We start from the raw sequence: 72,089 nt of genomic DNA on the forward strand, positions 1-72,089 counted from the left end.
ATACCGGAAGCTGGAATTTCCACCATGCTTGCTAATTATACTTTTAAGGGTGGAATACCGAAGAAACTTGGAGATCTAGGAGTACCCACTAAACCATGCTCTATTAAAAGAAATTACGTTAAAACTGCTTTATGTGATCTTGGAGCCGGTGTTAGTGTTATGCCTCTCTATTTATTTCGTAGACTTGATTTGAATAAGTTGACACCTACTGAAATATCTTTGCAAATGGCTGATAAATCAACTGCTATACCTGTCGGTATTTGTGAGGATGTGCCTGTTGTAGTTGCAAATGTTACTATTTTAACGGACTTTGTTATTCTTGATATTCCTGAGGACGATAGTATGTCTATTATTCTTGGAAGACCCTTTTTGAATACTGCAGGGGCTGTTATTGATTGCACTAAAGGCAATGTCACTTTTCATGTTAATGGTAATGAGCATACGATACACTTTTCGAGGAAACAACCTCAAGTTCATAGTATCAACTCTATTGGAAAAATTTGATCAATTATATTTGGAGGTTTTGAATTTCCTCTTCCTACTGTCAAGAAGAAATATGATATTCTTATTATTGGGGATGTGCATATCCCCGTTGAGGTAACATAGTGTTATTCGAAATTTCTCCGGTTCCATGTTATTCGGAATGAGTTCGTTAACAAGACATGATCAACCTTGTTAGTGGATTCCTTTTGATAATCATGAGATGGATGAAACTAGAAGGCACAACCTTCTGTACCCCACTTTTACTTTCTGTTATTTATATTAAATAAAATAAAAATAAATATTTTTCTGTCTGTTATCTGATTATCCGTGCAATATAAAAATACCTCAAAAATAAAAGTTCTCCAAATGCCCTGAAATTTAAATATGATTTTTTCTAGAATATTTGAGGATTTATGGAACAGAGAACACACCAGGGGGGCCAACCACCTTGCCACGAGGGTGGAGGGCGTGCCCCCCTGCCTCGTGGGCCCACGGTGGCCCTCCTCCACTTATCCTTTCACCCATACACTCCTTCTTCCTCCCCCAAACACGAATAACCAGCTCAAACCCGAGTCCAAGCTCATTTTGCTGCCATTTTCGATCTCCTTTCTCAAAGAACCTCTCACAAAACTGCTTGCGGAGATTGTTCCTTGGTATGTGACTCCTCCATTGGTCCAATTAGTTTTTGTTCTAGTGCTTTATTCATTGCAATTTTTTGCTGCCTAGGAGACCCTGTTCTTGAGCTTGCATGTCAAATTTATATGGTTCCAAGTAGTTTTGATGCATGATATAGGCCCTAGGCACTTGTAGGAGTAGTTACTATCAATATTATTGAGTTTGGTTTACTTTTATTTTGAAGTTACTAAAAATTTCAGAATCTTTCAAAAAATGATGAGGAGACTTTTGAGGGGCTCATTGAGCCAAAGCTCTAAGGAAAAGGCACCAAAGCCTAAGTATAATCTACCTCGCACCACGGAGGTTCGGGCGTGTGAATGGCCTTCCGAGGATTTCTTAAGATCAGCCGCGATTTATGAAGATTTTCATGAGTTGGCTCAGACTGCAGGCCTTACCGCTTTCCTCCACGACCAATGCGTTCAGTATCTCTTGCTCACAAATACCTTTGTGCAAAAAGTTTCATTTTCATTCTAGGAACTCACCACCTACAGTGGAGTTTCATTTATATGATGAGCATAAGGAGATGTCACTTTATGATTTTTGTGGGATTTGTTTAGTCCCTTTTGAGGGCAACACAGAAGAACCACATCGTGATGATGTGGAGGGATTTATTGACACTATCACTATAGGGGAAACAAGGAAGGTTTCTAATGCATGAATCACTAGCATACACTTTCCTGTTTTACGTTACTTTGCATTATTTGCTAGTCATTCGTTAATTGGTCGCGGGAACTGTGGAAATCTGAGTATCCCTGATATTATTATTTTGCACCACGGTCTATACGGTGATAACTCTTTTAGTATGGGCAGCATTATTGCCAAATGGTTAAGTCTGAACCATACCAAGGGCCCCATCTTTGGAGGCATCTATGCTACACGCCTAGCTGCACATTTTAACATACCTATTAGGCATGCTGACAAGGAAGAAAAAGTGTTGCCTCGTGTTTATCTAGATTATAAAAGTATGGTAGCACATGATTTTATTGTTAAGAATAGGGAAGGAGAGCTTAAATATCAATTGTTCTTTAATAAACATCATCCTGAGACTATTACCTTGCCTGCTCCTTCTTTGTTTGATTTGACTGTAGGCACGTACCTTATTCCGTTGATGGCTATCCACGCCTATCGGAACCCTGCACCAGCCGAGGAGCCAGAGCCGGAACCACAATTTGATCCTTCACGATAGTCTAACTACCAGTGGGATCCGGAGATGATTGTCAGCCAGTGGCAATCGGAGCCTTCCTCCTCTTCTTCACAGTACGACCCCAACTATTATTATGGATATCCGCTAGGCCAGCCATGGCCATAGACCAACTTAGGCTAAAAGCCTAAGCTTGGGGGAGTACGTATTTCTCACCGACATTACATTTATGCTCACACACTCATTGCTAGATGTCGGTGCTCATACTTTTTCACTGTATCATCCATGCTAGCTCATTTTCCTTTTTTATGCTTTCTTCTTGTGTGTTTAATAAACCTTAAGAGAAAACCAAAAAAAATAGTTGTAGCTTTTAATCAGTTTACTTTCCATGCTTGTAGTAGTAATTAAAAAGAAAACCCAAAAATATTTCATGTTCTTCTTTTGCTTGTTGGGAGCTTTCCCGTGTAAATAGTCTTATTTCTTTTCTTTTCTTTGGGGGTCGATAGGAGAAGACCATGATTAAATTGTTGAAGTGGCCCTTATATGCATTATTGTTGATCTGACAAAAGAGCCCATATTGCCTTGTCTTCTCATGTTTATTGAATGCCTGCAGATTCCAGCTTAGTCCAATGCATGTGCACTATTATTATTATTCACATCGTTCGGTCGTGCAAGTGAAAGGCAATTATGATGTTATATGATGGACTGACTGAGATGAGAAAAGCTGGTATGAACTCGACCTCTTTTGTTTTTGGAAATATGATTAGTTCATCGTTCCTGATTCAGCCTATTATGAATAAACATGTTTGCAATGACAATTAAAGATCATAGTTTCTTATGCCATGCTTGATTAGCTATGAGTTATAATGGTTTACCTTGCGTGCCAACGTGCTATTAAAATGGTTATGATGTGGTATGATAGGGTGGTATCCTCCTTTGAATAATTTAAGTGACTTGACTTGGCACATGTTCATGCATGTAGTTGAAACAAAATCAACATAGCTTTCATGATATTTATGTTCATGGTGGATTATATCCTACTCATGCTTGCATTCAGTGTTGATTAATTTTAATGCATGTTCATGACTGTTGTCGCTCTCTAGTTGGTCGCTTCCCAGCCTTTTGCTAGCCTTCACCTGTACTAAGAAGGAATACTGCTTGTGCATCCAAACTCCTTAAACCCCAAAGTTATTCCACATGAGTCCACTATACCTACCTATATACAATATCTACCTGTCGTTCCAAGTAAATTTGTATGTGCCAAACTCTAAACCTTCAAATAAATATCCTGTTTTGTATGCTCGAATAGCTCATGTATCAACTAGGGTTGTTTGTATCTTCGATGTTAGGCGGGTTATTCTCAAGAGGAGTGGACTCCGCTCCTCACTCACGAGATAAATGGTTGGTCACCGGGATGCCCAGTCCCATGCTTTATGCAAACTAAATCAAAATAATTGCAAACAAAACTCCCCCTGGGACTCTTGTTAGTTGGAGGCACTCGTTGTTTCGAGCAAGCCATGGATTGATGCTTGTGGTGGAAGGGGAGTATAAACTTTACCATTCTGTTTGGGAACCGCCTATAATGTGTGTAGCATGGAAGATATCACCATCTCTTGGTTGTTATGTTGACAATGAAAGTATACCGCTCAAAATATTATTCACCTCTGTTTCAAAACTGAGCTCGGGCACCTCTACAAATCTCTGCTTCCCTCTGTGAAGGGCCTATCTATTTACTTTTATGCCGAGTCATCATCCTCTTATTAAAAAGCACCAGTTGGATAGCACTGCCGCCATTTGCATTCATTACTATTAGTTTACATTGAGTATGACTTGACTGGATCTCTTTTACCATGAATTACAATGTCTAGTCAGCCCTTGGTCTTTAAAGGTGCTCTGCATTTATGTTTTGCGGTCTCAGAAACGGCTAGCGAGATACCATCCTGTTATATCATATTATGATTGTCTTGAGAAAGTGTTGTCATCCGAGTTCTATTATTATGGCTCGCTAGTTGATTATGCTATTGATATGAGTAAACTTGAGACCTATGCGTTACTCCAAATGTGGTTAGTTATAATCTTTGCTAAAAACTTGAATGCTGGCTTTACATATTTACAACAACAAGAGCAAATAGAGTTTGTAAAAAAATTTCTTTATCACTTTCAGTTTGTCAACTGAATTGCTTGAGGACAAGCAAAGGTTTAAGCTTGGGGGAGTTGATACGTCTCCAACGTATCTACTTTTCCAAACACTTTTGCCTTGTTTTGGACTTTAACTTGCATGATTTGAATGGAACTAACCCGGACTGACGCTGTTTTTAGCAGAATTACCATGGTGTTATTTATGTGCAGGAGCAAACGTTCTCGAAATGACCTGAAACTTCACGGAGACACTTTTTGGAAATAAGAAAAATACCTGCCAAAGATGAAGGCCAGGGGGCCCACCGTCTTGCCACGAGGGTGGGGGGCGCGCCTGCCCCCCTAGGGCGTGCCCCCTACCTCATGGGCCCCCTGTTGCCTCTCCAACTCCAACTCCACCTCCATATATTGAGTTTCGATGAGAAAAAAATCAGGGAGAATAAATCATCGTGTTTTACGATACGGAGCCACCGCCAAGCCCTAAAACCTCTCGGGAGGGCTGATTTGGAGTCCGTTCGGGGCTCCGGAGTTGGTAATCCGTCACCATCGTCATCATCAACCATCCTCCATCACCAATTTCATGATGGTCACCGCCGTGCATGAGTAATTCCATCGTAGGCTTGCTGGACGGTGATGGTTTGGATGGGATCTATCATGTAATCGAGTTAGTTTTGTTAGGGTTTGATCCCTAGTGTCCACTATGTTCTGAGAATGATATTGCTATGACTTTGCTATGCTTAATGCTTGTCACTAGGGCCCAAGTGCCATGATTTCAGATCTGAACCTATTATGTTTTCATCAATATATGAGTGTTCTTGATCCTATTTTGCAAGTCTATAGTCACCTATTATGTGTTATGATCCGTTAACCCCGAAGTGACAATAATCAGGATACTTACTGGTGATGACCGTAGTTTGAGGAGTTCATGTATTCACTATGTGTTAATGCTTTGTTCCGGTTCTCTATTAAAAGGAGACCTTAATATCCCTTAGTTTCCGTAAGGACCCCGCTGCGACGGGAGGGTAGGACAAAAGATGTCATGCAAGTTCTTTTCCATAAGCACGTATTACTATGTTCGGAATACATGCCTACATTATATCAATGAACTGGAGCTAGTTCTGTGTCACTCTAGGTTATGGTTGTTACATGATGAACTGCATCCGGCATAATTCTCCATCGCCGATCCATTGCCTACGAGTTTTCCATATATTGTTCTTCGCTTATTTACTTTTCCGTTTCTATTGCTATCATCACTACAAAATACCAAAAACATTACTTTTACTACTGTTACCTTTTGCTACCGTTATCACCACTATCATATGACTTTGATACTAAACACTTTGCTGCAGATATTAAGTTTCCAGGTGTGGTTGAATTGACAACTCAGCTGCTAATACTTGAAAAATATTATTTGGCTCCCCTTGTGTCAAATCAATAAATTTGGGTTGAATACTCTACCCTAGAAAACCGTTGCGATCCCTATACTTGTGGGTTATCAGCGCACTAGAGGCCCCTGGCACGCGGTGGTGGGTTGTGCCCACGTCGTACGTCGGTTGGACCTCTACTTCGGGCGCAAGGAAGCTTATATCCGGAAAAAAATCGTTTTAAAATCTCAGCGCAATTGGAGTTACGGATCTCCAGGAATATAGGAAACAGTTTTTGGTCAGATCTGGGGAACGCGAAATAGAAGAGAACAAAGAGGGAGATTGTTGTAGGGCAAAACCCTAGAGGGGATCTTTTCACACTTGGAGGGGGAAAAGAGGAAGAACACTCAAGAGCACAAGACACGAAACACTCAAACAAACCCAAATATCACATCCACTAGAGTAGCACACATGAGATCCACAAGATTACATGAACAATTCAAGGAAAATATCACTAGGTAAGTTCTTCCCACTCGGTGAGGTCTTGATCTTGATCTTCTCCAAGAGGAGGGCTTGATAATCCCAAGGATTCTTCCCAAAAGGGTTCTAGATCTCCAAGAGGAGGGGATACAAGGAGCAAAGCTCACAAATGTCTCACATATACTTTGCTATCCCTAAACATGGTTCTAGGTATGACTTATATAGCCTTGGGGTCGAAGGAGATGAAGAGGAGGGTGAGATGCAATCTCAGCCGGACATCCTGGGAGGCCTGTGTGCACGGGGTAAGTTGGGACCATGCGCACGGGGGTCCCATGGGCACGGTACACGCCCGTGCGCACGGGGTGCTCTAGCGCCACTTCCTGGGCAATCCGTGGGCACAGGGTCACCTGGGACTTCCAGTGTTGCTGCTGTTGCCCTTCGTCTTGGTTCGCGTGGCCTTGGGGTGGTCCTCCTTCTCCTTGGTGATGCTCCTAAGCTTCATGGTAGTGTTCCTCTTCGTACCTAATGAGACATAGCATATTTTGGTGAGGTAGGAACCAAGTCCCATTCGTATCCGTATGCAAGTCAAGTAGGAAGGAGTTCACCTCGGTTTCCACAGGTTCGCGTGGCCTTGGGGTGGTCCTCCTTCTCCTTGGTGATGCTCCTGAGCTTCATGGTAGTGTTCCTCTCGCTCTTGTCATAGGTCCACGTGGGGCTTGATGTCTTGGTGTAGAGTCCATGGGGATGATGGAAGGATGCTCCACATCATCTCCCACCCCTTGGGAGAGATCTGACCATGCATTGTGATCGTCATCACCATGGTGCTTGGCCAAGTCTTTGACATTGAAGATGTCGCTCATGTTGTACTTGTCGCGTGGGATGTCGACCTTGTAGGCATTGTCGTTGTAGCGTGCGAGCACCTTGAAGGGTCCATCGGCTCTCAGGAGTAGCTTGGACTTTCTTTCCTTGGGGAAGCGGTCCTTCCGTAGATGTATCCATACTTGATCACCCGGTTGGAACACCATGGGAGACTTGTGGGTGTTGAGCTTGGAGGTGAGTCGTTGTACGTGGCGCTTGATCGTAGAACGTGTTTCTTCATGCATCTTATTGATGTAGGCGGCTCTTGTACTAGCGTCCATGTTTGCTCGTTGTGGAAGTGGTAGAGGAAGGATGACCAATGGCGACAATGGGTTGAAGCCGTAGACAACCTCGAAGGGGGACTTGCCAGTTGTAGAGTGTCTTGCACGGTTGTAGGCGTACTCGGCGATTGGTAGGCACTCCTCCCATTCCTTTATATTCCTCTTTATTAACATGCGTAGGAGAGTGGCAAGCGTCCGGTTGGTGACTTTCGTTTGGCCATTGGTTTGAGGATGATATGCGGTGGAGAAGAGGAGCCTGATTCCGAGCTTGGCGCAAAGCGTCTTCCAAAAGTAGCTTAAGAACTTGACGTCACGGTCCGACACAATTGTCTTTGGCATGCCGTGCAACCTCAAGATTTCCCTACAAAAGAGATTGGCAACATCTGAAGCATCATCTATCTTGTTGCATGGGATAAAATGAGCCATTTTAGAAAGCGATCTATGACAACAAATATGGAATCCATGCCATTTTGAGTTGTAGGTAAGCCAAGTATAAAATCCATGCTAATATCTTCCCAAGGTTGATGTGGAATAGGTAGGGGCATATGTAAACCATGGGATTGAGATTGTGACTTAGCTTTGCAACATGTAGAGCACCGTGTGGTGAAACATGCAACATCGCGATACATGTGAGGCCAAAAATAGTGCTTGGAGAGTGAGGCAAAAGTCTTATCGCGTCCAAAATGTCTCATGAGTCCACCTCCATGAGCTTCTTGCAAAAGTAACAAACGAAGAGAAGACTCGGAATGCATAGTTTGTTAGCTTTCATAAGGTAACCATCTTTGATATAGTATCGTTCCCAAGAAGTATGCGTCACACACTTAGCATAAGGAATATCAAAAGTCACATCATGCTCATACAAATGTTTGATATGATCAAATCCAACACCATTCAATTCAAGTTGAGTAAGTAACATCCATGTGCGGGAAAGGGCATCCGCCACAACATTCTCTTTGCCCTTAATGTACTTGATCACATAGGGGAAAGATTCAATAAATTCACTCCATTTAGCATGTCGTTTATTCAACTTGGTTTGGCCTTTAAGGTACTTTAGAGTCTCATGATCGGTATGTATGACAAACTCATGCGGTCTAAGGTAATGCTCCCAAACATGTAACACACGCACTAAAGCATACAATTCTTTGTCATAGATGGGATAGTTAAGTTGAGCACCGGAGAGTTTTTCACTAAAATATGCAATAGCGCGCTTTTCTTGCATTAAAACTCCTCCAATTCCGTTACCACTAGCATCACAATGGACCTCAAAAGTTTTGTCAAAGTTAGGCAAAGCAAGAATCGGAGCATGAGTAAGCAAGGATTTGATCTCATCAAAAGCGGTTGATTGCAAAGGTCCCCAAACAAAGGGTGCATTCTTCTTACTCAAAGCATGTAACGGTGCGACGATAGAGCTAAAATCCTTCACAAAGCAACGATAGAAACCCGCAAGACCAAGAAAACTACGCACTTGTTGCAAATTAGTAGGTTGTGGCCATGTTTTAATTGCTTCAATTTAGACTCATCAACATGGACACCCTTGGAAGAAACAACAAAACCCAAGAAAACAAGCTTGTCAACTACAAAAGTGCAATTTTTCATGTTTGCAAAAAGATGTTCCTTGCGAAGAGTTTGCAACATGGTCCTAACATGCGTCACATGATATTTGATGGATTTGCTAAAAACAATAATGTCATCGAAGTAGACCACAACAAACACTCTAATGTAAGGACGAAGCACAAAATGCATAAGTCGCATGAAAGTACCGGGAGCTTCCGACAAACCCATAGGCATAACTAACCACTTGCACAAGCCAAATTTAGTTTTGAAAGCAGTTTTCCATTCGTCACCTTCTTGTATGCGTATTTGATAATAGCCACTTTTGAGATCAATCTTGGAGAAAATGGTCGCGCCGCTAAGCTCATCTAACATATCATCTAGGCGAGGTATGGGATGCCTATAATGAACGGTGATAACATTGATGGGTCTACAATCGGAGCACATGCGAAAACTACCATCTTGCTTGGGCACAAGTATAACCGAAATGGCACAAGGGCTCAAGCTTTCATGTACATGACTGTTGTCGATGAGTTGTTGTACTTGCCGTTGGATCTCCTTAGTTTCTTCGGGATTGACGCGGTAGGGAGCCTTGTTCAGAAGAGGTGCGCCGGGGATGAGGTCGATCCTATGTTCAATGCCACGTAGAGGAGGGAGACCGGGAGGTAGCTCATCGGGGAAGACATCTTTGAATTCCTACAACAAGTTAGAAAACACTAGAGGTAGAGGATTAGGATTGTTAGTTTCTGCCACCTCATCTTTGCATAGGAGGACAAAGTGGATGACACTCGATGGGTTCTCAAATATGTCTCTCACCTCTATTTTTGTGGCTAGGAGGACTAAGTTTTTCTCTCTTGGCGAAGAGGCGCTCAATTTTGGCTTGTGGCTCTCACTTTGTTTATGGTGGTTCACTCTCTCACTAGGCTCTCTTCGGTGGGTGGAATCTTGCTTGTCGACGATTACTTGGCTTGGTGACATAGGTTGAAGAACATATTCCTTGCCTTTCATCTTGAAGCTATAGTGGTTTGTTCTTCCATTGTGGGTGACTCCACGGTCAAATTGCCAAGGTCGACCCAAGAGAACATGGCACACGGACATAGGTACGACGTCACACTCCAAGGTGTCCTCGTAGGCGCCGATCTTGGATGAAACTTGTACCGTATGCTCCACTTGAATAGTGCTGAAGTCGCTTAGCCATTGCACCTTGTAGGGATGAGGGTGCTTCTTCTTTACCAATTGCAGCTTGGGACATAGCTCGTCGCTTGCCAAGTTGTGACAACTTTCTCCGTCGATTATGACCTTCATAGAACGCCCATTGATGTCGGTCTTGGTGTGGAAGATGTGGCATCGTTGGTCTTCATCTTGATGGTGTTGGAGCATCAAGACCTTGGAGACCACGAGAGAGGGACTTGAATCGTTGTCACAAAACACTTGATCATCTTCATCTTCGTTCACGCGGTGGTGCATTGCGACGTGCTCAAGGGCTTCCATTTCTTCTTCGCTCATCGAGTCGTATGTGCCATCATCGTTGAAAATCATTGTCTGCTTGTTGGTGCATTCAAAGGAATTATGTCCTCGACCTCCACATGTGAAACACTTGAAAGAACTTGTCTTAACGGGGTCGTTTGGTGGCGCCGAAGATGATGGATTCTTGGACTTGTATTTGCTTGCTGGAGAGCGAGTCAAGGAAGGCGCAGCTTGCTTGGAACTTGACTTGTCGCCGGTACTTGGTGATGTTCTAGTTGAGGTAGGAGTTGCCGAAGTCGTGGGAGCTTGAGAGTAGGAGCTGAAAGTCTTGGACGAGTACTTGGCATATTTGAAGTCATCTTTCACTTGTTGCTCGGCCTTGGTCGCTTGGTGAACTAGCTCGAGAAGGTTTGAGTATGGTTGGAAGTAGGCAATCCGCTTGATGGGGTGGTTGAGGCCGTTCAAGAAGCGGGCCATTGTTTGCTCGTCAGCTTCCTAGACATTGGCTCGTATCATGGCGATCTCCATCTCTTGGTAGTATTCTTCCACCGTCTTCGTGCCTTGCTTGAGGAGTTGCAACTTCTTGAAGAGATCACGAGTGTATTGTGTAGGCACGAGGCGAGCTCTCATGACATCCTTCATTTCTGTCCAAGTTGTTATTAGTGGTTCTCCACATGCTTGTTGTCGGTCGATAACTTGTTCCCACCAAATGAGGACGTAGTCTTGGAACTCGAGTGAGGCCATGGCGATCTTCTTTTGCTCGTTGTAGTTGTGAAGACGGAATGTCTTGTCCACATTCAAGGCCCATGAGAGATACTCTTTGGGTTCATTGCTTCCGGAGAACTTGGGCATGGTGAACTTGAGCTTGCTGTAGCGTAGTTGTTCATCATAGCGGCGGTTGTGATGTTGTCGTTGTCATGGAGGGAGGTCCTCGAATGCTCGTTCATCATGTTGTCGCTCTTGGCATGGAGGAGGGTCATGAAGCACTTGTTCCACTTGGTGTCACTCTTGTCGTGGAGGAGGACGAGGAATATGAGCTTGGTTGCACCTTTCCTGTTGTTCTTCACGATGCGCGACTTCTTCTTGGATCTCCTGGCGAAGAGCTTCCTCTTGTTCTCAAACTTGGCGGTTGCGCTCCGCAACAGCTCGAGTGGACTCGTGGAGTGCTCATTGTGACTCGAGTGCTTGTGCTTGACGGATGGCGTCATCATCTTGAGTCTCTTGACGAGGTACTTGTGGAGGTACTTGCTCTTTGTCCTTTGGTTCTTGCGCTTGTTGTCGCGACCCTTCATGAGTTTGGATTCGGTCTTGTAAGCCATTGCCATGGAATGGATTTTCTGGAGGTTGGCGATCTTGAGGATCTTCACTACGAGGGACTCAAGCTCGTGGAGGACTTGTTTCATAGGAGGAGTAGTCCGAAGATGGCCGACTTGATCGGCGGCTTGAGTGGAGCCGTCTTGATGACGAGGATGAGGAAGACGGGCATCGCACGATCAGGTTGCGGAGTTCCTCCATTTGTGTATTGAACTTTTTGTCGATGTAGTCGCGGTTCCATGTTTCCGATTGACAAAGGTCGGAGGCAAGTTTCTCCAAGCGTTCACCCAACGCTTCGCTCTCTTGATGTAGAGCACGTTGCGCGATGAAGACGTGGTTCTTGGTGATGTAGCCGTGATCACCTTCTTGCTCCTTGAAAAGCGAGTTTGCCGACGAAGTTGGCCTATCCATCATATCCAAGTGGGGTGAGTAGGAAAATGAGAGAACAATACCGAAGTTACCTGTTCCAAGGATTGAGGATGTAACAAGTGTCACTCAATGCAATGCCACAATAGTAGAATTGGAACCGGGTTTGTTTCGCACGCCTATAGGTAGAAGGCTTATGGAGTAGCTCGGTTAGGAGGGTGGTAAAAATTTCAAGGAAATGTTAGACAAGATATCAATAAGGTTGAGAAGGTTCACAAAGATGCAAGTAAAGCAAATAGATCAAACCCAAGGGTATCACTAGGAACACACACACGGAAGATAGATGGGATCCGCACAACCAAGGGGTGAGCTCAAATGTGCAACCACGGAAAATGCTCTTGTTGTGCAAATACTAGAGAGACGCTAGCTCAATTGCTCAAATGGGCAAGATACGCTTGTTCACCAACCTATGAGAGAAACGTGACGTCTTCAATCCCAACTATGCTATGTATGTGGTGACCAAGATGATGTGACTATGCAACAACGCTCAATGCTATTGCTTACAAGCTCTACGTGTCTCCTCTTTTGCTTAAAAGCTTTTTTTCTATGCTTGATGCTCGAGCCTAGTATGATATGAGACAATTATTGTAAGATATGCACGGGAGAGACTTAATGCACAATGATGATAACACGATCACTATGGTGCACAAAAGCATGGCCCGGCAATACTCAACTTGCTAGTCTCGATGTGTAAGTGACGCAAAAGGCTCGGGTTATCAATGCAAAAGCAAAGGTGAGTGTCGTCGAGTTTACCGTCCTTGCTTACGGTTGGGATGGAGATGAATTTGTCAAAGCCGGTGTGGAGTCCGAGTTGATGGTCAAGAAGCGGTGATGATGATGTCCAAATGCACCTAAGTAGCTGAAACACCTTAGGACACACGAGAAACCGCAGCCTGAAACTCAAACAACCACGAGAAATAGTGCGGAAGAACACGAGTGGTGGTTTGGAATCAAAACTATGCAAAACAGGAATGGCCGAAACTTTCTGGAGGGTCCGTGCGCACGGGGTAAGTGAGGCCCGTGCGCACGGGGTCCCGATGGCCCATGCGCACCGGGTGCTCTGCGAGCGGATGAATTGCTCCGGATCTGTGGGAATCTCCAAGTTTTTGGCCAATTTCGAACGAAGGAAAGGCGGGGAAGTAGGAAGCTGGGTAGATCCACTTACCAAACACCAAATTCGTGGACGAAAACAACCAAATCTCACAAGATCCAACAAATTGCAAGAAGATTTTTTGGGGCTATTTTTGGTGGAGATTTTCGAATTTGGACGAAAAACAATAAAATCACGCTAGCAAGTGGGGATGGGACTCCAAGATGGGAATCAACCTTGCTCATGATACCAAGATGTTGTAGGGCAAAACCCTAGAGGGGATCTTTTCACACTTGGAGGGGGCAAAGAGGAAGAACACTCAAGAGCATAAGACACAAAACACTCAAACGAACCCAAATATCACATCCACTAGAGTAGCACACATGAGATCCACAAGATTACATGAACAATTCAAGGAAAATAACATTAGGTAAGTTTTTCCCACTAGGTGAGGTCTTGATCTTGATCTTCTCCAAGAGGAGGGCTTGATAATCCCAAGGATTCTTCCCAAAAGGGGTCTAGATCTCCAAGAGGAGGGGATACAAGGAGCAAAGCTCAAAAATGTCTCACATATACTTTGGTATCCCTAAACATGGTTCTAGGTACGACTTATATAGCCTTGGGGTCGAAGGAGATGAAGAGGAGGGCGAGATGCAATCTCAGCCAGCCATCCTAGGAGGCCCGTGCGCATGGGAGTCCCGTGGGCACGGTACACGCCCATGCGCACGAGGTGCTCCAGCGCCACTTCCTGGGCAGTCCGTGGGCACGGGGTCTCGGGGGCCCGTGCGCACGGGGTCACCTGGGACTTCCAATCTTGCTGTTGTTGCACTCCGTCTTGGTTCGCGTGGCCTTGGGGTCCTCCTCCTTCTCCTTGGTGATGCTCCTGAGCTTCATGGTAGTGTTCCTCTTCATACCTAATGAGACATAGCATATTTTGGTGAGGTAGCAACCAATGCCCATTCGTATCCGTATGCAAGTCAAGTAGGAAGGAGTTCAGCTCAGTTTTCCTAAGCATGTGATCTCACTCTTGTCACAGGTCCATGTGAGCTTGATGTGTTGGTGTAGAGTCCATGGTGATGATGGAAGGATGCTCCGCATCAGAGATCCAATCTCGGAGGGGCTCTCGCCCCTCCCATGCCATGGAAGCTAAGGACTAGAGGGGAAATCCTTCTCCCACGTAGGGAGGATGATAGAGGCCAAGGTGTCCCGATGTTTTGGTGAGATGGTGGCTATCGTTTTTGGTGGGAGTTGACCTTGACGATACGACTACGAACGTGCGAGACGTCGTGCCTTAGCAATCGCTAAACCAACTTCTGAGGGTTATTGACCACACCAGAGCACGATCAACCTGACCACGAGGGTCTGTTTCCTGCGAGCAAACAAAGAACAAGCAAGAAACTAAGATTGCAATCTGGATATTGCGAATATAAGAGGAAAAAATTATTGATCAAGGTGGGGTTCTGTGACGTATTGGTCTGGTCGTTGAACAAAAACGAAGTACGCGAAGTTGCATCTATGGTGAACTTTTAATCTAAACAAAACCCAAAGTCTAACGATGCCCTAAGGGCTGTATATATGGAGGAGAGAGGGGGGAATTTCGTGGCCCTTGGAGGAGGGGTCCAAAACCAACCCTAACTCTTGTTTCCCCACATATACGGACTCTAAAAATAGCCTATACTTAAGTATTTCGAAAATACATGGGCCTGGACCAATAATAAGGTGACACAGCACCTAGAATAACCTCTGGACGAAATTTATGAAGTGGCGTCTTGTATATTTCATCCAAGGCTTCATGCACTCCTTATGGTGGCTTCAAAGTCCTGAAATAGTCACTTGTAACAACGTTCTTGATCCCCTTGCGCAAGCCATCATCTTGATGCTTCGTCTTGCTCCAGTGTTCATCCCTCTTATCCATGCCAAGACCTTCATTTGTAAGCAAAACAAATGTATCCAATTTAGACAACATCATATTCTCATGAACATTAGAATCATTACCAAGAAACGAAAGTACCTGATAATTTAATTGGCGTGCGCGAGCTCTAGTAATTGGTCCAGTATGTATAGCAGCAGGGGCTGTGGGTGTAACAATGGTATTGATGTCCTCAGCATCCTCCCCTTCTTGAAATGAAGTCGTCCTCGATGGAAGCTCATCTTCCTCACCCAAATAAGGCTTCAAATCTGCAATGTTAAAAGTGGGACTAACCCCAAAATCTACAGGCAGCTCAAGTTTATATGCATTATCATTTATTTTCTCTAACACCTTGAAAGGACCATCAGCACGTGGAATTAGCTTTGATTTGCGCAAATTAGGAAATCTATCCTTACGCAAATGTAACCAAACAAGATCTCCAGGTACAAACACAACATGTTTTCTACCCTTATCTCCAGCAAGATTATATTTAGCATTCATATGCTCAATGTTTTCCTTAGTTAACTCATGCATTTTTAAAATCAATTCAACACGTTCTTTAGCATCACAATTAACCTTCTCCGAAGATGGAAGAGGCAACAAATCAATAGGTGCACGCGGTAGGAAACCATACACAATTTCAAAAGGGCACGTCTTAGTAGTAGAATGCAATGAACGATTATAAGCAAATTCAATATGAGGCAAGCGTTCTTCCCACATTTTCTAATTATTCTTCAAAATAGCCCTAAGCATGGTAGACAATGTTCTATTGACTACTTCAGTTTGTCCATCAGTTTGGGGGTGACAAGTAGTACTAAAAAGCAGTTTAGTCCCCAACTTAGCCCATAAACATCACCAAAAGTGGCTAAGAAATTTAGTATCACGATCTGAAATAATAGTATTTGGCACACCATGCAACCGAATAATTTCACGGAAGAACAAATCAGCAACATTAACAACATCATCGCTTTTATGACATGGTATAAAGTGTGCCATTGTCGAAAATCTATACACGACAAAAAATATGCTATCCCTTCCCTTCTTTGTTCGAGGTAAACCTAAAACAAAGTCCATAGATATATCCTCCCAAGGAACACTAGGTACAGGCAAAGGCATATATAAACCATGAGGATTGAGTCGTGACTTAGCTTTTTGACATGTAGTGTAGCGAGCAACAAAACGCTCAACATCTCGTCTCATCTTTGGCCAAAATAAATGTGTAGCAAGTATATCCTCCGTCTTCTTGACGCCAAAGTGTCCCATTAATCCTCCTCCACGCGCCTCCTGCAACAACAAAAGACGAGCGGAGCTAGCTGGAATGCATAGCTTGTTAGCACGAAACACAAATCCATCATTAAGAACGAACTTGTTCCAAGTTCTCCCTTCCTTACAATTCTGCAATACATCTTTAAATCCAGCATCATGCACATACTGATTTTTGATGGTGTCCAAACCAAATATTTTAAAGTCAAGTTGTGAAAGCATAGTATAACAACGAGACAATGCATCAGCAATAACGTTTTCTTTACCCTTCTTGTGTTTAATGACATAAGGGAAAGTCTCAATGAATTCAACCCATTCAGCATGTCTACAGTTCAGTTTTTCTTGACTTTTAATGTGTTTCAAAGATTCATGATCAGAATGTATAACAAATTCCTTGGGCCATAAATAATGTTGCCATGTTTCTGTGGTCCAAACAAGAGCATATAATTCTTTATCATAAGAAGAATACTTCAGACTAGGCCCACTCAATTTTTCAGAAAAGCATGCAACAGGTTTGCCATCTTGTAATAACACACCTCCTAATCCAATTCCACTAGCATCACATTCAAGATCAAAAGTCTTATTAAAATCAGGAAGTTGGAGTAAAGAAGCATGTGTCAACTTATCTTTCAATACCGTGAAGGCTTCATCCTATGCGGTACCCCAAACAAAAGGAACATCCTTCTTTGTAAGCTCGTTGAGAGGTGCAGCAATGGTGCTAAAATCTCTCACAAAACGCCTATAGAAACCAGCGAGGCCAAGGAAACTCCTCACTTGTGTGACCGTTTTGGGCTGCGGCCAACTCTCAATAACTTCAATCTTGGCTTTATCAACTTCAATTCCCTGTGGAGTAACAACATAGCCAAGAAAAGATACTCGGTCGGTGCAAAAGGTGCACTTCCCAAGGTTACCAAACAAACGTGCATCACGTAGAGCAATAAAAACAACACGTAAATGTTCCAAATTGTAACACCCGCGATGCAGCTATATTTCCCACGTGTCGGAGCACGACTTAGAGGTATAACTGCATAGTAGGCATGTCGCAAGAGGAGTAATCTTTACACATCCCATGTACTGAATAAGAAAGGGATAAAGAGTTGGCTTACAATTGCCACTTCAGACAATACATAAATATAGCATACATCATCCAGAATACAATCAAGGTCCGACTACGGAACCAAATAAAGAAAGACAAACCCAAATGCTAGATCCCTGATCGCCCCAACTGGACTCCTCTATTGATCATCCGGAAAAGACACATAGTAACGTCCCGAATCCTCGTTGAACTCCCACTTGAGTTCGGTAGCGTCCCCTGCACTGGCATCATTGGCACCTGCATCTGTTTTGAAGTAATCTATGAGTCACGGGGACTCAGCAATCTCACACCCTCGCGATCAAGACTATTTAAGCTTAAGGTAGGAAAGGGGTAGTGAGGTGGAGCTGCAGCAAGCACTAGCATATATGTGGCTAACTTACACAAATGAGAGCGAGAAGAGAAGCAAAGCACGACCAAGAAGCTATAAAGATCAAGAAGTGATCCTGAAACTACTTACGTTCAAGCATAACACGAGACCGTGTTCTCTTCCCGGACTCCGCCGAAAAGAGACCATCACGGTCACACATGCGGTTGATTCATTTTAATTAAGTTAAGTGTCAAGTTTTCTACAACCGGATATTAACAAATTACCATCTGCCCATAACTGCGGGCACTGCTTTCAAAAGTTCAAACCCTGCAGGGTTGTCCCAACTTAGCCCATCACAAGCTCTCACGGTCAACGAAGGATATTCGTTCTCCCAGGAGGACCCGATCAGACTCGGAATCCCGGTTACAATACATTTCGACAATGGTAAAACAAGACCAGCAAAGCCACCCAATGTGCTGACAAATCCCGATAGGATTCGCATGTATCTCGTTCTCAGGGCACACTGGATGGGCAAGACGTCCGGTTGGCATAAACCCTGGTTGCCCAGGGGGCGCCGGACATCGCCCAATTTGGACCAACACTCAGAGGAGCACTGGCCCGGGGGTTTAAAATAAAGATGGCCCTTGAGTCCGCGGAACCCAAGGGAAAAAGGCTTAGGTGGCAAATGTAAAACCAAGGTTGGGCCTTGCTGGAGGAGTTTTATTCAAGGCGAACTGTCAAGGGGTTCCCATTATAACCCAACCGCGTAAGGAACGCAAAATCAAGGAACATAACACCGGTATGACGAAAACTAGGGCGGCAAGAGTGGAACAAAACACCAGGCATAAGGCCGAGCCTTCAACCCTTTACCAAGTATATAGATGCATTGAAGTAAGCACGATATAATAATGATATACCAACAAAATATCCATGTTCCAACATGGAACAAACTTCATCTTCACCTACAACTAGCAACGCTATAAGAGGGGCTGAGCAAAACGGTAACATAGCCAAACAACGGTTTGCTAGGAAAAGGTGGGTTAGAGGCTTGGCATGGCAATATGGGGGCATGATATAGCAGGTGGTAGGTATCGCGACATAGCAATAGAGCGACAACTAGCAAGCAAAGATAGAAGTGATTTCAAGGGTATGGTCATCTTGCCTGCAAAGTTCTCCAAGTTGACGAAAGCTTGATCCTCGTATGCGTACTCAATGGGTTCCTCGATCACGTACTCATCTCCCGGCTCTACCCAAGGCAAGAACACAAGCAAAGGAAACAACAATCAACCACAGTGCAATGCGCAAGCAACATGATGCAAAACATGACATGACATGTGGGATGTGATATGCAATGCATATGCATGGTTCAGAAGGGAAAGAATGAACCAGGAATCAACTTGGCAAACCACGTGCGCCGCTGGAAAGATGAGTTGATTTCGGTCGAAATCGATATAAAGATCACCGGAATCGAATGCACGGTTTGCAAATGGCAAGCAAAACAAGAATGGCACAATTCTGCGATTAACAGCATAATGCCACCTACAATGCAACAAGACTCTAAGCTACTGCACTCCAACATAACAACAAAGCACATGGCAGTGATCTAATCAAGATTCTTGACAAAAGATGAACACTGAGCTACGGCTAAATCTCACAAGAGCAGGTTCAAACAAGCATGGCAAAAGTGCAAAAGATATCAGCTTCACAGAGTGAAAATACTAACATGCTAGGAATTAACATCAGGAAGCAATGTTTAGAGAAAGCAAACAACATGCTACAGGACGATATCATAGCAATACAAGGCATGGCATGAATATACTCAAATCATAGCACAAAAGTCTCTTACTGACCATAAGCCAAAAATGATCAGTAGATATATGATGGCACCCATGTAAACATAGCAAGTTTCGTTAACAGATTCAGACTTAGCAGAAAATTGGGCATGGCATAAACAGAATTATGAAGGCATCTTTGCGAGCTCGATTCACTCACCACAAGGCATTGCATGAAAAACTAAGCATACTACCAGCAAGAAGACATGATCATAAGGCTAACCATGGCAAGAACAAGTTTATTGCATGCTTGGATCAAATATAACAACCATGGCAAAATTGATTAACATGTAAACAATCTACCAGGAACATTTTATAGCAAAAGTAGAGCAAGATTAAGTCATGCTAGGGCACTCCATAATTGCAAACAGGGGCGTGGATCGATAGAGCATAACCATATGTCAAAATTATCCTTACTGAAGATACTCAAAACAAGCATGGATCACTCTGTAGCATCATGAATACATGGCATAAAAATAACAGCAGAGCAAAGACTTAGTGAAATTTGAAGTCCCTGATCAGCAATATCACGAGAGCTACTTTGCATGCTTGTTCTAGTCACCACATTGACCATAAAAATAAATGGGAAGCACCCCTGTAAATATGGCATGGCATAGCCCAAAACATATGTAGAGCTCACGTCTATGTAGAGCTCAAGTCCATATGCATCACACAACAATTGTAGCAAAAATGAAAAATGCTCATACTCTACTAAGAATCAACACCTTTTTATAGCACTCTTGCGTCAATGACTTGGGCATCAAGATGGACTCAAACAAGCATGGCACAATGGAACAAAATGAAGATCACATCCTGATGAACATCTTGATATATAGCACGCACAAAACGGAGCAGTACACATGAAGTTATGGCATGATGAATAGTGCATGAAAATATGAGCAGGGACAAAGACTTGGAGAAAATCAACCTCTCCGAAAGTCAATGGGATCTAGGGTTCGCGGGGCATGGACGTCGAGGTTCGCTGCGGATCTCGCCGGAGTGCGTCGCGGTGGCCAGAGTTCGTCGCCGGAGCTGGAGAGTCGCCGGAGAGGAGGGGATCCGGCGGGGCGACACGCGGTGGAGGAGAACGTCGGGGTAGTGGGGTTCACCGGAGCGCGGGCGCCGTGGGGCGGCGAGCGGCGGCACCGGACGGGGCGTCACCGGGGCTGGGTGGCGCGCGGCTAGCGGCCGGAGGGGCGGCGGGAAGCTCCGCGGCGGGTCGGGCGTAGCACGGGCGACGGGGAGACGGAAGGACGACACGGGGGCCTGGTTGGCTGGCGGCGGTGGGAGCGGCGCGGTGACAGGTGGCGGGCTATGATTGGTGTGGGGCGGTGGCGTGATCTGTCCGGCCGGACTGGACGTGTCCGGCGGCGGCGGGGAGAGGGAGAGCTAGGGTTTCGCCCGAATTTGGAGAGGGGTGCACATATTTATACCTGGAAGGAGGTGGGAGTGTCCAAATGGATAGCGGTTTTCGGCCACGCGATCGTGATCGAACGACCGAGAGGATGGAGGTGGTTTGGATGGGTTATTGGGCCACTTTGGGGGGTGTTGGGCTACAACACACACGAGGCCTTTACGGTTCCCCGGTTAACCGTTGGAGTATCAAACCGATTCCAAATGGCACGAAACTTAACAGGCGGTCTACCGGTGGTATACCAAGGAAGCTTGGCAAATCTCGGTCCATCCCGAGAAAGTTCAACACCCGCTCACAAAAAGAGACAAGAGGGGGACGCCGGATGACATAGGAGTGTCGGATTGCAAAACGGACAATGGGGAAAATGCTCGGATGCATGAGACGAACACGTATGCAAATGCGATGCACATGATGACATGATATGAAATGCATGACATGGACAAAATGCAAAACGAAGACAAAACCCAACCACGAGGAAATCTCATAACTTAGAGCCGAAAATGGCAAGAGTCGGAGTACAAATATGGTAAGTTACATCCGGGGTGTTACAACACTCCACCACTACGAAAGGATCTCATCCCGAGATCTTTGACTGAAAGAACTCCCGATATTCGGAACGGAGGTGATCCGCGCGTTCCCAGGTGGTTCTCGGTTGGAATGGTGTGACCACTTCACTTTCAGGAATTTGATTGAGTTGTTGTGAGTCTTGCGCTCGGTTTCTTCGAGAATAGCAACGGGATGCTCATGATAAGACAGGTCTACTTGGAGATCAATCTCTTCGAAGTTGATGGTGCGCTCAGGCGCCTTGAAGCACTTGCGAAGCTGTGACACGTGAAACACGTCGTGCACATTTGCAAAGTTGGACGAAAGCTCAAGTTGATAAGCGAGATCGCCTCTCTTGCCAATGATCTTGAAAGGACCCATGTATCTAGGGGCAAGCTTCCCTTTGATACCGAAACAATGAGTACCTTTCAATGGAGAGACGCGGAGGTAGACATGGTCTCCGATCTCAAAAGCCAAATCACGATGCTTGCTATCATAGTAACTCTTCTAGCGCGATTGCGCGGCTTTGAGATTTTCACGAATGACTTTGCACATTTTTTCAGCTTCTGTGATTAAATCATTGCCAAGAAATTGGTGTTCACCAGCCTCTGACTAATTAAGAGGGGTACGGCACTTTCTGCCATAGAGAATCTCAAATGGGGCCTTGCCCGAGCTTGCTTGGAAGCTGTTGTTGTAGGAGAACTCGGCATATGGAAGACAATCTTCCTAGTTCATACCGAAAGAAATGACAGAAGCCCTGAGCATATCTTCAAGAATTTGATTGACTCGCTCGACTTGACCACTAGTTTGAGGATGGAAGGCTGTGCTGAAGCGAATGTTGGTGCCCATGGCCTTCTGAAAGGATTCCTAGAACTTAGAAGTGAAGATGCTTCCACGATCTGAAGATATCAACTGTGGAATGCCGTGCAAGGAGACAATCCTGGAGGTATATAGCTCTGCCAGCTGAGCTGCTGTGATAGATTCTTTGATAGGAAGAAAATGAGCCACTTTAGTAAGCTTGTCGATGACGACAAAGATAGCAACATTTCCACATTTGGACTTGGGAAATCCAGTTACGAAGTCCATCTCAATATGGTAAAACTTCCATTCTGGAATGCAAAGAGGTTGGAGGAGACCCGCTGGTCGTTGGTGTTCTGCTTTTACCCTTCTGCAGACATCATAATTATTCACGAACTGAGCAATTTCTTGCTTCATTCTAGTCCACCAATAAGACTGCTTGAGGTCATGGTACATCTTTGTACTTCTAGGATGAATGGATAGGAGGGAATTGTGAGCCTCGTTCATAATTACTTTATGTAGATCACCCTTAGGAACCACAATTCGATCCTCGAAGAATAGAGTATCTTTGTCATCAAGGTGATAGCACTTGTACTTGGGTTGGCTCTTGGCAATCCCATTTTTCACCTTCTTCACCATGGCATCAAGAAGTTGTGCCTCACGAATTTGATCTTCCAAAGTAGGAGAGACTTGGAGGTTGGCAAGAAATCCTTGAGGAACAACTTGGTGATTCAGCTTGCGGAAAGCTTCACAAAGGTCCGGTTGGAAGGGTTTGAGAATTAAACTGTTGCAGTAAGACTTCTTGCTCAAAGCGTCAGTAATAACATTGGCCTTGCCTGGAGTATATTCAATACTCGGATTATACTCTTGAATCATTTCAACCCAACGAGTCTGCCTGAGGTTGAGGTTGGGCTGAGTGAAGATGTACTTGAGGCTCTTATGATCAGTGAAGATGTCCACTTTCCTTCCCAACAATAGATGTCTCCATGTTAAAAGATCATGGACTTCTGCCAACTCGAGGTCATGAGTGGGGTAGTTCTCTTCGTTGGGCTTCAACTGGCGAGAGGTATAGGCAAAAACTTTCTTCCCTTGCATTAACATAGCACTGAGACCTTGCAGGGAAGCATCACAGAAAACTTCGAATGGTTTGGAATCATCAGGAGGAGTCAAAATAGGAGCTGTGACTAACTTCTCTTTGAGGGTGTTGAAAGCCACATCACATTCAGGCGTCCAGACATACTTCACATGCTTCTGGGGGAGGTTGGAAAGAGGCTTCACGATCTTAGAGAAATTCTCCATGAATCTTCAACAATAGCTTGCAAGCCCAAGAAAGCTGCGGAGCTGCTTTACATTCTGAGGCGGTTCTCAATTCACAATTGCAGACACCTTCTCATGATTAATAGCTATGGCCTTGGAGGAGATGATATGCCCAAGGTAGAGAACCTCATCGAGTCAAAACTCACACTTTGAAAACTTCGCATAGAACTGATGTTCTCTGAGTTTGTCCAGCACCAATCTCAAGTGCTTGGCATGATCCTCCTTATTCTTGGAAAAGACCAAAATATCATCAAGATACACCAAGACGAAATCATTTGTGTAAGGGCTGAAGATGAAGTTCATCATGCGAGAGAACGTTGGAGGAGCATTGACAAGGCTGAAAGACATGACAATGTATTCATAAGAACCATAGCTTGTTCTGAATGCTGTCTTGGGGATATCTTGTTCACGAATGCGAATCTAATGATAGCCCATACGGAGGTCAAGCTTGGAGAATACTTGGGCACCCTTGAGTTGCTCGAAAATCTCATTGATGTTAGGCAGTGGGTACTTGTTCTTTATTGTTTTCTTGTCCATTGGACGGTAGTCGACGCAGAGTCGTTCCGTTCCATCCTTGTAACGACCCGACTCAAAGTCGGTCAAGTCTCTGTGTAGCTATACCATCCCAAGGTCATGCTGGCACACACAGTACATTGATGAAAAGATTCAAAGTTCAATCATACCTGAATTTATTACACGATTCTCATATTGAGTCTTTATTATAATAGAATAAATTCGGCCGAAGGCCAACTCATGAGAAATAAACTAAATAAGCCGCAGAAGCGTAGACGAGTAGCGAGTCCATCCGACTCCATAGGGCAATCGCCAAGCGTGGATCGTAGCCTCACTCCTGGTCGGAAAACTCCTCTACAACATAAGACCTTGCAGCCTTGTAGGTCAGCATTTTGAATATGCTGGCAAGTCATAGAGCGAACAACAATAATAATGCTAACACTATATGCAATTTGGTTGTGGGGCTCTAAGTTTTATGTTTTTGCGAAAAAGCCAAATTTTTTTCCTATGACAAAAGGACTTTCTTGCAATTACTAAAAAATGTTGGTTGTTATTGAGATGGTTCCACCAACCAATGTCTCATTCCCAATTATTAACTAACCCCTCAATTAATTTATTAAGTTCGGTGTTGAGATTTCCGAAATACTCCAATTTCCAGAGGCTCATCTGTCCGTAACCGGGGACACGGCTAATCGATTAGGTTGTTATTCTACAGAGTCTTGTGCACTTTACCCGCGAGAATCGTTCCCTCCATTATGTCCTCGCACTGCCTGGTGTTTGAAGACAGGATGAACGAAACAGGGTCTTCCGTAGAGTTTCTCTAAGCACTGCCGGTACCCATCCATGTCCTACCGTTCTTCTACATCTGCTGGCACCGTCCGTCCAGAGTCACGCCTAAGGTCAACCCAGCCAGAGCCCATAATGGCTTGCGGCTGCACAGGTAAGCTTCCGGTCAAGGGGTATCCATCCGTCCTTCGTGGCTAGGTGAAGCTTTCCGCAAGATGTCATGGCGCTTCTCCATGCATCCCGGCCATCCGCTGGTTCCTCCAGGGTGCCCGTCAACCGTCCTCCACCCAGTAGTGAATTTGAAGTCCATCTTGAGCTTAATGTCATGGGGTTGTCATCATCTTGACTCTCACATCTCCCTTATGAATCACTCAACCAACCCCGTCTACGAGCATAGCAAAATAAACTACATCGTCCCGGGCAATGGTAACAAGGGGAATTGGGTTCATCCTACCTCACTCAAGAACATAACTTAAAATTCTCCTACTGCATGCATGGTGGGGAGGACCAATTCTAATGCAACAAAATCATAGGTATTGTAAAACATGATCAAATGACTTGGCTGGCTGACGGTCTTCAAACGCTAGTGACTCGAGATAGCAAGCTTCGCACTCCGGAAATTCTATCGAGTCAAACAATAGCACAAATAAGTATTTCACTAATGACATATCAGCAAACTAAAGGGAAACACACAAGCACTCAAACCAAAATCAAAGAAAACTCGAGGAAAACAAAATCAAGGTTCCATCACACCAAGCAACAACAAAGAAATAGTTTTAACCTACTAACAATTTTCCTTACAGATCCAAAACAATGGTTTTACTAACTAACATAAAGGAAAACAGCATACAAACTAGGTGCAAAAAGAATCAAACCAACATCTATTATAGAACTCATGTTATACCTAAAACAAAACTAATAAGAAAATAAAATAAAACTTTTTATTTTGCTGTAAATAAATGTTCACCCTCTGTAACTACAGAAAGTAATCTAAAATAAATTATAACATAGGAAAAATAAAATTTAAAAATAACTAGAACAGCAGAAAACAACAACAAGCTAAAATAAACTAGAAAAGCTTGTTTTCACATAAAAACTATTTTTAATAAAGACTATAAATGCCCAAATAAATTCCTACTGCTAGGCAAGGTCAAAACAAAGCAGTGACAAAAAGAATCACTAAAATAAAATAATCCTAACTCAATTTATAGCGGAAAAACTAATCTGACTAAAACTAATATAAAACAATTTTTAAAAACCAAACCATGGCCGAATCTAATTTTATACAGTAACTATAGGAAATTTTCAAACTAGAGCAAAAAGAATCAACTAAAAATATTAAATAACTTAAAAGATATAGATTTTTCAAGACTGGAACTATTCCGTTTTAAAAAGAGAAACTAAAATAAAACTAAACAAAAACTAACGCGCTAATGGGCCGAAATAGTGGGCGTTCTACAACTAAACAGCGCTCATGTGTTGAATAGGCTACAAACATACGGGTTAATAATAAAACAACCGATCGGGTCGTTCTACACTAAACCGAACTAAACCGGAAATAAACCGTAAACTAAACCGATCTATTGAAAATAACCTAACCCTTCGCTAGTCTAATCTAAGCCGTGCATTGTAGATCGAACGGTGGAGGGAGGTCCGGTGGCTTACAGCGGCGACGATGGACGATGGCGGCTTGGGCAACGGTGGCGGGGGTGCTCCGGTGGTCTGGGACGGCGGCGGAGTCGTCGGGTGGGTGCGGCAGCTCGAGGGAAGATCGGGGATGGAGTCAGTGGAGCTCGGGGACGACAGAGGCGAGTGGGACGAGCTCGGCGGGGCTCCTGGTGCTCTACAACTCCGGCGGCGGGCAGTGATGCTCGGGGCGGCGACTTCGGTCGTTCCTGGGCGATTAGAGGATGTCAAACAAGTGTGTAATGAAGAGGGGGTTCGGGTGAAGGTGCTTAGAGGTAAGGGGAATCCTCACCGGGGTCGGTAGCGGCGGTGAACCAAGGCGGCGGCGGCGAGATGCGTTTGGCGAGGGCGAGAGCTACAGTGGGAGTTGAGGTAGGGTTTTTGGGGGGTTCGGAAGAGGATGCCGAGGGGTTTATATAGGGCAACTTTCTTGGGGAGGAGGTCGACTCGGGATAACGATCCCAGGAAGATCGGAATCGCAGCGTGCTCTGGACGTGCTCTGGTTCGGTTTCATGAGCGAGGGGTTGGGGATGAGGGCGGGTCCCGCGGTCAGTGAGAGAGAGGGAGATCGAGAGAGAGGTAGAGCGATTGGGCGGCCGATCTGGACGGGGTCAGCGCATGTGGCGCACTGGGCTGCGTCGGGTGGCCGGCTGGTGGGCTGCGGCTCGGTGCTGCTGGGTCGGTTGGCCTGGCTCGCGCATGGGTCTTTTCCTATTTTTTTTGAATTACGTCAGAGAGAGAAAACTAATATAAGAGAAAACTATAATATTTTATATAGGACATATATATATTAAAAACATTGGAAAAATAAATGCTACAACATGAACATTTTTTTCAGAGGTGAACAAGAAACTTTTAAAAAACAATTTTTTGGAAATTCAAATAGAACTCAAATTTGAATTCGAAACTTTTGGCATTAATTTCTTCTGACATTTTGGAGTGTCATGTTAGCTCCTCTCATACTTTTGCTCAAGTATTTGTCAGGTATTTTTGAAATAAATTTCAATTGCCAAAATCAAATTCAAATCAAATAGAACTCAAATGCCTCTGAAATTTCCAAATGCCACTCAATTCAAACAAAATGCATAGATGCTTAACTAATATTTGTAAAACATTCCAAATTGAAAATTTGGGATGTTACAAACCTACCCACCTTAAGATGAATCTCGCCCTCGAGATTTGGGTTGGCTAGCAAATAGGTGCGGGTGGTCTCGGCGGAGATCTTCTTCTCGCTCCCAGGTGGCTTCCTCCTCAGAGTGGTGGCTCCACAGAACCTTTCAAAATTTGATGATCTTGTTGCGGGTAACTCTATCCGCAGTCTCAAGAATCCTAACGGGTTTCTCCTCATAAGTCAGATCACTATCTAGCTGTATGGCTTCTAGGGGCACTATGTCTCTCAAAGGAATATCGGCCATCTCGGCATGGCATTTCTTCAGCTGGTATACGTGAAAGACATCGTGAACTCCTGACAATCCTTCTTGCAATTCCAGCTTATACGCAACTTCTCCTCTGTGTTCGAGGATTTTGTAGGGGCTAATGAACCTGGGTGCTAATTTTCCTTTAACCCCAAATCTCTTGATTCCACGAAGTGGGGACACACGGAGATATGCTCGATCTCCAACTTCATACGTTATCTCCTTGTGTTTACTATCAGCATAACTCTTTTGTCTCGACTGGGCTATCTTGAGTCTATCTCGAATCAGCTTGACTTTCTCTTCGGAGTCTCTGATAAGATCGGGACCAAAAAGTTTTCGGTCTCCAATACCATCCCACAACAATGGTGTTTTGCACCTCCTGCCGTATAGAGCTTTGAAAGGGGCCATCTTTAGACTGGTCTGATAATTGTTGTTGTATGAGAACTCTGCGTATGGCAAATTGTCATCCTAGCTAGACCCGTAGTCTAGCGCACAGGCTCTCAACATGTCCTCCAGAATCTGGTTGACTCTTTCGTTCTGTCCATCTGTCTGTGGATGAAAAGCTGTACTGAACTCCAGCCTCATACCCAAGGTTTCATGCAACTGATTCCAAAACTTTGAGGTAAATTGTGTTCCTCTATCTGACACAATACTCCTCGGAACTCCATGCAGACATACGATCCTGGTCATGTATATCTTGGCTAACTTAGCACTAGTATATGTGGTCTTGACGGGAATGAAATGAGCTACCTTGGTCAAGCGATCAACCACTACCCAGATAGAGTCATAACCTGAACGGGTCCTGGGTAATCCTGTGATAAAATCCATTCCAAGTTTTTCCCATTTCCACTCGGGAATCGGCAGTGGTTGAAGTAACCCTGCCGGCTTCTGATGCTCCGCCTTTACTCGCTGACAAACATCGCATACTGCTACGTACTCGGCAATATCCTTCTTCATACCTGTCCACCAGAAACTTTCCTTCAAGTCCAGATACATCTTGGTGTTGCCTGGGTGAATCGAGTACGGTGAGTCATGGGCCTCCTGAAGAATTAACTTCCTGACCTCTGGGTCATTAGGCACATAGATACGATCCTCGAACCATAAAGTTCCGTGTTCATCCTCACGAAAACCTTTAGCCTTTCCGTTACTCATCTTTTCCTTTATCTCTGCAATTTCCTTGTCCGTCTTCTGCGCTTCACGGATCTTTTCGGTCAGAGTGGACTGAATATCCAAGGTGGCGACAAATCCTCTTGGTACTATTTCCAATCGGAGATCTCTGAGATCGTCGGCTAAATTCTGAGGTAATCCTCCAGCTATGAGGGTGTTCACATGGCTTTTACGGCTCAAGGCATCTGCTACAACATTTGCTTTCCCTGGGTGATAATGCAATCTCATATCATAGTCCTTGATCAATTCAAGCCATCTCCTTTGTCTGAGGTTCAACTCCTGTGTGAAAATGTACTTCAAGCTCTTATGATCCGTGTAAACATCACAACTATTTCTGACAAGGAAATGTCTCCACGTCTTGAGTGCGTGCACTACGGCTGCTAACTCCAAATCGTGTGTGGCATAATTCATCTCGTGAGGTCGTAGCTGTCTGGAGGTATAAGCTACAACTTTTCCTTCCTGCATGAGCACTCCTCCGAGCCCTTGACGAGAAGCGTCACAATACACCTGATAATCCTTGTGTATGTCCGGCAAAATGAGTACTGGGGCTGTAACCAGACGTTTCTTCAACTCCTGAAAACTGGCTTCACAATCCTCGGTCCAAATGTACTTGGTTTCCTTCTTCAACAGCTCGGTCATGGGTTTAGCAATCTTGGAGAAATTCTCAATAAATCTCCGATAATATCCTGCGAGTCCGAGAAAACTGCGGATCTCCTTGACTGAGGTGGGGGATTGCCAGTTGGTGACCGATTCAACCTTGGTGGGGTCGACTGCTATTCCTTCTCCTGAAATAACATGTCCGAGGAATCCGACTTCCTTCAACCAAAATTCACATTTGCTGAACTTGGCATATAATTGATGTTCTCAGAGTTTCTCCAGGACTAGACGCAGATGTTCCTTGTGCTCTTCCTCGCTCTTGGAGAAAACCAATATGTCATTGATGAATACCACGACAAACTTGTCCAGATATTCCATAAATACCTTGTTCATCATGCTCATGAAATACGCAGGGGCATTAGTCAATCCGAATGACATGACGGTATACTCATATAAACCATACCTGGTGGTGAAGGCTGTTTTGGGTATATCCTGTTCACGAATCTTCAGCTGATGATACCCTGATCGAAGATCGATCTTGGAAAATACTTTGGCTCCGACTAGCTGATCAAATAAATCATTAATCATCGGTAGAGGGTACTTATTCTTGATGGTCAGGTCATTCAATGAATGATAATCTACAACCATTCTCAGGGTTCCATCCTTCTTCTCTACCAAAAGAACTGGGGCTCCCCAAGGTGACGAACTTGGGCGAATATATCCTTTCTCCAATAATTCCTTGATCTGCTGCTTTATCTCTTCCAAATCATTCGGGGGCATCCGATAAGGTCTCTTGGATATTGGGGCTGTGCCAGGTAATAACTCGATCAAAAATTCTATTTCTCTATCCGGTGGCATTCCTGGTAATTCTTCCGGAAATACATCTGGAAAATCTTGTACTACAGGCACTTCCTCCTGAACCACTCCCGTGAGGGAATTCACCCGCTTCTTTATCGGTGTGCGTCTGGATACATACTTGATCCTCTTCTGCTCCGGGGTGGTGAGCAAAATCGTCTTGCGGGCACAGTCGATGTTCCCTTCAAACTTCGTCAACCAGTCCATGCCTAGGATCACGTCCAATCCCTGGGATTCTAAGACTATGAGGTCTACGGGAAAATCATGATTTCCGATGCTGAGGGTTGAATGACAGCCTAAGCCTGCCATCATCTCTCCTCCTGGAGAAGTGACTTGGATCGGGGTTCTAAGGGTCCTAGTGGGCAACCCATACTTTTCCACAACTACCCTTGATATGAATGAATGCGTTGCACCGGAATCAAAGAGTACCAATACTGGACGTGAATTTAATAAAAACTTACCAACCACAGTTTCTGGCTGATCATAGACGTCCTCCACGTCAATGTGATTCACCTGAGCACGAGGAAAAGGGTTGGGCTTCTTTGCTGAGCTTCCATTGCCGTTGCCGTTCCCATTCCTCTGCTTGGCCTCTGGACAATCGGTGGCGTAGTGTCCTGTCTTCTGGCACTTGAAACAGGTGATATGACTCAGATCCTTCTGAGTCGGAGCAGGACGGTGCTGGTTGCCATTGCCTCCATTGCCTGACTTGGGGTTGTTGTCGTGGTTGCGATTGTTCCCATTCCCTCCATGGTTATGTCCTCCATGATTGTGTCCTCCATGGTTGTGATGGGTATGTCCTCCCGAGTATGGGGCATAGCGGGGCTTCTGCTGAGCTCCGGAGTTGTACTTTCCCTGGCTATATTTCCGCTTGCGGCTTTCAATCTGCTGCTGCTTGCCTTCAAGTATAGTGGCCTTGTCTACCAGCTCCTGGTAGTTGTTGAAGGTAGCCACCATTAGCTGCATTCCCAGCTCATCATTGAGTCCCTCAAGAAACTTCTCCTGTTTTGCGGCATCTGTGGCCACGTCATCTGGGGCATATCGAGATAACTTGTTGAACTCATCCACATACTGCCCCACAGTACGGTTCCCCTGGCGTAAGTTGCGGAACTCACGCTTCTTCAGACTCATGGCTCCAGCTGAGACATGCGCGGTGCGGAAAGCCCGCTGGAACTGATCCCATGTCATGGTGGCGACCGGATAAGTGGCGGTGTAGTTTTCCCACCAAGAGGCTGCAGGTCCATTCAGTTGATGTGCGGCAAAACGCACCTTCTCAGCATCTGTGCATCCAGCAGTTGTTAGATCCCTTCCGATCTTGCGGAGCCAATCATCAGCTACAATCGGCTCGGTGCTACTAGAGAACACCGGCGGATTCAGCCTTAGGAACCGGGTCAGGTTATCGACAGGGGGTGGTGGCAGTGGATTGTTGTTGTTGTTGCCTTGGTTTTGGATGAGCATTTGCATTAAGGCATTCTGCTGTTGAATCAGCTGGGTGAGCTCCGGCGGGAAAGTGAAACCGGGGTCACGTCTCGGAGGCATCTGGTGTTATGGAGTGGATGAGAAATTAGAATAGAACAAGGGTCTAATGAGAAAATAGCACTACCCAAATGAATGCACAATCACAATCACACCAATCATTTATTCATTCATCTCAAGCAAGGTTCAAACTCGGATTACAAGATCTCACGACTAATCAAAAATAATGGCCTAACTGATCGACGAAAATAAAATAACATGGCGGTCGACTAAATGTCTTCATCAATTATCCCTGCGTCCTCTGGTGCGTCGTCCTCTGGTGCGGCGCCTCCTCTTGCGGCTTCCTTCGGTGGAGCTCTCTTCATAATCCTGGTCATTGCTCACGAGAGGTCCATCATCTCCACTCGGGAAAAGGTCTTATCACAGATCCATCTTCTCCTCCAGTGTAATATATTTCTTCCGGTCCTTGCGTCTTTCCGTAAAATCCTTGACTTCATCCTCATGCTCATAGTGGGCTTCATGTGCTGCATCCTCTAGTTCAATTTCACGAAGATGCAACTTTTGGACCGTCTTGAAGCTCCTACGCATCTGAATCTCTAGAGCCCTGATGTGAGCCTCCAAGTCTTGGACATATGAGCGGACGAAGTCGTCATCTATGGTGCGGATAATCTCTCCATCTGCAGTCCTGCGAGAAATCATGGTGTGGTCTGATCCAACAAGCTCGGTCCTGTATTCCTCCTGGATGCGTCCAAGTGCACTATGAACTGCTATGTCTCTCCCGAGTATCCAAGTGGGAGCAGTGAACTTGAAGTCAACGGGCGCTGAGAGGCTTCCGAAAGTTCTCCCTGGTATGTGCACCTTAATCCTATAACGACGGTCTTCTGGAAATGCCATGATAGGGGTCCCGGTGATAGACGACAAAGCAATATTCAATTCCTTGGTGATCTGGACCAGCCTCCTGCCGAAAAGCATTGTCTCATCTGGCTGGCAAAACTCCGGGAGCAGAACTGGGATGAACTTGACGGCCATCTAGAATGTTGAAATCGGAGAGAAGTCAGAAATGAACAGGGGAGTATTACGGAATGATAAGGACATAAAATAAAATAGTTTCTTCCTATGGCTTTCCGATCCTAGGGGTTACGTCCTACGGTCAGCGTGTGCTCTGAATACCATCTCTGTAACAACCCGACCGAAAATCGGTCAAGTCTCTGTGTAGCTGTACCATCCCAAGATCATGCTGGCACACACAGTACATTGATGAAAAGATTCAAAGTTCAATCACACCTGAATTTATTACACGATTCTCATATCGAGTCTTTATGACAATAGAATAAATTCCGCCGAAGGCCAACTCATGAGAAATAAACTAAATAATCCGCGGAAGCATAGACGAGTAGCGAGTCCATCCGACTCCATAGGGCAATCGCCAAGCGTGGATCGTAGCCTCACTCCTGGTCGGAAAACTCCTCTGCAACATAAGACGTTGCAGCCGTGTAGGTCAGCATTTTGAATATGCTGGCAAGTCATAGAGAGAACAACAATAATAATGCTAACACTATATGCAATTTGGCTGTGGGGCTCTAAGTTTTATGTTTTTGCGAAAAAGCCAATTTTTTTCCTATGACAAAAGGACTTTCTTGCAATTACTACAAAATGTTGGTTGTTATTGAGATGGTTCCGCCAACCAATGTCTCATTCCCAATTATTAACTAACCCCTCAATTAATTTATTAAGTTCGGTGTTGAGATTTCCGAAATACTCCAATTTCCAGAGGCTCATCTGTCCGTAACCGGGGACACGGCTAATCGATTAGGTTGTTACTCTGCAGAGTCTTGTGCACTTTACCCGCAAGAATTGTTCCCTCCTTTATGTCCTCGCACTGCCTGGTGTTTGAAGACGGGATGAACGAAACAGGGTCTTCCGTAGAGTTTCTCTGAGCACTGCCGGTACCCATCCATGTCCTACCGTTCTTCTACATCTGCTGGCACCGTCCGTCCAGAGTCACGCCTAAGGTCAACCCAGCCAGAGCCCATAATGGCTTGCGGCTGCACAGGTAAGCTTCCGGTCAAGGGGTATCCATCCGTCTCTTCGTGGCTGGGTGAAGCTTTCCACAAGATGTCATGGCGCTTCTCCATGCATTCCCGCCATCCGCTGGTTCCTCCTGGGTGCCCGTCAACCGTCCTCCACCCAGTAGTGAATTTGAAGTCCATCTTGAGCTTGAAGTCATGGGGTTGTCATCATCTTGACTCTCACATCTCCCTTATGAATCACTCAACCAACCCCGTCTACGAGCATAGCAAAATAAACTACATCGTCCCGGGCAATGGTAACAAGGGGAATTGGGTTCATCCTACCTCATGATACTACTCAAGAACATAACTTAAAATTCTCCTACTGCATGCATGGTGGGGAGGAACAATTCTAATGCAACAAAATCATAGGTATTGTAAAACATGATCAAATGACTTGGCTGGCTGACGGTCTTCAAACGCTAGTGACTCGAGATAGCAAGCTTCGCACTCCGGAAATTCTATCGAGTCAAACAATAGCACAAATAAGTATTTCACTAATGACATATCAGCAAACTGAAGGGAAACACACAAGCACTCAAACCAAAATCAAAGAAAACTCGAGGAAAACAAAATCAAGGTTCCATCACACCAAGCAACAATAAAGAAATAGTTTTAACCTACTAACAATTTTCCTTACAGATCCAAAACAATGGTTTTACTAACTAACATAAATGAAAACAACATACAAACTAGGTGCAAAAAGAATCAAACCAATATCTATTATAGAACTCCTGTTATACCTAAAACAAAACTAATAAGAAAATAAAGTAAAACTTTTTATTTTGCTGTAAATAAATGTTCACCGTATGTAACTACAGAAACTAATCTAAAATAAATTATAACATAGGAAAAATAAAATTTAAAAATAACTAGAACAGCAGAAAACAACAGCAAGCTAAAATAAACTAGAAAAGCTTGTTTTCGCATAAAAAATATTTTTAATAAAGACTATAAATGCCCAAATAAATTCCTACTGCTAGGCAAGGTCAAAACAAAGTAGTGACAAAAAGAATCACTAAAATAAAATAATCCTAACTCAATTTATAGCAGAAACTAATCTGACTAAAACTAATATAAAACAATTTTTAAAAACCTAAACATGGCCGAATCTGATTTTCTACAGCAACTATAGGAAAATTGCAAACTAGAGCAAAAAGAATCATATAAAATATTGAATAACTTAAAAGGTATAGATTTTTCAAGACTGAAACTATTCTGTTTTAAAAACAGAAACTAAAATAAAACTAAACAAAAACTAATGCGCTAATGGGCCGAAACAGTGGGTGTTCTACAACTAAACAGCGCGCATGCGTTGAATAGGCTACACGCGTACGGGTTAATAATAAAACAACCGATCGGGCCGGTCTACACTAAACCGAACTAAACCGGAAATAAACCGTAAACTAAACTGATCTATTGAAACTAACCTAACCCTTCGCTAGTCTAATCTAAGCCGTGCATTGCAGATCAAACGGTGGAGGGAGGTCCGGTGGCTTACAGTGGCGACGATGGACGACAGCGGCTCTGGCGACAGTGGTGGGGGTGCTCAGGTGGTCCGGGGCGGCGGCGGAGTCGTCGGGTGGGTGAGGCAGCTCGAGGGAAGGTCGGGGATGGAGTCAGTGGAGCTCGGGGACGACAGAGGCGAGTGGGACGAGCTCGGCGGGGCTCCTGGTGCTCTGCAACTCCGGTGGCGGGCGGTTATGCTCGGGGCGACGACTTCGGTCGTTCCTGGGCGATTAGAGGATGTCAAAGAAGTGCGTAACGAAGAGGGGGTTCGGGTGAAGGTGCTTAGAGGTAAGGGGAATCCTCACCGGGGTCGATAGCGGCAGCGAACCAAGGTGGCGGCGGCGAGATGCGTTTGGCGAGGGCGAGAGCTACGGTGGGAGTTGAGGTAGGGTTTTTGGGGGGTTCAGAAGAGGAGGCCGAGGGGTTTATATAGGGCAACTTTCTTGGGGAGGGGGTCGACTCGGGATCACGATCCCAGGAAGATCGGAACCGCGCGCTCTGGACGTGCTCTGGTTCGGTTTCGTGAGCGAGGGGTTGGGGATGAGGGCGGGTCCCGCGGTCAGTGAGTGAGAGGGAGATCGAGAGAGAGGGACAGCGATCGGGCGGCCGATCGGGACGGGGTCGGCGCGTGTGGCGCGCTGGGCTGCGTCGGGTGCCCGGCTGGTGGGCTGCGGCTCAGCGCTGCTGGGCCGGTTGGCCTGGCGTCGGCTGGGCCGGTTGGCCTGGCTCGCGCCTGGGTCTTTTCCTATTTTTTTGAATTACGTCAGAGAGAGAAAACTAATATAAGAGAATACTATAATATTTTATATAGGACATATATATATTAAAAACATCGGAAAAATAAATGCTACAACATGAACATTTTTTCAGAGGTGAACAAGAAACTTTAAAAAAACAATTTTTTGGAAATTCAAATAAAACTCAAATTTGAATTCGAAACTTCTGGCATTAATTTCTTCTGACATTTTGGAGTGTCATGTTAGCTCCTCTCATACTTTTTCTCAAGTATTTGTCAGGTATTTTTGAAATAAATTTCAATTGCCAAAACCAAATTCAAATCAAATAAAACTCAAATGCCTCTGAAATTTCCAAATGCCACTCAATTCAAACAAAATGCATAGATGCTTAACTAATATTTCTAAAACATTCCCAATTAAAAATTTGGGATGTTACAATCCTTCTTCTTGACAAAAAGAACACCACAACCCCATGGAGAAGAACTCGGTCGGATCAGACCCATATGCTCTTGTTCATCGAGTTGTTTCTTCAGCTCCTTCAACTCTTCTGGTCCAAGCTTGTAAGTTCGTTTGCAAATAGGTTCCGTGCCAGGCTCAAGATCGATGATGAATTCAACTGGTCGGTGAGGAGGCATTCCTGGAAGCTCTTCTGGAAAGACGTCTTGATATTCATAAACGACTAGAATCTGAGAGATGGCATTCAACTCGCCCTTCTCGTTGAGAGAAAACAGTCGAATGGTATCGTCACGAGCGGCATAGAAGATCACATCCTCAGACGAGTGTGTCAACTGAATCTGCCTGGCAGCACAATCAAGCTAAGCCTTGTGCTTAGAAAGACAGTCCATGCCAAGAATTAGATCAATATTCGAGTCACCAAGAACCATTGGAGAGGACAGAAATTTGTAGTCTCCCATCTTGATAGAAACATCCGGAGCCATCATTTTGGTATTCATGAAGAAAACCCGAGAGGAAACCGCTATCGTCTTAGGCAAATCGACAGTATGCAAATCGTGCATGGATGCAAAAGGCTTTGATACGAATGACAAAGATGCACCAGTATCAAATAAGAATCTTGCAGGAATATCATTAACTGGAAGATTACCCATGATCACTTCTGAAGAGTCCTCTGCCTGAGCTGCGTTCATCATGTTCACCCTTGCCGACTTGGAATTATGCTTGACCACTGCATTGCTGGCAGATCTCACAGGAGGAGGAGGCGGAAGGCGCCTTTGGTTGAAGCATTCGTTCGCATAGTGCCCTTTCTGCTGACACTTGTTGCAAGTCACCTCTGAGAGCGGACGGTGATAAGGAGCACTTGACCTTGGAGCATGAGACTGCGGTTTGTTCTGATAGCTTGGGTTGGGTGGGTGGGAAGATCCATTGCCACCTTTACTCTTCTACTGATAAGGCTGACGAAACAAAGGAGGAGGAGTAGGAGGCAATCAGAACTTCTGTTGCTTAGCTACCACTTGAGTTTAAGAAGAGGAAGGAGTTGCATCCCTGACTCTCTTCTTTGAATCATCGCACTTGAGCTGAGCAACTTCTTGCTTTAGAGCCATGTTGTAGAACTCATCATACTTGGTCGGCTCAAAAAGCATGAGCGCTAGTTGCAGATCTTCTCTGAGGCCACCTCTGAATTGATAAATCATGCTCTTCTCATCAGGGACGTCTTGTTTAGTGAAGCGAGCGAGCCTCTGAAACAGGATGTTGTATTGGTAAAAAGACATGTTGCCTTGCTTGAGGTTGCAGAACACCTCACTCTTACTCTCAGCAACACTTTCTGGAATGTGGTGAGCTTTGAAGTCTCGGCAGAAATCATCCCAGGTAATCACATGACCTCCTCTGGAATCTTTGTATTGTTGATACCACTCAGCAGCTTAGTCTTTGAGTTGGAACGAAGCAAACTTAACAAAGTCCACAGGCCTGACATTGCTACACTCAAAATGTTTGTAGATATCCATGAGCCAGTCGTCGGCGACTGTGGCCTCGACACAGTTACTGAAGGACTTCGGCTGGTTTGCGAGGAACTGATTGAGGGTAGCAAACTAAGCTTGATTGTTGCCTTGGCCTTGATTTCCTTGGTTTCGCTCTTGCAAGAGTTGCAAAAGCATCTGAGTGTTGGCGTTGGTGGCGGTCATGATAGCTTGCCATGCCTCCGGAGGTGGAGGTGGTGGCGGAGGTTCCGGATTCTGATGCGTTGGAGGAGCCATCCTGAAGAGGTTGACATCCGTTAGCATCTTGACAAACATATATTCAAGATGAATTAATGGATCGAAATTGCAACATATAGCCTTAACATTCGAACAAGAATGAGCGAATGAATTCCAAAGTAAATGATCACACTACCATAAATTGAGAAGCCAATTAGATAGAGATAGATGAATAAAGCAACAAGGTACGGATATGAACAGATAATTGGTAAGGATTACCCAATCACAAACCAAATATCTGCGGGAAGAAATACTAGAGCTACATGAATTCCCACCTATAAAACTCCCGAAACTTTCTGGTTATGCAATTAGGTGTTGGGGATACAGGGGAAGCATAATATCTCACCCGAAACTAGCAAATCCTACATCCAGCTGTATCCATCCTTCAACACATAACCAAGAAACCTTCGGAAATCATTTACCTCAACCTTCTAAAAGCATCCGTTATACGAGTTATGGCAATACTCCCGAACTCCTGCCCCCAGTACGGGGTGGCGTCGAGGTTATCTCACCAACAACTGCATAAAAGAGATTTCCGATGTCAGCGAACTCAGGTATTCCAGAACTGCAACGATAAAATTGTGACGACAACACCTCGGAGCTCAACTCCCTGGGACACTGCCTAAACCCCTAAATGTCAGGAGGCACCAAGAACAATGTTCTCGTCAAAAAACCATCGAAACGATTCCAAGATACCCGCGTGATCCTAAATTTTTTTAGTGAAATTTGAGAAGAGAAGAGTCAAAACTCTATGTCAGGAGGCCTCACCAGAGCGATGAAGGGACTGAGGAATAAAAAGAATCCTACTCTCCGGTATATATAATCCCATAAGACTCAAAACATTTCTTTCTAGACTCAACAACGTTAGCGATTCGATCAAGCAGGGGGGCTCCTAAGTCGGGGAAGGCTCTGATTACCAACTTGTAACACCCACGATGCGGCTATATCTCCCACGTGTCGGAGCACGACTTAGAGGCATAACCGCATAGTAGGCATGTCGTAAGAGGGGAATCTTTACACATCCCATGTACTGAATAAGAAAGGGATAAAGAGTTGGCTTACAATCGCCACTTCACACAATACATAAATATAGCATACATCATCAAGAATACAATCAAGGTCCGACTATGGAACCAAATAAAGAAAGACAACCCCAAATGCTAGATCCCCGATCACCCCAACTGGGCTCCTCTACTGATCATCCGGAAAAGACACATAGTGATGTCCCGAATCCTCGTCGAACTCCCACTTGAGTTCGGTAGCGTCCCCTGCACTAGCATCATCGGCACCTGCCTATTTTGAAGTAATATGTGAGTCATGGGGACTCAACAATCTCACACCCTCACGATTAAGACTATTTAAGCTTAAGGTAGGAAAGGGGTAGTGAGGTGGAGCTGCAGCAAGCACTAGCATATATGTGGCTAACTTACGCAAATGAGAGCGAGAAGAGAAGCAAAGCACGATCGAGAAGATATAAAGATCAAGAAGTGATCCTAAAACTACTTACATTCAAGCATAAAACGAGATCGTGTTCTCTTCCTGGACTCTGCCGAAAAGAGACCATCACGGTCACACACACGGTTGATTCATTTTAATTAAGTTAAGTGTCAAGTTTTCTACAATCGGATATTAACAAATTCCCATCTGCCCATAATCGCGGGCACAGATTTCGAAAATTCAAACCCTGAAGGGGTGTACCAACTTAGCCCATCACAAGCTCTCACGGTCAACGAAGGATATTCCTTCTCCCAGGATGACCCGATCAGACTCAGAATCCCGGTTACAAGACATTTCGACAATGGTAAAAACAAGATCGGCAAAGCCACCCGATGCGCCGACAAATCCCGATAGGTGTCGCACGTATCTCATTCTCAGGGCACACCGGATGGGCAAGACGTCAGGTTGGCATAAAACCTAGTTGCCCAGGGGGCGCCGGACATCGCCCAGTTTGGACCAACACTCAGAGGAGCACTGGCCCGGGGGTTTAAAATAAAGATGACCCTTGAGTCCATGGAACCCAAGGGAAAAAGGCTTAGGTGGCAAACGGTAAAACCAAGGTTGGGCCTTGCTGGAGGAGTTTTATTCAAGGCGAACTATCAAGGAGTTCCGATTATAACACAACCGCGTAAGGAACGCAAAATCAAGGAACATAACACCGGTATGACGGAAACTAGGTCGGCAAGAGTGGAACAAAACACCAGGCATAAGGCCGAGCCTTCCACCCTTTACCAAGTATATATAGATGCATTAAAGTAAACAAGATATAATAATGATATCCCAAAAAAATATCCATGTTCCAACATGGAACAAACTTCATCTTCACCTGCAACTAGCAACGCTATAAGAGGGGCTGAGCAAAGCGGTAACATAGCCAAACAACGGGTTGCTAGGAAAAGGTGGGTTAGAGGCTTGGCATGGCAATATGGGGGGATGATATAGCAGGTGGTAGGTATCGCGACATAGCAATAGAGCGAAAAACTAGCAAGCAAAGATAGAAGTGATTTCGAGGGTATGGTCATCTTGCATGCAAAGTTCTCCGAGTTGACGAAAGCTTGATCCTCGTAAGCATACTCAATGGGTTCCTCAATCACGTACTCGTCTCCCGGCTCTACCCAAGGCAAGAACACAAGCAAAGGAAACAACAATCAACCACGGTGCAATGCGCAAGCAACATGATGCAAAACATGACATGACATGCGGGATGTGATATGCAATGCATATGCATGCTTCGGAAGGGAAAGAATGAACCTGGAATCAACTTGGCAAACCAAGTGCGCCACTTGAAAGATGAGTTGATTTCGGTCAAAATCGATATAAAGATCACCGGAATCGGATGCACGATTTGCAAATGGCAAGCAAAACAAGAATGACACAATTCTGCGATTAACAGCACAATGCCACCTAGAATGCACGAAGACACTAAGCTACTGCACTCCAGCATAACAACAAAGCATATGGTAGTGATATACTCAAGATTCTTAACAAAAAATGAACACTAAGCTACGACTAAATAACAAAAGAGCAGGTTCAAACAAGCATGGCAAAAGTGCAAAAGATATCAGCTTCATAGACTTGGTGAAAATACTAACATGCCAGAAATTAACATCAGGAAGAAATGTTTAGAGCAAGCAAACAACATGCTACAGGATAAGATCATAGCAATACAAGGCATGGAATGAATCTACTCAAAGCATAGCACAAATGTCTCTTACTAACCATAAGCCAAAAAGGATCAGAAGATATGATGGCACCCATGTAAACATAGCAAGTTTCGCTAAAGATTCAGACTTAGTAGAAAACTGGGCATGGCATAAACAGAATTATGAAGGCATCTTTGCGAGCTCGATTCACTCACCACAAGGCATTGCATGAAAAACTAAGCTTACTACCAGCAAGAATACATGACCATAAGGCTAACCATGGCAAGAACAAGTTTATTGCATGCTTGGATCAACTATAACAACCATGGCAAAATTGATTAACATGTAAACAATCTGCCAGGAACATTTTATAGCAACAGTAGAGCAAGATTAAGTCATGCTAGGGCACTCCATAATTGCAAACCGGGGAGTGGATGGATAGAGCATAACCATATGTCAAAATCATCCTTACTGAAGATACTCAAAACAAGCATGGATCACTCTGTAGCATCATGAATACATGGCATAAAAATAACAACAGAGCAAATACTTAGTGAAATTCGAAGTCCGTGAAATCAGCAATATCATGAGAGCTACTTTGCATGCTTGTGCTAGTCACCACATTGATCACAAAAATACATGGCAAGCACCCATGTAAAGATGGCATGGCATATCCCAAAACACATGTAGAGCTCAAGTCCATATGCAGCACACAACAATTGTAGAAAAAATGACAAATGCTCATACTCTGCTAAGAATCCGCACCTAACATTTTATAGCACTCTTGCCTCAACGATTTGGGCATCAAGATGGACTCAAACAAGCATGGCACAATGGAACAAAATGAAGAGCACATCCTGGTGAACATCTTGATGTATAGCACGCACAAAACGGAGCAGTACACATGAAGTTATGGCATGATGAATAGTGCATGAAAATATGAGCAGGGACAAAGACTTGGAGAAAATCAACCTCTCTGAAAGTCAAAGGGATCTAGGGTTCGCGGGGCACGAACGTCGAGGTTCGTTGCGGATCTCGCCGGAGTGCGTTGCGGTGGCTGGAGTTCGTCACCGGAGCTGGAGAGTCGCCGGAGAGGAGGGGATCCAGCGGGGCGGCGCGCGGTGGAGGAGAACGTTGGGGCAGCGCGGTTCAATGGAGCGCGGGCGTCGTGGGGCGGCGAGCGGCGGCGCCGGACGGGGCGGCGCGGTGCTGGGCGGCGTGCAGCTCGCGGCCGGAGCGGCGGCGGGAAGCTCCGCGGCGGCGCGGGCGGAGCACGGGCGGTGGGGAGGCGGAAGGACGACGCGGGGCGGCACGGGCTCAGCGGGCCCCGCACGGGCCTGGCGGGCCGGCGGCGGTGGGAGCGGCACGGTGATAGGTGGCGGGCTGTGATTGGTGCGAGGCGGCAGCGCGATCTGTCCGGCCGGACCGAACGTGTCTGACGGCGGCGGGGAGAGGGAGAGCTAGGGTTTCACCCGAATTTGGAGAGGGGTGCACATATTTATACCTAGAAGGAGGTGGAAGTGTCCATATGGAGAGCGGTTTTCGGCCACGCGATCGTGATCAAACGGCCGAGAGGATGGAGGGGGTTTGGATGGGTTATTGGGCCACTTTGGAGGGGTGTTGGGCTACAACACACATGAGGCCTTTACGGTCCCGGTTAACCGTTGGAGTATCAAACCGACTCCAAATGGCACGAAACTTGACAGGCGTTCTACGGGTGGTATACCAAGACCTCTTGGCAAATCTCGGTCCATTCCGAGAAATTTTAACACCCGTTCACGAAAAGAGACAAGAGGGGGACGCCGGATAACATAGGAGTGTCGGATTGCAAAACGGACAACGGGGAAAATGCTCTGATGCATGAGACGAACACGTATGCAAATGCGATGCACATGATGACATCATATGAAATTCATGACATGGACAAAATGCAAAACAAAGACAAAACCCAACCACGAGAAAATCTCATAACTTAGAGCCGAAAATGGCAAGAGTCGGAGTACAAATATGGTAAGTTACATCTGGGGTGTTACACAAATGTTCCTCCAAAGATTTGTTATAAATCAATATATCATCAAAATAGACTACCACAAATCGTCCAATGAAAGCATGTAAAACTTCGTTCATTAGTCTCATGAAAGTACTCGATGCATTAGTTAACCCAAAAGGCATGACTAACCACTCATATAAACCAAACTTTGTTTTAAATGTTGTTGTCCATTCATCTCCCAATTTCATACGAATTTGATGGTATCCACTACACAAATCAACTTTGGAGAAAATTGTAGAGCCACTCAATTCATTAAGCATATCATGTAGCCTAGGAATAGGATGACTATAACGAATAGTAATATTATTAATGCATCTACAATCAACACACATACGCGACATACCATCCTTTTTAGGCACTAGTATAATAGGAACAACACAAGGACTAAGAGATTCACGTATGTAACCTTTGTCGAGCAGCTCCTGTACTTGACGCAAAATCTCCTCCGTCTCCACTGGATTGGTACGGTATGGTGCACGGTTGGTAGCGATGCATCGGGAATTAAGTCAATTTGATGCTCAATCCCTCGAATAGGTGGTAATCCCGGTGGCACGTCTTGTGGGAAGACGTCAGCGAACTCCTGCAAAATGTTAGTGACAACAGGGGGCAAAGAGGATGGCACGTCCTCGAATGAATATAATGCCTCTTTGGACACAAAAGCATGGCAAACAGATTTGCTGAAATCTAGCTCATCAATATCATATTTTGTGGCAAGTAAGCATGTACTTTTCAATTTAATTTCAGAAGCAACACTAGATGGTTTATTATTAGGTTTCGTTTGTTGCTCAAATTCTTTTGCCACAATCTGATTTTCACTCTTATTTTTCTCCTATTTTGCTTTATTAGCTCTATTAATATCATCTTTCAAAATGGATTCATGAGTCACAGGAAGCAAAGTAATACATGTATCCTTATGAACAAGAGTATACTGATTATTTCTACCATGGTGTACAATTTTTTTATCAAATTGCCATGGTCTACCAAGTAATAAGGAACATGCTTGCATGGGTACCACATCACAATCAACATAACAACATATGTAGAGATACTAAAATGCACACGAACAGTATGTGTTACATTAACCTTGCCGCTGTTGTTGAACCATTGGATGTAGTAAGGATGTGGATGTGGTCTTGTGGTGAGAGATAGCTTCTCCACCATCTCCATGCTAGCCAAGTTGTTGCAGCTCCCTCCATCTATGATGACGCGAACAGAATGTTCCTTCACAATTCCCTTTGTATGGAACAAATTATGCCTCTGATTTTGCTCAGCTTGTGTGACCTACACACTCAAAACACATTGAGCAACTAAACATTCATACATGTCAGCATCTTCAGGAGCCATGTATTGCGTCTCATGATCAGAATCATCTCCACCGTGTTCTTCACGTGTAATAATGATGTAGGGTAGAACCCTAATCGGCCAATCTTTCACGAAAGGAGCGGATCCCGTGATAAACACGAAGAACGCGAGGGAAAAAAGAGGGAAAACACAAGGGAAACACAAGTGAATCACTAAACTGACACAAGAAAGTCACACATGTGCTAGGTCCTCGGATACATAAGAGTTCACACGGTACACGGTCAACTACGGACGATACAAGGGTAGCCGGTCTTCTCCATGAGGAGGTCTTGAATCCAAAAGGATCTTCTCCGAAGAGGCCGCGGTCTCTCACGAGGAGTAGATCCAATGTGGATGAACAATGCTCTGTCTCTCAAATCAGCTAAACCAATGCTAACCTTCAAATGGTGGAGGTGGAGGAGTATATATAGTCTAGGGCCACGAAGGGGTAACTGAGGGCGAAGGGATACATGGGCTCGGCCCGATACACTGTGCACAAACAGGTGTCGGATGTTCGACGGGTACCGGGCGTCCAGTGGCTCGCGAGGGTCCGGTCGTCCGATACTTGTCGGACGTCCGACGTTTTGGCTCAAGAAAGCCATCGTCGGATTTCCGGATGGGGCTGGTCGTCCGGGCGCTGGAGGATGTCAGACGTCCAGTCAGCGTCGGTCGTCACCGCTGTAGGTCTCGCTGGCTAGGACTTGGGCTGGCTGGTGAAGACTCCAAGCATCGGACATCCGGTCCAGACCGGTCGTCCGGTGGCTGTATATTTCTAGCAGAGAAGTGGTCCTTGTACTTGGTGTCCTCGCTAGCTCGTCCGTCGGATGTGGCAGCTTCGTGGCTTTCCTCTAAGTACCTAATCGTGCATAGCACACACGTTGGAGGTAGTAGCCACGTCTCACATGTAGAAAGTGAAAGTTCGGAGAGGAGCGAGTTCACCTTGTGTCCAATGGCGTATGTTCGAGGTCTCGTCATATGTCCTCTTGGGGCTTGAAGAGTAGTCAGAGTGTACATGGGGATGAACGTGGGATGCTCCACATCATCTCCCCCCTTGGGGAAGATCCGACCTCGGATCGTGATCCTCATCACCATGGAAATGGTTGTCGTGGACGGACTTGTAGTTGGACGTAGTTGAAGGCATGGCGCAATCCAAGTACTCCAAGGTGTCTCCGGTATGTGGTACATGCAAAATGAGCAAACACGAAGTACACTTGGAAATACAATGGTTAGCGCACACAAAGTGTCCATCAAGTAAACATGTGTACGTGCGACAGTATTGATCATTACAAGGTGCATGAAGCTTATCCAAAAGATATGGAAATGTATGCACAACATTCATGGGAGCAAAAGCAAGAATATGATCAATGCAACCACGATGCAAAATGATGTCATAGTGAGACGGTTTATCAATAGCATGAATATGGTAATGGATGCTCAATGTGATGTGATCATGCAATTGATGGTAGGAAATAAGATCATGATGTATGAATATGCCATCAAGAAAGATCACAACAAATTTGCTAAGGAAATGCACAAGCTCATATATCATGGATGACATGGGATTACAAGATGTAACAATGCAATCATAATATGAGTCAATCCATGCATAAGATGCAAATTTTCCATGTGTATGATATGTCCGTCGAGCATGACATGTGTGAGCACAATCAACAAATATGGAGGTGTTGGTGTACCAATGCTCGATGTCGTGGCATGAGTGGAGGTTCGAAGGTGCATCCAAGAAGTCCGAGCGCTCCTCAATGCGAAGGTCCGTAGAGCCAATCTTCAATGTCGGTCCTCCATCCAATAGGTGCAACATGTAGACAAGAAGAAGGAAACAACAATGATAGAATGACCCATACAATATGCATATTTGAGGATGGCTCAAAGGGAAGGAGTTCACCTTTAGGAGATTCTCGCAAATGTTGGTGTTGCACATCGTGTATGCCTTCACATGAGCAAATTGTGTCATGATGGTATCGCCTTGTGAATCCTTCAACATGAAAGAACATGACAAACACTCGAAAAACAAATGAGGTTAGCGGAGATGCAAAACCTATCATTCATGTGGTAAAATACCCAACAAGTGGATGCATCATGCTCATCATAAGAAAGTACAATGGAGCATTTCATAGTATGGAGGCATATGATGATGCAAGAACAACCAAATACAATAGGCGCAAGCAAGCAAGCATGCATCACAAGTAAAGTGTCCAAGTCTCCAAAATCAATAATCACATATGTATCAATTGGAGGCAAGCGACAATGAACAAAATATATCATGTGAGAGGCATGAACATATGCGTCATCAACCCAAGAAAGCAAGTAATAATGGAACATGGGTGATGCAACTAAGCAAGCAATCACGTGTATCAAGGCAAGCAAGCTAGTAGTGCTAAGATGCAACATACTAGAAGGAATCATGTCAAGTATGTCATGTGTGCAAATAGTGTGTATGAATAATTCACATGACATAGCACAAGCATGAAAGGAGGATATGAGCAAAATAGCATCAATAGCATGAGGCACATGATAAACATGGCAATAGCAACAAGGATCTCCACCAAGCATGCAAATACACATAGGAGTAGCATAATGGTGAATCATGGGTAGATCCAAGCAAGGGTCACAATTGCATGGCAAAGGCATAGAAGCAAGGATAGCATGCAAAGTGAACACAGTAAAATGAGCATGAAAACGGTATATAGCCCATAGCCGTGTGAGATCCAAGTGAGGGAGATGCGCGTAGTCGTTGCGCGAAGAGAGTGGTGGGAAGGATAGGTCATGGGATCCCAAGTCATCCGTGCTCTCACGAGCTCGTTTCGTCAACTCTTGGTATTGAGAGGTTGACGAGTATACGTGAGTACCTACACAAAACAAAGACAAAGGGAAAATTGTGTGTGCATGGTATATGTACACATCATCCATCATGATGCGCACGTGCTTGTGTTGGTTAGCACAAAATAGCCAATGCTCAAATAAATGAGATGTGTGATATAGAAACATGTCATCCATCGTGATAGGTTTGTTGTTATGTATAGCATAATGGAGACTCAAATTGTGTAATGCATCATGGGATATATGTAGAGCATTGTTATTCATGGAAACCATATGGTGCAAGCAATTATGGGAATCATGCAAAGTATAGAATGCATCAAAATCTCCTAATATGTATGAGGAAACTATGGTTGTCTCCTCATGATCATTAATGGAAACATCACACGGAGAATATTGACAACATCCAAAACAATGCATATTTGGAACAATGTGATCATGGCATGGAATAGTAGATGAATTGCACAAATCATGTAAAGGAAGCATGGCAATATCATCACATGAAAAACAAAAGCCAATGACCATCATCTCGTCATCTATGCCATAAGTGCAAATGGGATTGATTTTAATGGGGCATGCGTAGTTACTATGTTGAGATTTAAATGATTCAATATGTGAGATCTCACTCATAGCATATGACAAGTTCAAAGGATTGTCAAACATGATGTGACCAATAGAATTTTCACATGATATCCTATGGAGCATAGCATCACAACTAGGCAAATCAACATGCTCATCATCATATTCATCATAGATAGGTAAGTCATGACATGAAGAAGTCGCACTAGCATGAAGCATGGGAATAGGTGGATTGACATCATGCAAGCAATCATTCGTGAAATAGTCCACTAGTGGGACAAGAGAAGCACCATCACCTATGTTACCTTTGGACCATCGCTCATGTGTTGTAGGTGACACTACTAGGGAAAAGCTTATAGGCAGATGCTTACTAGTAGCGAGGGTTTATAACCCTCGCTACTGCTACTTACTAGTAGCGCGGGTTTTTAACCCTTGCTACTACTAAGTTGATACTTGTAGCGCGGGTTTTTAATCCTCGCTAGTACTAAGCGGTCTCTACCGTGCCCCCCCGGGACATGCCATAGTAGTAGCGAGGGGTACAAACCTGCGCTACTACTAAGCTGATAGTAGTAGCGCGGATTTACACCCCTCGCTACTACTAAGTACGAGGTAGGTGAAATCCCCATATCCTCAGCCGAATCCCTCCTCTCTCCCTCACTTTCCCCCTCTCTCTCTTTCATCGTCTCTCCCTCATACTCCAGCGGTGGCCGCTGCTGGTACACCCTGCTTTCTTCGCCCCCTCCCTCTTCGAGATCCCTCCGGTGGGCGGTCGCCGGAGATCCTCGCCGCCGCCAAGAAGCGGAAGCGCGACCACGGCATCCTCCTCCTCGCCGCCTTCACCGTCTTCTTCTTGCTCCAGGTCAGCCCTCCTCCTCCCCCTCTTCGATTCGATCCAGAATGCTAACTGACCCATCCCCCTCCTCCTCCGGCAGCACGAGGGCGACTTCTCGTTCCGGGAGACGTGGAGCGCCTCCTGCCGTCGCTCGTCGCCGACCTCAACGGCGACGGCCGCCGCGAGGTGCTGCTCCCCACGCACGATGCCAAGATGCAGGTGCTCCAGCTCCCGGCCCACGCCATGCTGGCCTCCGCGGCCGCCCTCGACGGCTTCCACGAGGCACGCGTCATGGCCGAGATCTCCCTACTCCCGGCCAACGTGCGCGCGTCGTGGGGTCGAGATTTTTTTTGGTTTTCCAAATTAATAGTAGTAGCGCGGGTCACAGACACGCGCTACTACTAACACACGTACTAGTAGCGCGGGATGCACCGCGCTACTACTACTAGTTAGCTATAGCGCCGTAGTAGTAGCGCAGGCACCCGCGCTACTACTAGCTTTTAACCCGCGCTACTACTAGGCTTTTTCCTAGTAGTGTGAGGTGTCGAAGACCATGTCGTGGTCATCTTCATCTTGATGGTACGATGTGGGGGGTGCATCTTCTTCCACCATGGTCATCGTTGTCTTCATTGGAGATATGGACTCGTCGAGGATAGGCATGTCGTCATGTAGGAGACCTAGCACCAAAGAGGAAAACACACTCAGAGTAGAGGTTAAGTCGTTAGGAATCATAGTGGCCTCACGTGCCGTGTCAACTACCTCACTCACTAAGTGTGGTGGCTCACTCACTCCCTCTTGGATGCTCTCAAGTGTGGGGCTAGTGGTGGTCACACTCATCCTCTCATAGGAAATGCACTCAATGTCACAAATGGTGGAGTCACTCATATCACTCATGGTGGGGTGGCTCTCCTCACATGGGAATTGGGACATCTCTTTATATGTGGGTGTCGGAGAGATGTTGGTGCAAATGTCTCCATGCTCAATCATGTCGTAGTTGTAGCCGTGGATGAAGTATGAAGATGGCACATCATCACTCTCCTGTAAGACCAAAGATAAGGTCTCATGTGCGGTCTCTTAGCTTGACTCGGAGTATGAGTCCAATATGGGCGTCGTCTTCATGTTGTTGAAGAGGTTTGTGCTCGTCGCCGTGGTCGAAGGGGATGGCCCTTGCTCGACCTTCTTGTCGTCGTCTTGTTGTAGGAGGCCCATATGATGTGGCACCTCGTAGCTCTTCTCCATGACCGAAGGGAATTTCCCGTGCTCGGCTGTCTTCCTTGAGGGGCTTCCGAAGATGGAAGTGTCTCCCTCGCTCGTAGGTGGTCGCCTTGTAGTTGAAGATGTCGATGTAGGCGAACTCATGGGGAGTAGGCGAAGATGCCGTACGTCCAAAGGCGAAGATGCCTTGATAGCACTTGGCGAAGATGCTGAAGTGGTTGGTGTAGCCGTAGCTCCGTCTTGGTGGTGCTCCTCTCACGGTCTTCTCTTTTGCTCTCGAAGCTTGGCCTTGGCGTGAAGTAGGTCTTGTTGGGACTTGTAGTTTTGAGCTTGGTGAGCATCGTCATGATGATGTTGGCATTGTCGCACTTGAGCTCGTAGTAGATGTCGTTCATCGTCGTCGTGCACAAGATGCTTCGAGGTGACTTGCCCTTCATGACAATGTGTGTCACGAAGGTGATGGTGGTCACCATGGAGATGTGGACGTGGACGACTTGTGCTTGCATCATTTTTGCGCTTCGAAGACTTGTGAATTTCTCTTCGCCGCCTTGAGGATGATGAAGGGGAAGAAGACTTGATCAAGGCCCGAATCTCCTCCATCCTTGCATCTTGCTCCTCCTTGTGCGGAAAGCTTGTTGTCGATGTAGTCCCTTTTCCTTGCTTCAGAGTGACGAATGTCGATGGAGAGGTTCTCGATGCGCTCTCACAATCTTGATTTTGCGCCTTGCATTTGTCGTTGTAGATCGAAGATTGACGCTTTGGTGATGTAGTTGTTCACGTCATCGTTGTTGTGGAAGACCGGAGATGAAATGCCTTGCCTATCCATCACTCCAAGAGAAAAATGTGAGTGGTAGAAAGAGAAGAACGAATACCAAATGTACCTTGACCGAAGTTGAAAGTGGATCAATGATCACTCCAATGTGGACAAGGAAATAGCACAATTGGTACCAATTCTTGTCGGTTTCTCACACCTACACAAGTAAGGCTTATGGCGGAGCTCGGTGAGGATAGTGGCACAAAAAATTTGATGCAAAATGTTAGCAAGAGTCAATAATGTTGAAAGTGATTCACAAATTCGCAAGTGAAACAAGTAGACCAATAGCAATATGTGGCACACGAAAACACACACATGGATAGATAAAACAGGGTCGTGCAACCAAGGAAAGAGCACAAAATGTGGAATCCACGGAAAATGCTCGTGTTGCACAACTCAAGAGAGACGCTAGCACGATTGCTCAATAGGTGGATACGACACTTGTGCACAACCTATAAGATGCAAAATGGATAACTTTCTATCCCAAGTATGCTATGCATGTATGGTTCCCGGTGTTTCTCAGAAGGTGATCCAAGATGATCTTATATGCAATGTGGTATGATGCTATGGCTATTGCTTACGAGCTCTTTGTTCACTCTTTTGCTTAAAAGCTTTATTCTTTTTTTGTGTATGGCCACTTTTGCACAATGCACAAACCAAGATAGCGATTGGGTACATGCGGAAACAAACTTGAGGCACAAGAGATGATATGACGATACCAATATGATACGGTATATATGCAATGGGAGGTGTAGATCACTAACGTGCACAAGTGAAGTTGCCGGTAATACTCAAAGGCTAGTCTCGATAGGCAAGTGACGCAAAATGGGCTAGGGGTTAACAATGCAATGGCAAGGGAATAAACAATGGAGGGATACCACGATACCAAGATGATATGGAGGTTACCGTCCGTGTTGATGATGAGTGGCGGTGATCTTGATGAAGATACCAAGATAATGGAGACTTGTCCCTAAGTAGCCGAAACACCTTAGGAAACGGAAAAACTGCAAACTCAAAATCTCAAATGTCAAATGGTGGTAGCGGGAATGCGGTGGTGGTTGCGGAAATGCAATGATGGGTTTGGAGACGCAATGCGGAAATGGAGTGTAAGGTGGTAGACTATACACGGTGTCAGAGTTTGATAGAGGTGAAGGTGTCCCGATGTTTCGATGAGATAGATAACATTTTCTGTGGGAGTCGACTTTGACAATCCGATTACGAACGTGCGAAGACGTCGCGCCTTAGCAATCGCTAAACCAAGTTTCGAGGGTTATTAACCATGCTGTAGCACGATCAACCTGACCACGAGGGTCTATTTCCTGTGAGCAAACAAAGAACAGGCAAGAAACTGAGATTGCAATATGGATATTGCGAATAAAAGAGGAAAGCTTTATTAATGAAGGTGGGGTTTTCTGACGTCTTGGTCTGGTCGTTGGACACAAACAAAGTACGCGAAGTTGCAGCTATGGTGAACTTTTAATCTAAACAAAACCCAAAGTCTAAACGACTCCCTAATGGCTGTATATATGGAGGAAAAGGGGGGGAATTTCGTGGACCTTGCAGGAGGGGTCCAAAACCAACCCTAACTCTTGTTTCCCCACACATACGGACTCTAAAAACATCCTATACTTAAGTATTTCGAAAATACATGGGCCTGGCCTAATAATAAGGTGAAGCAGCACCTAGAATAGCCTCTGGACGAAATTTATGAAGTGCCATCTTGTATATTTCGTCCAAGGCTTCATGCACTCCTTATGGTGGCTTCACAGTCCTAAAATCATCACTTGTAACTCCGTTCTTGATCCCCTTGCGCATGCCATCATCCCCATGCTTGAACTTGCTCTAAGGTTCATCTTTCTTGTCCAAGCTGGGCCATTCATTTGTAAGCAAAACAAATGTATCCAATTTAGGCAGCATCATATTCTCATGAACATTAGAATCGTTACCAAGAAATGAAAGTACCTGATAATTCAATTGGCATGCGCGAGCTCTAGTAATTGGTCCTGTATGTATAGCAGTAGGGGCTATGGGTGTAATAATGGTATTGATGTCCTCATCAGAGTTGGCAGCACGGTCCCTAAGTATCCTAATCACCTTAGGAGACAACTCACAACACAAACAAAATTGGGTTAAGTTGGGGTGGCGGAGGTGTATAGTGGGAAAGCCTATGCGGAAGTGGTGGTGGTGGTTGATGAATAAGAAACTGTCCCTAAGTAGCCTAGACACCTTAGGAGACTCGAATCACTCCTCAAGAAACCACTAATGGGATGGGAACAAAATTGGTTAGGTTGCAGAAGTCGCAGGTGGTGTAGCGGATGATGTGGTGGAAGCCCTAGGCAAAGATTGCAGAATTCACAAAATTTGATGGATTCAAAAGATGTTGGTGGTATTTTTGTGGGAATGGGATGTCAAGAGCTTCAAAACGAGCTAAAGAACGCGAAAATCGGACTCCGGATGAATAAGCTATGGCCAAAACAAAATTTGAGCGAAATCAGTTTTTTCAGGTTATGAACGTCCGGACAAGGTCGGATGTCCGGGGGCCGGACGTCCGGGCCGGCTCGGAGATCCATAAATTCGGCTCGGGTTAGGGGTTCCGGTCGTCCGGAAAATTTCGGACGTCCGGTCGTTCCAGGGGCTCCGGACGTCCGTAAAAGGCCGGTCGTCTGGTCGGTCGGGGTCAACACAAGATGCGAGTTTCGGGGCACGATTTTGGGCGGAAAATGGAGATTTTGGGGTCAAAATTATGAGATTTCGTGGATGGAAAGTGGGGAAACTTGGAAAATTGCTAGAACCACTTGAAACCAAGCAAATCCATGGATCAAATCCAACAAAACTTCGTCAAACCAACAAATCAAAAAAATATTGGGGCTATTTTTGGTGGGGATTTTTGAAATTGGGGAAGAACACAACAAAATTAGGCTAGAAAACGAAGAGAGGAGGCTCCGAAATCGTGATCAACGTGGCTCATGATACCAAGATGATGTAGGGTAGAACCCTAATCGGCTGATCTTTCATGAAAGGAGCGGATCCCGCGATGAACACGAAGAACACGAGGGAAAAAAGAGGGAAAACACAAGGGAAACACAAGAGAATCACTAAACCGACACAAGAAAGTCACACATGTGCTAGATCCTCGGATACATAAGAGTTCACACGGTACACGGTCAACTACGGACGATACAAGGGTAGCCGGTCTTCTCCGTGAGGAGGTCTTGATGTTCTTCTCCGCGAGGAGGTCTTGAATCCAAAAGGCTTGAATCCAAAAGGATCATCTCCGAAGAGGCTGCGATCTCTCACGACGAGTAGATCCGATAGGGATGAGCAATGCTCTATCTCTCAAATGAGCTAAACCAATGCTAACCTTCAAATGGTGGAGGTGGAGTAGTATATATAGTCTAGGGCCACGAAGGGGTAAGTGAGGCCGAAGGGATACATGGGCTTAGCCCGATACACTATGCACAGGTAGGCGTCGGACGTCCAACAGGTACCGGACGTCCGGTGGCTCGCGAGGGTCCGGTCGTCCGGTACTTGTCGGACGTCCGGCGTTTTGGCTCGGGAAAGCCATCGTAGGATTTCTGGATGGGGCCGATCGTCCGGGCGCTGGAGGATGTCGAACGTCCGGTCAGCATCGGTCGTCGGACCGTTGTAGGTCTCGCTGGCTGGGACTTGGGCTGGCTGGTGAAGACTCCAGGTGTCGGACATCCGGTCCAGACCGGTCGTTCGGTGGCTGTAGATTTCTAGCAGCTTCTTCTCTTGGTCCTTGTACTTGGCGTCCTTGCTAGCTTGTCCGTTGGATGTGGTGGCTCCGTGGCTTTCCTCTAAGTACCTGATCATGCATAGCACACACATTGGAGGTAGTAGCCATGTCTCACATGTAGAAAGTGAAAGTTCGGAGAGGAGCGACTTCACCTTCTGTCCAATGGAGTATGTTCGAGGTCTCGTCATATGTCCTCTTGGGGCTTGGAGAGTAGTTGGAGGGTACATGGGGATGAACGTGGGATGCTCCGCATCAAATCAGAGCCAAAGTATCCTCATCATAGTCACTAGCGGACTCATACCCACCATCCTTAGTAGCAATCATCACACGCTGAGATTTGCATTCTCTCGCAAAATGTCCTCTTCCCTTACAACGATGACAAATAATATCACTTGTGTGCCCCGTTGATGCCATGGAAGAAGAAGAGCTCTACGCAGGCCCAGTAGGTGTGCTCTTGGAACATAGTGGTGGTTGTACCTGCTTTCTTGTATCACGGCTGGAGGTGGCACCTGATGGAGATGCTAGTGCAGTGGAAGTAGAGGATGCATGTGGTGTCCACGATGAAGATCGACCTGCAGAAAAGTTAGTTCGCGCCAATGCCTGTCGATCCTGCACTTCACGTTCAGCTTTACAAGTAAGATGGAATAAACGAGTGATATTAGTATACTCTTTATACTCTAGAATGGTCTGAATCTCTCTATTGAATCCACCCATAAAATGTGCAAGCGTAGCTTCATTCTCCTCAGCAATACCACATCTAATCATGCCAGTTTGTAATTATTGATAATATTCTTCTACATGATTTTTTCCTTGTCTTAAACGATGTAATTTTTGAAGTAATTCACGTTGATAATATGGTGGAACCCAACGAGTACGCATAGCAGTTTTCATAGCAGCCCAAGTAGTTGGAATAGGATATAATCTACAATGTTCAGACCACCAAACACATGCGAAGCTAGTGAAAGCACAAACAGCAGCAGGAACACGTCTCTCCTCAGGATATTGTAAACATGTAAAACGTTGTTCAGTTTCTAAATCCCAAGTAAGATATATATTAGGAACATATCTACCCTCAAATGGTGGAATATTCAATTTCAGTTTAGGAAGATGGTCATGATCTCATACCTCATGTGGTGGTGCAGCCCTACTGTTGCGATGATATACCTGAGGACGACCTGGTGGTGGTGGTGCTGGTGGTTGCACGTTGTTCTGATTTTGATCAACCTCATCCTCGTAATGGTCATCCACCTCTGCAGTAGCAATAGGAGCTATAGAAGCATCAACAGCGGCACCAGAATTTTGCCCAGGGTCAATGGGAATGCGCTGTGCTTGTCCTACTTGATTTGGAAGGCGAGGTTGTCGTTGTTGTTGTTGTTGTTGTTATTGTTGAGGTGCGTTAGGTGAAGCCGGTTGTGGTGGTGGAAGATGCACGAGCAATTCATTTAACTTGTTATCGTGCTTCGTTTTGAACGTCTACTCCATGCCATCTATCTTCTCCATGGCCTCTTCAAATCTATTTAGCACATCTTGCACATGTCCACTCATCATTTGCTGAAATTTATCATGCAACTCCTTATTCGTCATGTTCTCCCAGTCAGTCTCCTCAACTTGTGATCCTGCCATGGTTAGCAGCATTAGAAACACACCAAAATATGATCCTACAGACTACTAGAAAATGGTGGTGGTGGGTGTCACAAATCTTTCAAGCAAATATCAAATTCTTACCGGTTTTACCCAGCAGCAGGCGGTGATCGGCAACCGATGTAGTCAAAACTCTCAAAGCTTGGATAGAGCGATTACCAGGGAGAGTCAAACGCACGATGTAGATGTTTGTGGAGCTGAGAAGGCTTATGATATGGTAGCAAAAATATCAGCAATAATCAATTCAGAGATGCAAAGTTGAATAAACGCTCAACGACGGTACTGTGCTGGTCCTAGGCTAGACCGTACTAGAGACGCGGGCCTAGAACACGAACAAAATCACGGCGCGGCACATAAACAAGGGAGGAGCACTCTCTAATTTTTTTTTCCTTTTTTCACTTTTTTGCACTATTTTTTCCTTTTTTTTGCTCCGCAACAAATTTTTTTCGAAAAAGTCTACAAATGGTCTAAAAACTGCCTAGCCAGAATTTTCTAGACTTAGTTTTTTTTGAAACTGGAACTAATTTTTCTACTGTGGGTAGAACGGAATCTCGGGAGTCCTACTCTATCACGGCTCGAAATATCGCGTGATTTGGAACTCGAAAGCAAGGCAACAAATACTGGACTCGGACTAGGGCTGGTGGCGGAGATGAATCTGGTGGAACTCTAACTGGTGGTTGTATATGGCGACGGTGTATCTGGACTCGGATTGGTGCTGGTATATGGCGATGGTATATGTGGACTCGGATTGGTGGTTGTATATGGCGATGGTATATTTGGACTCGGATTGGTGGTGGTATATGGCGATGGTATATGTGGACTCGGATTGGTGGTTGTATATGGCGATGGTATATGTGTACTCTGATTGGTGCTTGTATATGGCAGCGGCGATGGTGGGGTGTGGTATATGGCAATGATGATGCCGATGGTGCGGCGCCGGCGTGACAACCTATGAACAGAACCCGAAACTCTAAGGGACTAGACGCTAAGACCAGCAACTCGACACGACGATGCAACCGCAAATTCAACAAAGCAAAATACTGAAAGGGCTATGCAAAGGCTCAGAATGGTTCGGATATGATGAACTAACCCTAATTTTTTTTGGATTTTTCGTGGATTGTAGGTATGAAGAACAGACTCGATCTAAACTACGAAAAATTGTAAAATCTCGCTGAGCAACCTGAAAATCTGATACCACTTGATAGAGGCGAAGGTGTCTCGATTTTTCAATGAGAAGGTGGCTATCATTTTCGGTGGGAGTCGACCTTGACGATCCGACTACGAACGTGTGAGACATCGCGCCTTAGCAATCGCTAAACCAACTTCTGAGGGTTATTGACCACGCCGGAGCACGATCAACCTGACCACGAGGGTCTGTTTCCTGCGAGCAAATGAAGAACAAGTAGGAAACTAAGATTGTAATCTGGATATTGCAAATATAAGAGGAAAACTTTATTGATCAAGGTGGGGTTCTGTGACGTCTTGGTCTGGTCGTTAAACACAAACGAAGTACGCGAAGTTGCTGCTATGGCGAACTTTTAATCTAAACAAAACCCAAAGTCTAAACGATGCCCTAAGGGCTGTATATATGGAGGAGAGAGGGGGGAATTTCGTGGCCCTTGGAGGAGGGGTCTGAAACCAACCCTAACTCTTGTTTCCCCACACATACGGACTCTAAAAACCTATACTTAAGTATTTCAAAAATACATGGGCCTGGCCCAATAATAAGGTGACGCAGCACCTAGAATAACCTCTGGACGAAATTTATGAAGTGGCACCTTGTATATTTCGTCCAAGGCTTCATGCACTGCTTATGGTGGCTTCAATGTCCTGAAATCATCACTTGTAACAATGTTCTTGAACCCCTTGCCCATGCCATCATCTCCATGCTTGGTCTTGCTCCAGTGTTCATCCCTCTTATCCATGCCAGGCCCTTCATTTGTAAGCAAAACAAATGTGTCCAATTTAGACAGCATCATATTCTCATGAACATTAGAATCATTACCAAGAAACGAAAGTACATGATAATCTAATTGGCGTGCGCGAGCTCTAGTAATTGGTCCAGTATGTATAGCAGCAGGGGTTGTGGGTGTAACAATGGCATTGATGTCCTCAGCAGAGGAGGCCAAGGAAGAAGAAGGAGGGGGCTCTCTCCCCCTTGCTTCCGGTGGCGCCGGAGTGCCACTGTGGCAATGATCGGGACGGCGATCTATATCAACAATCTTGCGACCGTCAACACCAACTCTCTCCCCCTGCATGCAGCGGTGTAACACCTCTTCTTCCTGCTGTAATCTCTACTTAAACATGGTGCTCAACTCCATATATTATTTCCCAATGATCTATGGTTATCCTATGATGTTTGAGTAGATTCGTTTTGTCCTCTGGGTTAATCGTGATCTTGGTTGGTATGATTGTATATTTTATTTATGGTGTTGTCCTACCGTGTCCTCCGTTCTCACGCAAACGCGAGGGGCCCTCGCTGTAGGGTGTTGCAATATGTTCATGGTTTGCTTACGGTGGGTTGCGAGAGCGACAAAAACTTAAACGCGAGTAGGTGGGGTATGACGTATGGGAATAAAGAGGACTTGATACTTAATTCTATGGTTGGGTTTCACGACCTTAATGATCTTTAGTAGTTGCGGATGCTTGCTAAAGTTCCAATCATAAGTGCATATCAATGAGGACATCATTACCATTGTTACACCCACAGCCCCTGCTGCTATACATACTGGACCAATTACTTGAGCGCGCGCACGCCAATTAAATTATCAGGTACTTCCATTTCTTGGTAATGATGCTAATGTTCATGAGAATATGATGCTACCTAAATTGGATACATTTGTTTTGCTTACAAATGAAGGACCTAGCATGGATAAGAGGGATGAATACTGGAGCAAGACCACGCATGAAGATGATGGCATGCACAAGGGGATCAAGAACGGAGTTACAAGTGATGATTTCAGGACTTTGAAGCCATCATAAGGAGTACATGAAGCCATGGACGAAATATACAAGATGCCACTTCATAAATTTCGTCCAGCGGCTATCCTAGGTGTTGCGTCACCTTATTATCGGGCCAGGCCCATGTACTTTCGAAATACTTAAGTATAGGCTGTTTTTAGAGTCCGTATGTGTGGGGAAACGAGAGTTAGGGTTGCTTTCGGACCCCTCGTCCAAGGACCACGAAATCCCCCCCCCCCTCTTCCTCCGTATATACAGCCCTTGGGGCATCATTTAGACTTTGGGTTTTGTTTAATTAAAGTTCGCCATAGCTGCAACTTCGCGTACTTCGTTTGTGTTCAACGACCAGAAAAATGCGTCATAGCACCCCACCTTTGGTCAATAAAGCTTTCCTCTTATATTCACAATATCCATATTGCAATCTTAGTTTCTTGCTTGTTATTCATTTGCCTGTATGAAACAGACCTTCGTGGTCAGGTTGATCGTGCGTCGGCGTTGTCAATAACCTGTCGGAGTTGGTTTAGCGATTGCTAAGGCGCAACATCCTCGCACGTTCATAGTCGGATCGTCATAGTCGACTTCCTCCAAAATGATAGCCACCATCTCATTGAAAGACGGGACACCTTTGCCTCTATCAAGTGGTATCAGATTTTCAGGTTGCTCGGTGAGATTTTATAGTTTTTCTAGTTTAGATTGAGTCTGTTCTTCATACCTATAGTCCATGAAAAAGCCAACAATTTTTTAGGGTTAGTTCATCATATCCGAACCAATTTGAGCCTTTGCATAATATTTTTAGGGTTTTGCATTGTTGAATTTGTGGTTGCATCGTCGTGTCTAGTTGCTAGTCTTAGTGTCTAGTCCTTTAGAGTTTCGAGTTCTGTTCACAATTTGTCACGCCGTCGCTGCATCATCATCATCACCGCTGCCATATACCACCATCATCATCACCACTGCCATATACCACCATTATCGTCACCGCTGCCATATACCACCATCGTCATCACTACTGCCATATACCACAATCATCATCACCGCTGCCATATACCACATATCCACCGCCATCACGATAATCCGAGTCCACCTCCATCACCGATTCGCTACCAGTCCGAGTTCCACCGCCCTACATATATCCGCCACCAGTCCGAGTTTCCACCAGATTCTTCTCCGCCACCAGTCCTAGTTCGAGTCCAGTATTTGTTGCTTTGTTTTGGATTTACAGATCACGCCATACTCCGAGTCGTGACAGAGTAGGACTCCCCAACTTCCGTGCTACCCATAGTAGAAAAATAGTTCCAGTTTCAATATTTTTTAAACTAAGTCTAGAAAATTCTGGCTAGCAGTTTTCAGACCATTTGTAGACTTTTTCGAAAAAAAAATTGTTGCGGAGCAAAAAAGAGGGGGAAAAGTGAAAAAAGAAAAAAAATCAGAGCGTGCTCCTCCCTTGTTTACGTGCAGCGTCGTGATTTTGTTAGTGTTCTAGGCTCGCGTCTCTAGCACGGTGTAGCCTAGGACCAGCACAGTACCATCGTTGAGCGTTTATTCAACTTTGCATCAATGAATTGATTATTGCTGACCCTTTTTGCTACCATATTATAAGCCTTCCCAGCTCCACATACATCTACGTCATGCGTTTGATTCTCCTTGGCAATCTCTATATCCAGGCTTTGAGAGTTTTGACTATGATAGTTACCGATCACCGCTTGCTGCTGGGTAAGAACTGGTCAGAATTTGAGATTTGCTTGACGGATTTGTGACACCCACCACCACCTCTTATTAGTAGTCTATAGGATCATGTTCTTCTATGTTTCTATTGCTGCTAACCATGGTAGGATCACAAGCCGACGAGACTGACGGGGAGAACATGACGAATAAGGAGTTGCATAATAAATTTTAGCAAATGATGAGTGGACAGGTGCAAGATGTGCTAAACAGATTTGAATAGGCCATGGAGAAGATAGATGGCATGGAGAAGAGTTCGAAACAAAGCTCGATCACAAGTTTAATGAATTGCTAGCGCGTCTTCCACCACCACCACCACTGGCTGCACCTAACGCACCTCTACAACAACAACAACAACAACAACAACAACAACAACAACAACAACAACAACAACTTGATAGAGGCAAAGGTATCCCGTCTTTCGATGAGATGGTGGCTATCGTTTTGGAGGAAGTCGACTTTAACGATCTAACTATGAACGTGTGAGGACGACGCGCCTTAGTAACCGCTAAACCAACTCCGAGAGGTTATTGACCAAGCTGGAGCATGATCAACCTGACCACGAAGGTCTATTTACTGCAGGCAAACGAAGAACAAGCAAGAAACTAAGATTGCAATCAGGATATTGCGAATATAAGAGGAAAGCTTTATTGATCAAGGTGGGGTTCTGTGACGCCTTTGTCTAGTTGTTGAACACAAACGTAGTACACAGAGTTGCAGCGATGGTGAACTTTAATCTAAACAAAACCCCACCTATTCCAGCTACTTGGGCTGCTTTGAAAACTGCTATGCGTACTCGTTGGGTTCCACCATATTATCAATGTGAATTAATTCAAAAATTGCAACGTTTAAGGCAAGAAAAAAATTCTGTAGAAGAATATTATCAGGAATTACAAACTGGCATGATTAGATGTGGTATTGTTGAGGAGAATGAAGCTATGCTTGCATGTTTTATGGGTGGATTAAATAGAGAGATTCAGACCATTCTCGAGTATAAGGAGTATAATAATATCGCTCATTTATTCCATCTTGCTTGTAAAGCTGACGTGAAGTGCAGGATCAACAGGCATTGGCGCGAACTAACTTTTCTACAGGTCGATCTTCATCATGGACACCTCGTGCATCCTCTACTTCCACTACACCAGCACCTCCATCAGGTGCCACCAACATCCGTGATACTAGAAAGCAGGCACAACCACCACTATCTGCCAAGAGCACACCTGCCGGGCCTGCGCAGAGCTCTTCTTTCTTCATGGCATCAACAGGGCACACAGGTGATATTATTTGTTGTCGTTGTAAGGGAAGAGGACATTTTGTGAGAGAATGCAAATCTTAGCGTGTGACGATTGCTACTGAGGATGGTGGGTATGAGTCCGCTAGTGACTATGATGAGGAGACTTTGGCTCTTATTACACATGAAGAACACGGTGGAGATGATTCTGATCATGAGGCGCAATACATGGCTGCTGAAGATGCTGACAGGTATGAATGTTTAGTTGCTCAACGTGTTTTGAGTGTGCAGGTTACACAAGCTGAGCAGAATCAGAGGCATAATTTGTTCCATACAAAGGGAGTTGTGAAGGAACGTTCTAATCGCGTCATCATAGATGGAGGGATCTGCAACAAGTTGGCTAGCATGGAGATGGTGGAGAAGCTATATCTCACCACAAGACCACATCCACATCCTTACTACATCCAATGGTTCAACAACAGCGGCAAGGTTAAGGTAACACGTACTGTTCGTGTGCATTTTAGTATCTCTACATATGCTGATTATGTTGATTGTGATGTGGTACCTATGCAAGCATGTTCCTTATTATTTGGTAGACTATGGCAATTTGATAAAAATTCTGTACACCATGGTAGAAACAATCAGTATACTCTTATTCATAAGGACAAAAATATTACTTTGCTTCCTATGACTCCTGATTCCATTTTCAAAGATGATATTAATAGAGCAAATAAAGCAAAACAGGAGCAAAATAAGAGCGAAAATCAAATTGTGGCAAAAGAATTTGAGCAACAAATGAAGCCTAATAATAAACCATCTAGTGTTGCTTCTGAAATTAAATTGAAAAGTGCATGTTTACTCGCCACCAAATCTGATATTGATGATTTAGATTTTAGAAAATCTGTTTCCTACGCTTTTATGTGCAAAGAGGCATTATTTTCATTCGAGGACGTGCCTTCCTCTTTGCCTCCTGCTGTCACTAACATTTTGCAGGAGTTCGCTGACGTCTTTCCACAAGACGTGCCACCGGGATTACCACCTATTCGAGGCATTGAGCATCAAATTGACTTAATTCCCGGTGCATCATTACCCAACCGTGCACCATACCGTACCAATCCAAAGGAGACGAAGGAGATTATGCGTCAAGTACAGGAGCCATTCGTCAAAGTTTATATATGCGAATCTCTTAGTCCTTGTGCTGTTCCTATTATACTAGAGCCCAAAAAGGATGGTACTTCGCATATGTGTGTTGATTGTAGAGGTGTTAATAATATTACAATTCGTTATCGGCATCCTATTCCTAGGCTAGACGACATGCTTGATGAATTGAGTCTACAATATTCTCCAAAGTTGATTTACGTAGTGGATACTATGAAATTCCTATGAAATTGGGAGATGAATGGAAAACAACATTTAAAACTAAGTTTGGATTATATGAGTGGTTAGTCATGCCTTTTGGGCTAACTAATGCACCTAGTACTTTCATGAGATTAATGAACGAAGTTTTACGTGCTTTCATTGGACGATTTGTGGTAGTATTTTTTGATGATATACTGATTTATAGCAGATCTTTGGAGGAACATTTGGAACATTTACGTGTTGTTTTTATTGCTCTACGTGATGCATGTTTGTTTGGTAATCTTGAGAAGTGCACCTTCTGCACCGACCGAGTATCTTTTCTTGGCTATGTTATGATAGAGGCAAAGGTGTCCCGTCTTTCGATTAGATGGTGGCTATCATTTTGACGATCCGACTACGAACATGCGAGGACGTCGCGCCTTAGCAATCGCTAAACCAACTCCGAGAGGTTATTGACCATGCCGGAGCACGATCAACCTGACCACGAAGGTCTATTTCCTGCAGGCAAACGAAGAACAAGCAAGAAACTAAGATTGCAATCTGAATATTGCGAATATAAGATGAAAGCTTTATTGATCAAGGTGGGTTTCTGTGATGCCTTTATCTAGTCGTTGAACACAAACGAAGTACGCAAAGTTGCAGCTATGGAGAACTTTAATCTAAACAAAACCCAAAGTCTAAACTACGCACTAAGGGCTGTATATATGGAGGAAGAGGGGGGAATTTCGTTGCCCTTGGAGGAGGGGTCCGAAACCAACCCTAACTCTTGTTCCCCACACATACGGATTCTAAAAACAGCCTATACTTAAGTATTTCGAAAATACATGGGCATGGCCCAATAATAAGGTGACGCAGCACCTAGAATAGCCTCTGGACGAAATTTATGAAGTGGCATCTTGTATATTTCGTCCAAGGCTTCATGCACTCCTTATGGTGGCTTCAAAGGCCTGAAATCATCACTTGTAACTCCGTTCTTGATCCCCTTGCGCATGCCATCATCTCCATGCTTGACCTTGCTCCAAGGTTCATCTTTCTTGTCCAAACTAGCCCCTTCATTTGTAAGCAAAACAAATGTATCCAATTTAGGCAGCATCATATTCTCATGAACATTAGAATCGTTACCAAGAAATGGAAGTACCTGATAATTCAATTGGCATGCGTGATTGAAGTAATTGGACTGGTGTGTATAACAGTGGGGGTTGTGGGTGTAACAATGGTATTGATGTCCTCATCATTTTGTTACTCCACGGGGAATTGAAGTTGATAATGTCAAGATTGAAGCTATTGAGAGTTGGCCGCAGCCCAAAACGGTCACACAAGTGTGGAGTTTCCTTGGCCTCACTGGTTTCTATAGGAGTTTTGTGAGAGATTTCAGCACCATTGCTGCACCTCTCAACGAGCTTACAAAGAAGGATGTGCCTTTTGTTTGGGGTATGGCACACGAAGAAGCCTTCGCGGTATTGAAAGATAAGTTGACACATGCTCCTTTACTCCAACTTGCTGATTTTAATAAGACTTTTGAGCTTTAATGTGATGCTAGTGGAATTGGATTAGGAGGTGAGTTATTACAAGATGGCAAACCTATTGCATACTTTTCTGAAAATTGACTGGGCCTAGTATGAACTATTCTACTTATGATAAAGAATTATATGCTCTTGTTCAGACCTTATAAACATGGCAACATTATTTGTGGCCCAAGAAATTTGTTATACTTTCTGATCATGAATCTTTGAAACACATTAAAAGTCAAGCAAAACTGAATCGTAGACATGCTAAATGGGTTGAATTCACTAAAACTTTCCCTTATGGCATTAAACACAAGAAGGGTAAATAAAATGTTATTGCTGATGCATTGTCTCGTCATTATACTATGCTTTCAAAACTTGACTTCAAAATATTTGGTTTGCAGACCATCAAAGATCAATATGTGCATGATGCTGAATGTAAAGATTTATTGCAGAATTGTAAGGAAGGGAGAACATGGAACAAGTTCGTTCTTAACGATGGATTTGTGTTTCGTGCTAACAAGCTATGCATTCCAGCTAGCTCCGTTCATCTTTTGTTGTTGCAAGAGGCGCATGGAGGAGGATTAATGGGACACTTTGGCGTCAAGAAGACGAAGGATATACTTGCTACACATTTCTTTTGGCGAATGATGAGATGGCATGTTGAGCGTTTTGTTGCTCGCTGCACTACATGTCAAAAAGCTAAGTCATGACTCAATCCTCATGGTTTATATATGCCTTTTCCTGTACCTAGTGTTCCTTGGGAGGATATATCTATGGACTTTGTTTTAGGTTTACCTCGAACAAAGAAGGGGAGTGATAGCATATTTGTTGTCGTGGATAGATTTTCGAAAATGGCACACTTTATACCATGCCATAAAAGTGATGATGTTGTTCATGTTGCTGATTTGTTCTTTCGTGAAATTATTCGGTTGCATGGTGTGCCAAATACAATTGTTTCAGATTGTGATGCTAAATTTCTTAGCCACTTTTGGAGATGTTTATGGGCTAAGTTGGGGACTAAAATGTTTTTAGTACTACTTGTCACCTCCAAACTGATGGAAAAACTGAAGTAGTCAATAGAACATTGTCTACTATGCTTAGGGGTGTTTTGAAGAATAATAAGAAAATGTGGGAAGAATGTTTGCCTCATATTGAATTTTCTTATAATCGTTCATTGCATTCTACTACTAAGATGTGCCCTTTTGAAATTGTGTATGGTTTCCTACCTCATGCACATATTGATTTGTTGCCTCCTCCATCTTCGGAGGAGGTTAATTTTGATGCTAAAGAACGTGCTGAATTGATTTTAAGAATGCATGATTTAACTAAGGAAAACATTGAGCATATGAATGCTAAATATAAACTTGCTGGAGATAAGGGTAGAAAACATGTTGTGTTTGCACCTGGAGATCTTGTTTGGTTACATTTGTGTAAGGATAGATTTCCTAATTTGCGCGAATCAAAGATAATGCCACGTGTTGATGGTCCTTTTAAGGTGTTAAAGAAAATAAATGATAATGCATATAAACTTGAGCTGCCTGTAGATTTTGGGGTTAGTCCCACTTTTAACATTGCAGATTTGAAGCCTTATTTGGGTGAGGAAGATGCGCTTCCGTCGAGGACGACTTCATTTCAAGAAGGGGAGGATGATGAGGACATCAATACCATTGTTACACCCATAGCCCCTGTTGCTACACATACTGGACCAATTACTAGAGCTCGCGCACACCAATTAAATTATCAGGTACTTTCGTTTCTTGGTAATGATGCTAATGTTCATGAGAATATGATGCTGCCTAAATTGGATACATTTGTTTTGCTTACAAATGAAGGGCCTGACATGGATAAGAGGGATGAACACTAGAGCAAGACCAAGCATGGAGATGATGGCATGCGCAAGGGGATCAAGAACGGAGTTACAAGTGATGATTTCAGGACTTTGAAGCCACCATAAGGAGTGCATGAAGCCTTGGACAAAATATACAAGATGCCACTGCATAAATTTTTTCCAGAGGCCATTCTAGGTGCTGTGTCACCTTATTATTGGGCCAGGCCCATGTACTTTCGAAATACTTAAGTATAGGTTGTTTTTAGAGTCCGTATGTGTGGGGAAACAAGAGTTAGGGTTGGTTTAGGACCCCTCCTCCAAGGGCCACGAAATCCCCCCCTCTTCCACCATATATACAGGCCTTTGGGCGTCATTTAGACTTTGGTTTTGTTTAGATTAAAGTTCGCCATAGCTGCAACTTCGCGTACTTCATTTGTTTTCAACGACCAGACAAAGGCATCACAGAACCCCACCTTTGATCAATAAAGTTTTCCTCTTATATTCGCAATATCCAGATTGCAATCTTAGTTTCTTGCTTGTTCTTTGTTTTCCTACAGGAAATAGACCTTCGTGGTTTGCTTAATCGTGCTCCGGCGTGGTCAACAACCTCTCGGAGTTGGTTTAGCGATTGCTAAGGTGCGACGTCCTCGCACGTTCGTAGTCGGATCGTCAAAGTCGACTTCCTCCAAAACGATAGCCACCATCTCATCGAAAGACGGGACGCCTTTGCCTCTACCACATATGATCCAAGTAGAGAAAGTATGTTAGCTCATGCCTCTCCCTCATATAAAGTTGCAAGAATGACTACCGGTACTTGTTATCGATTGCCTAGGGACAAATAACTTTCTTGTTGACACAAACCCCTTTTCCAATCACCTAGCTTTTATTATCTTGCAAAATACTTCTAGTTTTATTCTTGCAAAGTAGTTCTAGCATCACACCTACAAAATAATTTCATACTTGTTTCTGGTAAAGCAAACGTCAAGTTTGCGTAGAGTTGTATCGATGGTCGATAGAAGTTGAGGGAATATTTGTTCTGCCTTTAGCTCCTTGTTGGGTTCACCACTCTTATTTATCAAAAAAGGCTACGATGCGGAGCATCCCAAGGTCATCCCCATGGACCTACCATCGTCTCACCAAGTGCCTAGCGGACCCATAACACGAGCACGTGCAAGAGCTCTCGAAACCGAGGTGACATCTCTCCTCTCACAAGTTCACTTCGATGCACATGAGACATGGCTACTACCTCAAACGGAGATATTATGCATGCTGAGGTGTCAAGGAGTTAGCCATGAAGAAGGTAAGGAGCAAGGAGAATCAGAAGAGGAAGATAGACGTGAAGAAGAAGAGATGCGGAAGAAGCTGCAGGCTTCGGACGACCGACCAGGGCCGGACATCTGACGATCTCCAGGCTCCGGACGTCCGACCTAGCCCGGACGTCCGACACACCCACAACTGAGCCAAAACTACAGATTTCCGAAGCCACCCAGACGAACAGCGCCCGGATGACCGACCCTGACCGGACGTCCGACCAAAGACCACCCGAGCCGAATTTACGGACGTCCGACAAGCACCGGACGATCGGACCCTCACGAGCCTCCGGACGACCGGTGACTATCGGACATCCGACGCCTGTGTGCTGTTACGTGTTGGGCCGCGTCCCATTGTAACGCCCTCGATTTGACCATACACTAATCATACACGCAAATGTGTACGATCAAGATCAAGGACTCATGGGAAGATATCACAACACAACTCTAGACAAAAATTAAAATAATACAAGCTTTATATTACAAGCCAGGGGCCTCGAGGGCTCGAATACATAAGCTCGAATACACAAGAGTCAGCGGGAGCAACAATATCTAAGTACAGACATAAGTTAGATAAGTTTTCCTTAAGACGGCTAGCACAAAAGCAACAACGATCGAAAAGGCAAGGCCTCCTACCTGGGAGCCTCCTAACTACTCCAGATCGTCAGCGGTCGTCACGTAGTAGTAGGCATCCTCGGAGTAGCAGTAGTCATCAGTGGTGTCGTCTGGCCCCTGGGATCCGTCATCTAGTCGCAACAATTGGGTATAGGGGAAAAAGAGGTAGCAAAGCAGCCGTGAGTACTCATCCAAAGTACTCGCAAGACTTACATCAGATCCAAACTAAGTATGCATCTGTATCAAAGGAAATGGGCTGTATCTGTGGACTAAACTGTAGAATGCCAGAATAGAGGAAATGCCTAGTCCTATCGATGACTAGCATCTTCTAGAAACCACCATCTTGCAGCAACAGGAGGGAGTAGAGTAGCACAAAGTAAAAATATCAGTAGTGTTACCAACCTCGGCCAGAGATCCTTTCTCGACTCCCTGCGAGAAAGCAATCCCAGAGCCATACTATCCATTTCTCATATCCATTTCACATATCCATTCATTTCTCATCACAAGTATCCAGTTCTAGTTGTACTGATCGGGATACAACTCCAAGTGTCCGTTATCGTAGGACAGGCTATTGATAGATGATTTCTTCCCTGCAGGGGTGCATCAACTTACCCACCATGCTCGATTAACTCCGGCCGGACACACTTTCCTGGGTCATGCCCGGCCTCGGCCAAGCAATACGCCGCAACCCGACCTAGGCTTAATAGAGAGGTCAGCACGCCGGACTAAACCTATGCCCCCAGGGGTCATGGGCCATCTCCCCGGGAACTCCTGCACGTTGCGTACGCGGCCGGTGAGCAGATCTAGCTACCTCCTTCAACAAGGCAGGAGCTTACGCAGTCCAACCCGGCGCGCGCCGCTCAGTCGCTGACGTCAATTAAGCTTCGGGTGATGCATACGACATAGAACGCCCATACTATGCCCACGTGATGGTTAGTGCTATCAGGCCAGAGGCCTCTCAGATCAAATATCCAAATCGTAATGGATTAGGAGCACGCGGTAACGAGCAAAGACTCACGATCGATGTGACCCCGTCGCCCCGTCTCGAGTACTTGCGGCAAGGGCTAAGAATGCCCGACCATGCCTCGTAAGTATCTCGCGGGCACCTTCTAGGTCAACCCGACTACACATCGCTCGCTATTAAGCTCGCGCGGGTACCTCTCAGGGCCGGCCCATCTTTAGTAACATGGCTCAGTGCAAAGTCGTAGTAACCATAGTAACTTTGTGTCTAACACCAAGGGGAAAACCCGAGGAATCACCCCCGGTGAATCCTACTCGATGTTATCATCAAGGTGAACGTAAGAGGATCCACCCTCGAGGTTCACATTTGATGGGTTGCACGACAGAGCCGTAACAGAAGTGGTTAAGGAGGAAATCAGCATCGATGACCTCGACCGTATAGCTACACTACAGAGATTTCATCAGGAGTGATGTAAGAGGTTCGACCCTCGACACTCGATGGTAACTCTGCAGAGTCGTACAACTAGCGGGTGATGTGCGGTGTCGGGGCCTGGACGTCGATCATGTTGATCGAGTCATCGAACATAAAGCTGGGCAACTGGGACAAGGTGGGGGTCACTGATGGCTCACTAACCAACCTATACTAAGCAGTCTAGGATAAGCAGGTAAGGTATGAAAGAAGGTAACAACAACATGCTATGCATCAGAGTAGGATCATACAGAAAGCAGTAGCAGCTCTAATGCAAGCATGAGAGGGAAAGAAATGGGCGATATCGGGATGCTCAAGGGGGGGGGGGGTTGCTTTCCTGGTTGCTCTGGCAAGGAGGGGTCATCGGGGATGTAGTCGTACTCAGTCGCATCAACGTCAGTCTCGGGGTCTACCAGATAAGAAGAGGGGGGGCAACAGTAAATACGGGGCAAACAAGCATCACAAAAATATAACAAGGCAAAACACGGTGCCAGGGGTGACCTAACGCAGTACTAGGCGATACTGGCGAAGGGGGAAAACATCTGGGAAAGTTTTCCCGGAGTTAGGCATTTTTGGACAAATGAAACGGAGGGGTACGGTTACAGATTTGCTATGCTAGGGACGTGTGGCGGACGAACGGGTTACATATTCGGGTTCGTCTCGTCGTTCTGAGCAACTTTCATGTACAAAGTTTTTCCATCCGACCTACGGTTTATTTTATATTGATTTTAAAAGATTTAAATCATTTTTAGAATCTATTTAATTTAGTTAATTCAACATTATCCAGAATAGTACATGAGGACGTCACCATGACATCATGCTGACGTCAGTAATCAACTGTGCAGTTGATTAGGTCAACTACGTGTGGGTCCCGCATGGCATACACTGTTTCATTTAATTAGGGTTTAGCTAATTAATTATTGTTCAATTAAATTAACTAATTAATTAGATTAATTTAAACAAGATTAATTAACTTAATTAATTTACTAATTAATTAATTAGCTAGTTATTTTATTTATTATTATTCTTTTTAATTCCTTTTTCAACGTTCTGGGGCCGGTCCCACTAGTCATAGGCTCAGGGTGGCGAGGCCCATTCGTCATTGGCGCTAGGGGCCAATCGGGCGCTGGGCCGCGGCAAACGGGCACGGGCGCCACCCGAAC

The sequence above is a fragment of the Triticum aestivum genome, chromosome 4A (genome assembly GCF_018294505.1).
Source record: "Triticum aestivum cultivar Chinese Spring chromosome 4A, IWGSC CS RefSeq v2.1, whole genome shotgun sequence".
NCBI lineage: Eukaryota > Viridiplantae > Streptophyta > Magnoliopsida > Poales > Poaceae > Triticum > Triticum aestivum.